Genomic DNA, 72,089 nt, shown 5'->3' on the forward strand with positions numbered 1-72,089 from the left:
CATGCATCAGCTTGATAAGGAGATGGCTTAGCAGGATGCTTTTGGAAGGTGAGCTCTGGTTTGGGCCGTTCCTCTGTTTTCACAACAGCCAAGATTTGTGGCTGCCTTAGAAGAACTACATTACAAGATTATTGCTATATGAGGGCAGCAACATAAGACCACAGGAGTCAATTCCATACATGAATACAACAAGCACCAGAAGCAACTTTGAGAGTAATTTAGGAGTAAAAGAGATCTGATGAGGATTGGTGAAGGGAGAAAGAGACCATGATGTGAGACACAGATGAGAAAGAAAAGGAGATGTATCTAAACAGACAGAAACGTATGATGTGTGAAAGGAATAAGAGTAAGATACTAGTGGATTTTTTGAGAATAAAAGACATGGATAAATTTGCAGAGAAGGAGACTTGAAACTGGTGAATGGAACGTGAGTGCTGGAGTGTCATGTGCTTTACCTCACCAATGGAGTATTGACTCTAAGGAATGCATTGACCACGGTTACTGTGTCCTATCCACCCCTGTGGATTTCAACCAATTCCTGAGTAATGTTAGGGAGTCACATATTTCAGCTGTAGCCAATACTTTCTGCTAAATCTGTCTCTCATAATGATGTCTCAGCAGGACTGGGCCTCATTCTTCTGTCAGTGATAGGAGCAAATCCAATCGAAGAAAATTGGAGCCAATTGGTGTTTCCATTATGCAGTGGCAGGAGAATTGAACTCATTGTCACTAAGGATATATCAGTACTTCCTATTAATGTCAGTTTTCAGTTTTATAACATTTTGTTAAAAGTTCCCTCGGGCTGTATTCACTACACAGATTTTCAGAGAAGGAAGACATTTTATATTGAGAGCTCATTTGGTTTATTGTTAGAGTATGCTTGTGTGCAGAACTTAAATGGATATTACTTTCAACAAGTGAAGACATTGCCTTCTTTATTGTAGCTACTGGTTTGCAAATGGAAAAAATTTTCATTGGGTTGCTTTATAGGTTTCTCGACCAATTAAGTAATTTTTTTTTTTTTGCTAAGCTCAATACTTGGCAACAGAGTTATACTTTACATTTTATAATGTATGACTTTTTAAATATTACGTTCTATATTAATTCACACTTCCATGTTTTCCTAGACAAGTACTACATTTTGCCATTGGGTATGAACATACAAATTTTGCAAATATAAGTAAAGGTTAAAAGGACAATTTCAAACATTATAATGGATTTTTGTTTGGTGTTTTTCCCTTTATTATTCTGAATGAATCTTAACTGTATTAGCTAGTTTTATTTGTATTAAGTTTTGAGACATTATTTTTGCCACTTTTTTTTTTAATATCTGTCTTGATTGCTGTCAATGTTACTATTTCTTACACTGTTTATTTATGATGTCATTTCAGCTTAGGGCTAACATGGTTTAATCATTCTGCCTTAAGCATCATTTTTCCCTGTGGCGTGAAGATGTACGTCGAGAACAGGGTGAATTACAGATTGGAACTGTTGCTGACATTCTGTTAGCAACAATAAAAATAAGCGTAAAAATTCTCTCATGGTGAATTCTTCCAGGTGTTATTCTCCTCTCAAAATTCCTGATGTAAATCAGTAGCATTACTTTTTTTTTCCAATTAAATAAGGTGATTTTCAGTGAGGAGAATCTGTTGTCAAGGACAGCAGTCTATCCAGAAATTCAAAGGAATTGTGCCATATTGTGAGTTGCACAGAAATAGAATTGCTGGAAATGCTCTTTGTTGTCTGTGATTTTTACCCATGTTTGAATGTAGTTGACATACTGAAGGGTCCTGTTCTAGGGAAACACAAGTCCAGCCAAGGACATAATCACAAGTGAAATAAAGCACTGTTGTTTGTCTTTGTCTGTCTTTAAATATTGAGATAATAGGCTATAATATCTGATAACACAATAGCAGTGGAATTTGATTGTTTCACGCATTTACATGTGAAAAACCATCAGTTCTGCTCTTTGTAGTTATATCCATGTATTCCCCTTGTTTCCTGCTTGTGGCAAAAGTCACTCAGTTTTCAGAAGCTGATTTTTTACTTTCTGTGACACATTTCACCGTGTTTTGATGGCATTCCTTGGAAATTGAGAGATTTGTTACAAAGAATACAGAATTCCACTACAGATTATGAAACTGGGAGGAGAATCTGGTAAATGAGGATGTTGCACTGTCATTCAGAGGGACTTTAATAGGCTGGAGAAATGAACCAACCTTGTGAAGTTCAACAGTGGTCAGTGCAAATCTTGCACATGGGAAGGAATTCCCACCTTTCAGGTTAAGTCTGAGCAGCTGGAAGCCTTTGTGTCAAAAAACTTGAAATGATTTCTAGTGGACACCAAGTTGTCCATCAGCCAGTGATGCACTCTTATGGCTAAGAAGGCTGATGGTCTCCTGTGTCATGTTCAGTTGAGCATTGTTGGCACATAGAAGGACATAATCCTTCCCTCCCTCTGTTAGACTTTTAGAGATGTATCTGGAGTTCTGAGTTCAGTTCTGGACTCTCCACTACAGAAATGAGTCCAGTAAAGAGCTGCAAAGATTACTGTGTCTAGAAAGTGTCATGTGAGAAGTTGGATGAGCTGGGATTGCTCAGCCTGGAAAAGAGAAGGCTCAAAAAGAGAAGCCTGAAAGAGAGAGAGGAGAGGCGGGTTTATCAATGTGTGTATACTTGATGGTGTTCATTGAAGATGATGGAGCTTCTCTTTTCAGTGGAATGCACTGAAACAAGAGACAGTGATTATAAACTGAAATACAGGAAAGCCCATAGCAAATATTTAAAAACAAACAAACAATGCTACTTTTTTTTAATGTGAAGTTGATTAAACATCAGAACAAGTTGCCTGGTGAGGTTGAGAAGTCTTCACTCTTTGAAATAATCAAAGTTTTAAAGTACATGACCCTGAGCAATCTGCTCTGATTGACCCCACTTTGAGCTGGAGGTATTGAACCAGATCATCACCAAAGGTTGCTGATGAATCAGTGATTATGTGAATCTTTCACCAGTTCCTGAGATCAATTTTGGATCTGGTTTTTACAAAATATCCCAGTGTAAGAATTGCCTACGTGCAGTGTAGATTTCAGCTCTCTGTCCTAGGCAGTCAGAGTTACCCATGTATGATAGACATAGTAAATAACAATAAAGGCATATTCATTTTAGTATGAAATTATATAATCTTTTCCCCTCATATTCTTGTTGAGAGCTTTGCAGATTTCTTGGATGTCAACCTTTCACAAAAATATTATCTTAAACTTACATATCCTATGAACATAGATGCTTTTACTTGGTGGTACCACTGCAAGATGACTCTATTTACTTATAAATCCCATTTGAAGAATGTGAGCCCTGTAACCTCTTCTGCTAGAATCTGTAGTCTCATTTACACCATTCTGTGATTATTTTTTTCCCTTGCCATAGTGCTAGAATAACTTCACACACCAGTCTTTGTTCTAGTTCTGCAGAGGTTTAAATTCCTCATTCTCACTTCCAACAGGTTTTGGTTGATCTGAAGCATTAAGTTATTAATGCATAACATATTTTTTTCTTCTTCTGTTTAACTCTGTTTACTTGTAAGTTGTTTTTTTGTTTTGTTTTGTTTTGTTTTTTGATGAGTGCTTATTGTAAATGTGCAGTTCTGCAGGTTTCTTTAATACTTTATTTGTGAACTTCTGATGTACAAAATGAAGCTGTTTATTTAGTTTTGACCAAGCAGAGTCCAAATACAACATATTTTAATGCATTTCATTGAATATGCAGAACCTTGAGAAGTAGATTTTTTATTTTTTTCTTCAGTGCAAATACTTGTCTTCATAAACTCAGGATCTGTTTTCCATGAACATTTTCTGATACATCTTTTAAGTTCACAAACATTCTTCTTCCTAGATTTGTTTGTTAAAATATTAAAGTGGTAAACAAAAAAGTTTAAGCATAATAATTTTAAAATGTGAAATCATTTTTTGTAGGCACATTTGTTCATTGTTTGCTCAGTTCTAATTTGGACTCTCTATCGCTAAGAAGTGAGCTGGACCCCTAACTCATTTTAAACAAATTACTGAACAAATGCTAATGACTTTTGGTCATTATCAGCATGGGCTAAATTCATGCTGGTTTTCATCAGATGAAAGACTGTGTCACACTATGATTCCCTTGAGCCATGCAGTCCCTCAGCTATCAGCAGCACTTTAATTTTCTCTTAGAGACAGTATAATGTGAGCACTCAGCCTGGTTCACTCAGAAAATGTGGTAATTTTTCATACTTTCAAACACAGATGTTCTACCAAGTTTCGTCCAGAGAGGCTAAATCTACATTTTAAAGCAAGGACACCCTAGATGTTACTTTTGAAATAACATACAATGTAGCACAAAGAAATGAATGAATATAATTGTGTAACAAAAGTTATAAATCAGACCCAAGAGACAAGAATAACAAAACGAAAGTGAAAAATCACCTTTTAATTACAGTGGTGAAGCCTCTGAGATTGTGAAAATATTCATTTGTATAATTCTGGTTTATACAGTCATTACAGGGGAACCTGCTTACCACGTTTCTTGAATATAATCTTGCAGATGTCAGAAAGATTTGTTATTTTTAATCTCAAAGAGTAGACAATATAATTCTAGTAATTGTCACAAATGCATTTTACCAGCAGAAATAATGATTCAACATCTTTAAAGAAAAAAATACTAAGAAATATTTTCTTTTAAAGGTCATTCTTAAATATACTTCCCCATTTTTTCATTATCAGAGCATCTTTCTTTATTTGTTTATTATCAGTTTATTATCAGTACACCAGATCTTAAAAGTGCACGTTCCTGGTCTCACAATAAAATTTGAAAATTTCCTGAAGAGTTGTGTTACTATTTTTGTTTATCTCAAGCTAAGCAGATGTATGCTAAGAATTGCCAGGCTGTTTGTATGACAGTTGTCAATGAAACAAAGCAGAGGTACATTGCCATTGGTCATTTCTCCATTGCCTTATCACCTGTAGGATAAGCAGTGGGCACAGTGGTTGCAGAAAGCAAGCTGCAGGTTTTTTTTTTCTTGAATAAATGGAGACATTAAGTAAAACCATAGGGAACAAAACTGAAATAAGAATGTTTTGGGTCTTGAATAGGCCTGCAGATAACGAATATGCCTACCAGCTTAGGGAGTTGTGTTTAAATATTATGAATTTTACTGATTGATGTAGACAGGCTTAATAGGGAAACTTGGCTCTTTAAGTTCATGTTTGGTCTCTTCCCTATCCTACATAAAGTCACTGCTAAGCTTGTCATAATTCTTTGTAGATTCAGCTCTGAAATGTACTTGCACTTAGAAAAAGATTATTCTCTTCTTCCTCATGTGCGACTTTCCTTGAGAAAAACATTTAATGTATTTGCTCTTCTTTCAAGTAGATTTTATCTTGCCCTATATAGAAATACCTTGAGACATCAGCAAAGAATATCAATGCACTATATAACAAGAAAATATCAGTTTAATATTGTGTTTGTGAATATATGACTTGAGAACTAATAGATCTGATTCAGTTTCTCAAAAGAAAATGATTCAAGGTAGTGGGCCATGATACATTCTCTGCAGAAATAGCAGGAGGTGAAGGGAGTGTATGGATTCCCATTTAACTCCTGAGATCCTTAGCTCAGTGAGTTTAGTCTGCATGCTCTCCATAAAGGCTGGGGAATGCAGTGGAAGCTGATGTTTCATGCAACCTGGAGAACCCGGTGGGCTTCACTTTACGATCTTTCATTTCCTCTACTTGTCCCTCGTGGCACTGCAGATGCCTTCTTCAGAAACATCGTGCCTTTCTCTGGCTAACATGGTCATCACAGCATCCCTGAGCATCTAATCCAAGCCAGAGACCCTTTAACAGCAGAGGGACAATATATGAAGATTTACCAGCTTCATTCTATTCTCTATAAGTACAAAAAACCTAATTAACGTCTGATGGATATGTAGAGAAGCATGTAATAGAATAAGATGTTTAGCAGTGTCTTAAGGCTAGGATCATGTACAAGTTATAGTGGCACTAATGAAACAGATAGAAGCTGTGGTTTTGGGGTAAGACTGGATTGGTTTTAAAGAAAAACCTAAAGATTAAGGGAAAGCTGTAGAGTGAAATTAATCTTGATGGATGCCATGTTGGGTGAATATATGTGACATATCTACTTATTCTCCTCTTTTACTCCTTGTACTGAACTTTAATGAAGTGTGCAGGTAAAGATGAAATTACATCTAATTTTTTGAAAAACAAAGATGATAGAATGTAAAGATCTCTATTGCTTATGTGATTCTTTTGTGATTGATTTTTCAAAATTGTTTTAGAATAATTTTTGGCTGCAGGTACATGTAATAACTGAGGAAAAATATCAATATCAGAGCATTTGGTTAGACAATAAATAGATACATTTTCACTGAGTGTAAATGGTGAAGTAAGAAGGATCAAACATCTCTGGTAAGACTCCACCAAAGTCATTCCTGTAACTTCGTTGGCTTCACCAAGACAGTACACTGCATCTGCTGTATTTGCTATTCAATTATGCAAGGTCCATCAGACATAAAAGTCTGCTAATTAAAAATATTAAAACATTAATGGGTTTTAGATCTCCTTTAAGAAAAATAAAATTGGAATATGTTATGGATTAGTCTTGCTTTGTGAAAGTATTGTCCTTTTCAGTTTTAATATTAGATTTTTCAGTTTGCTTCCAAAAACATTAAAAAAATAAATAAAAAAGAAACAAATAAAACTACTGAGCTATCTGACAATGTACTTTTTACAGTATGTAATTTTAAAAGTACAATTATATGTTCTTTAGTATCTGTTATGTTTTTTACTATTTGTATTCTTTTCTTGTCAGTAAATATGGAAAAATCTAGGTGTTTTTAATTATTTTTTTTTTAAGTGAACTACATTATTTAAATATATAAATTTGCTTAAGCCTCAATGGGTTACTCTGACTTTTAAGACTATTACTTTTCCAGGCAATAATGATACTGCAAAGATATTCCATTTGAGAAAATATTTAAATAAACTTTCTTCATCCAAAAATGAGATGCAGCATATTTACATTTTTATTTGATGAAGTCTGTTCCTGCTATCTTTGTTCTTAATTTGGTCTCAAAAGAATTAGTAGTAAGAGGAAAAATAGTCTGTAAATATGTATGAAATCAAATTTAGAGGGTAGGCTAAAAGGTATTGACTGCCAGCAGTGCTAAACGGCAGGAGGCAAAATTTCCTCCATAGTTTTCTTCTTGGCTGGAAACACATTGCCTTCCATCTAGATTATTTAATCCTCAAAATGCACATCAAAGCTTCCCATCAGGTGGTGTATGTCTTTATAGGCAGTTGAATGTCAAAGATCTAGCTTAAAGATTTTTGAAAAATGTAAAACATAATAGATACCAGATAATAACACAGCAGTAAAGTTTCTGTACTATTCCTTCCAGCAAAGTACCACTATCACATGTTGTGGCTAATCTCTGTGGCAAACGGAAGAGCAAATTTTCTACATGTGAATTTGTGACACCTGTCCAACAGATAGAAATAAAATGATTGAGGCATGTTACTAGATTAATATTAGTTTTCTAAATGTTCTTCTCTCTTTATATGTGTGGCTTACAAGACCATGGCTATGAGTTATCTTACTCTTCCAGCCTAGTTAGACAGTGGAAAAACATATGTAAAATATCTATGAGACACTTTCCTCCTATATATTCTTAACAGGATGCAGACTTCAGCACTGTCCTTCTTTCCAGAACTAATTTAATTCCATTTCTGGAGAGAGCTGATTACTTGTAATGATTGCACCAGATCTCATGAATGAGTATCTCATTCTTAGCAACAATCTTTAAAATCTTCTAATTTTTTTTTTTTTTTTAGTTCTAAATTAGAATTTTTCCCTGGCACAAATATGTAAAATAGCCAGTATAAGAAGATTGAAGAACTGTAGGAGCAGAGGGAAGTTTTTCTTGCCACAGGACTAGAACACTGCAGGATCCAAAACAGAAGCGGAAGAAATAAAAGCCAGTGACATTTTTAAAAAGAAAAATCTTCATTTCATTAAAAAGAAAAATCTACAATTTCTTTTTCTTTCTTTTTACATTAAAATCTTCATTCTGTTCATATTTGTTTAAATATGATATTTATGATACAGTATTTCCTATAGGTGGCTCAGCTGTGACACAGAAATAAGTTATCTGTCCTGAAATCTCAAGGAGTTCATTTCACATGTTAATTTTTTTAAACCCCGAGTCTTGTTCTCATCTCTATCCCCGATCTTCCCTTTCTTTTTTTCTCCTTATCCTCTTCTTGTAGCACCTTTTCCTTGCCAACAATTTTCTCTACTGGTCTAAAAAGGTCTTTCCCTTTCTACCGAGAATTTCTACTTTATCACCTGTCTGTCTTTCCAGATGTCAGCATCCTTTTCCATACCTTTCCATTTCAAGGATTGTTTTATGGCAGCAAGAATATTCTCCTCTGTGAAGATACTCGTTCATTTGCCATACCCTTAGCTTTTCTCCCCTTCTATCATGTTTTAATTAATACTCTCTTATTAACTATCTTACATCAAACACATTTTCTATTTCTATCTCAGTGAGATATTGCCTGCCTTTGTAGCTTATCAGAATTTGACTGGCCTTTCAGTGACTGTAGGGTTCTAGTGATAGTTCTAAGAGAAAGTTAAAATAATTCAGTGTAAGTGATTTAACACTCAAAGCCCTCTCCTTTATTTGCCCCAGTCTCAATTGCTTTCAGTTTGATTCAAAATTGGGGAGCAGCTGTGTACCCCCCCATTCATTAAATAGTTCTTCATGCCTTTTGTTACTGTGTCCTACTTCTACAAACAAGAAACAGTAATTTGGGAAATTAAGAGGACTTGAAAATATGTCTTCACTCTATTTCAGTTTTGCATTTCTCTTCCTCTTTGTTTTCACCTGTTCTTTGGCAACACCTATTAGCATGCCATGAACCATTTCAAGAACATAGTAATATTCTGATTGTTACATATTTTTGTTTCCTCTGTGTAGCTTATAAGTTTGGGGTTGAACAGCAGTTAGCTTTCCTTGTCTTTGTTCTCTCATTTATTTGGGTGCAGAGAATGATCCTGCTTCAGTTGGCAAGAGAGGTAAGACATCGATGACTAATACATACAAACAGAAGTGTGGGCAAGAGTGCAGAATAGTTGAACATCACCCTCTGTACACAGCCTTTGACTCGAATGTGAGAAATTCTCATTAAAATCAAAGAATGACTTAATGCAACATGTGGCCTTTCATTCTAATTGAAAACTGATCTTATGAGATGCAAAGAAGCTACAAATTCTGTTTAATTCACTGGTTGATTTAAGATCTCATTGCATCTTAAGATGCGCTCAGTACCACTGTGGGTTAGACTATAATAGGATATTACTTTATTATCAAGCTAGTGCAATAAGTGTATAAAATCAACATCAGTGCCCAGTGAATTCAATACTTATGAAATAGTAATTTATCCTGCATGTAATCCTGCCCCAGTTATTTGCAATATAAGGCAGGTATTATATCAAAGAAGTGCATCACAGAAGGCAATATCTAATTAATTATGTACTTTTACTCCATCGAAATAAAGAGGAATAAATGTCTGTCACCTTGAGGCATAAAGTTTCTTTCTTTTAGTGTTTTTTATTTTTAGTGGCTTCTCAGTTGACTTAAAAACACTTTTGTGCCATCGCTGTTTTATAATTTAAAATGTCTCAGCAAAGCTACAGGACAAGATATAATTGACAATAAATTTAATTGATAGATTTAGTTGCCTTATTTTGGTTTTGGATTTCTGCACCCTAAAAATAGAAAAAAGAACTTATGGTAAAAAAAAAAAAAAAAAAAAAAGGTAATTTTAAGATTATATTTCTATGAATAACATTTTTATTAAATAATGTTTTGACTCAGTTTCTTTTCTAAACACAATGTCTCAGTTTCATTTTAAGAATGAAAGACTTGTAAAAGGATGAATGTTTTTCATTCTTCAGTGATTTTAACATGTAAAAATCAATCCATTAGTTATAGTGGTAACACATATATGCTGAACCAAAAACATGGTAAACGAGCTGCATAAACAAGTTGATTATATTAAATACAGTAAGCATCCTTTTCCTGCACATCCTTAGACTTTGCTTCAGAGGTCATTTTAAGTATGTGTTTCTGGGTTCTGTAGCACTTGTATGGTGCTTGAAGTCCATTGTACATCTAATTTAGATTTTAGTGAGGTTTTTGGAAAAAAAAAAAGAAAATTATTTCTAATTTATTTCAATATGAATGTTAAAGCTGTTTCACTGTCCCATTGTCAAGACCAGTCTGGACACTTTTCTGTGGGATCCATTGTAGGGAACCTGATCTAGCAGGAGTTTAGACTTGATGATCTCCAGAGGTCCCTTCCAACACCTATGATTCTGTGATTCTCTGACTGTAAATTTTTTTGGTTGATATAGATTTTCATCTAAGGTATCACCATTTCTGCGTATGGTATGTAAAACATGTAAAACTCACTCTCCTGTGATAGAAATTCTTTAGTCTCAGGATTTCCCTTCACAGAGTTTTCTAAAGGCCTCTCCCAACACTCATAAATACCAACATATATGGGCCACAAACAAAAAAGAGGAAGGAGCACAATGCCATTGTGTCTATGTCAATAGTTAAAGTCACAGTTTCAAAGTCTGGAATAGTCTGTAAGATTCAGTTCCAGTACCAAATGCCTGAAAGAGGTCCAGACCACATATAATCCCGTGGGTTTTGGGCTTAATAGGACATGCCTCCATTGCCACCATGCAGCCTTCTCCTCCTTTTTTTCCATATTTCCTTTGATAGTCTAAGTTTCAGGTATGCCTGATGCATGTGAGTGTAAAGAGTGGAAGCAAGGAGATGAGATCACTGAATAGGTGAATCAGCCAAACAAACAAAAAACCACAAACCCTCCACAAACTTGCATTACACACTTCTTCCACGTGAGGCTGGTGGCTGTAGTGCTGTTGAATTTGAAGGGCAATTTTTGCTCAAGAGATTGCACAGGTTGCAATGAGCAAGGAAGCTTAATTACTTTCTAATTACAGGAATCCTCATAGAGAACAGCCTGGCAAGGTGCTACATTTTCAAATACTTAGGAAAAAAAAAATCATCTCTCTTAGGTCTAGTGTGTTATACTTTTCAGGAACAATAAACTCGTCAGGCTTCCCGTCACCACTTTATGAGGGAAGGGGAACAGAAAATGTGAGAATTATATGAGAGACCAGCTAGCAGTTACTTTGCTGAAATAAGTTGCTAGAGCAAATTCTGATATAAATCAATAGCTGCACCTACCAACAGTAAAACATTACATAATTAAATTTATTTTATTGTGCACTTGCAAATATCTGTCTACAAGTCAGAACAGAAATCTTGTTTCTTGTATTTATGTTCTCAGCTTTTTTGGAGGTATGTAATTGTTCAGTCATATAAGTCACTTGTTTAGAAAAAAACTCTTTTTATCCTACTACTAAGTTCTATATCACTAACAAGAATAAATTTAGAGATTAATCAGAATAAATTTAGAACTTATAGAATTTCATGATAGATTTTTTTTCTATGAAAAATAGTTATCAAGTTACGAGGTACAAAGCCTTGAAACAACGGAAAGGAAGAGAGTTTTCTACAAACTGATGTTGATTCCAGTGGGCCCCTGAATTTTATTATTTATTTATTTACTAGTTCCATTTTGTGTGAGCAGATTTTATAACAATTCCGTTTATTCTGGAGACAGAAACTTGATGTCAGGTCATCTCTGGTCAGCAGAGATTTGTCAGGAGACAAATCAGGTTAGCAAAGTTTGCCAGGAGAGGTTTCAACAATGAAAGCATCTGTAACTTATCGGAATATATGTTGTGCTTTTCTGATAAAAGAGGCAAGTGTCTATCAAGAAAAATCTGGAGTTTTCCTTGATTTCCCCTAGGAACAAGTAACCTAATTCCCCTAGGTTAGTTCCCAAAAATCTTCTGTGCATAGCAGAGAGAAGGCTTCTCTAGATTCTGGCTATCTGTAACACACAGCAACACGAGTTTGCCTATTTCTTCCCATGTGTGAAACAGATTGAGTGACATCCATTAATGAAGTTCATACTGAGACTTGAACAGACAGCTCACTGTGACAAAAGGAAATTTCTAAAATAAAAATTCACAAATGGTATAATTGATTGGGAATCTAGCTTTACAAGCAGTTTAATGCCAATAGTCTGTGAACCCATATGGGAAGGTGAAGAATAACACCTAGATACCTAGAAGATCATAACTATGCATATAAACAAACAATCCAGTTGCTTAAGGGTTATAGAAATTTAAATGCAAATAGTGCTTGGTAATGATACCCTGGAGACTGACATTGTAGTCATTTTCTGGAGGATGCAGCATTGTAAACTTAGTTTTTGCTGCTGGTTTCCTTAGAAACTGGAACAAGATATTGTTCAGGACACAAAATAATATCCTGTTTCAGTGACTGAGGATCTTGAACTAAAAAGTATTTGATTTTGCATGAGATGCTGGATTATCATGTACTCTTTCTAGGAAATACTATAGAACAAAACATATATAAGATTAAGTGGTTTAAAATCTGTTATTTTAATTGTAGTGATCTCCCTATATAAGTTCTAAAACTGTTGAAACATTAGTTTTTAGGCCACTAAAGGGGTCATTTCACTAGCAGTGCTTAAGAATTCTAAATGCTTTACTAATCACATCTAATCACTTTCTAAACACACCCAGTATTTTATTCTTTATCAAGTAATAAATTTTAATGTGTACCTTGGCCATGAAAGGATGCATTTAATGTATTTAAGAAGTGAATGTGTATGAAGCACATCACAGATTAATGAAAAATTTTGCTTGAAATATGTGATAAATACAGATTAAGAGCTACAGAGAAATGCAAAAATACCTACAGGGAGGACATTAAGGTCATTTCAAGATTTTGTTCATAAGAAGCTACCGCATTCCTGGATGAAACATGTCTTAAGAATATTTAGCAAAGTTGTATTACTGGTGGACACTTTTGCCTTTATTTAGGTGTGTATTTGAATACTTAAAAATTCAATATGGATTTGTAGAACATTTCCAAATTTGAATACCCAAATCAAATGGACATTGGGTTGTATTTACATGACCTTAATCTGGACAACTGAAAGACTACATTTTCTAGTAGAATTTTAAAGTGAAGCCTACTTTATACTCCTCCAGATGGCATATTGTAGCAACTAACTTTATTGACTACATGGAGGACCTTTGAGATTAGACTTGATTTTTGACTTTGTTACACAAATGTATTTCTTACTTTGTGATCCTTTGTCTTTAATACTTCAAACAATATTAGCTGGTGTTTCTTCATCATGGATAACAATATGTTTCAGGTTGTATGTCAACTAGTCACTAATATGTATTTAAAAGAGCTTTGAGCAAAGAATGTATCAGCTCAAATCTAGGTGAGTGAAAAACAGCCACTTCCACCCCCAGGAGCCAGTCAGGAACATAAGGTGCTCTAAAACTGTGTATGAGAGTAATACAAGTCACCTAAGTCAATTTTAACAACATAATATCTCACACTTTCCAGGGAGGAGCATGGGAATGTGGCTGTAACAGACCTGCTGCTTGCTGTGATATTATTACCACACTTGCTGTTATAAATTGCCCTATATTATGATGGTTTTGACAATAAACTCTGCTTTGGTGTAATGTAACTGGTGATTTCATTTGCTACATTAGAAGTTTCCTCATCACTGTTCAGTGTAGATGGGGAAGCCAATACATACAAAGAACTACAAAAACAAACAAACAAAAAAAAACAACAACAAAAAGAAAAAATGAAATAACATGAAATTATTTATTTTCTCTTTTAGTTTTCTTCTGTGGAAAGGTTAGTATGTTGAGCTGAGAGGCTCTAGCTTTTTATTTCTACATTAACTTATTTCTTTAAAAATATGAACACTCATTTTTTGAAAATTGTCACTGTTCCTGAGCTTGCATCCAGAAAACAAGTTGTTGTGTTGTTTTTGTTTTGTTTTGTTTTTTTACTACTATTTTTAATAATAAATACCTTGTGCATTCACTCTATCATTTTAGAAATCCTATCAGAGGTGTTACTAGTGAGCGTACATCCCTTCCTAGTTGACCTTAAGAGAAATTTGTTAAGAAGTTGCCTTTATATATATATATATATATATATATATATATATATACAAAATAATACATTTCTATTTTGTTCTTGATAAAACAGATAAAAGACAGTTATTATTGGCAAAGTGAACTTCCATTCTTAATATAAATCTGCTTATCTTTGTGCTTTTGTGGAAATCATTATTTTACGGATCTTAAATACAGAAGAAAGATTATTCACAATTCTTTCTGCAAAATATAATTTATAAAATGTACTTCCCTACATTTTCTTTTAATATATAAGAATTTATCTTTTCTATATGTAAACACGCTTTCATGTCAGATTGGAACAGTTTTTCTTTTCCCCTCTCTCCACCATACCATATGTCGCTTTCATTTTTTTTTTTTTCTGTTTAAATCTCAAGCGTTCTCTACACCTGAAATTTTTTTGTCCAGCAGTTTCTTACACAGATATCGCAGAAGAATCAATAAGCTAAAACCACACAATTTTAGATTTAGACATGTTTGGGTATTAATGTTGTGGCAAAGGAAAGTTAGAACATTCATTAATTCAAATATTTTTCACATCAATTGTTGATGTGAAATGATGAGCTACGCTCACTATTCAGGACATGTAGCATTTTCCTAATTACACTTACCAGCATGGGAAGATACAACTGCAGAGGAAGATTAAACTACTTGTATTTATGCAGTATTGCTTTATAGCATTAACCAGGAAACTCAGTTTTGCAATATTGAATGCAAGAATCTAGAATAACCTGAAGAATTTGTTTACAGCAGCAGCAGCCTGTGGTAGTCTTGCGTAGGAATGGCAAATTCAACTCATTCTGAATCAGCAGTCATTTTAACTGCCTCTCTCATCTGTAATTTCACTGTTGATTGGGTGATTTAAAACACAAGTAAAAAATGCTGCTTAATATTATGGCTTTATCTAAAACTCTGCAAGTAGACAAAAAAAGCCAGAAAACAACAACAACAAAAAACAAACCCAAACAACTACAAAAAACTAACTGGCAAGCAGGGTTTTGTTTTCAGTTATTCATGTTTTATTAAAATAAACAAGTAGTTTGCAAGAGGGGGAACTAATGAAACCTGGTGTGCTGTAGCTCTGCTTCTAGTGACAGGATTCTGTGAAGAATAATAAGGTGCAAGCTCACCTTGAAGATATCCCTGAAATTAGGATGTGCGTGCCCTGGAATCTCCAGTGCCTATAAGGAGATGAGCTCATATTGCAGTCTTTTCCAAAGCAGACACCCTAATTGTTGTGGATTTCATGTCCTTATTTATTTGTTTATTTAAGAGCAGCCTACTCACACTGCACTTAGAGGAGCTCAGTATCTATATTGGTACATCAGATTTTGTAGAAATAGGAAAACAAATTGAGAAGTTACTGGGGCGGAAAAACGGAGTGAACAGGGTAGAGCACTCCTTTGCATTTGCATGGTTGTGAAACGATGTGCCTATAGTGATGAAGTGAGATGGTGTTTCCTTGGGTCAATAGGTCTTTGTAGGATAACCATTCTAGAAATATCAGAGTTGGGATTGTCCCTCTTTGACTTTCTTTAAATGGTCACTGAATACTGGAGTTGAAGGGAAGGTTGATGGGACTGTAATTGCTGCCAGCCAGTTGGAGGATTGCTCCACTTTGTCATCCCCATTGCTCTTTACTAGCAAACACTGGCACTGTTTGTCTCCCATGCTATTTAGAATAAAGCTTTGAGAAATTTCTCATTAAGAAAGAAGGAGCCCTGCTATCCCCAGTGCCATTCATTTGTTGTGTGCTGGCTGTGCCAGGGAGTTGTGAGTGTGGAGAGATGGTTCCAGCAGAGCTTGGTGAGAATGCATGTTTGATTTGATAGTTAAGACTACTAAATATTAATCTTGTTGCTTATTCTAGATCCTGATATTTACTATACACAAAAGCAGTATTTTCTGTAAAAACCGAAACAGCTTGTACATGAGTTTTTATAGAAAGACAGTTAAACTCAATGTACTTTCCTACCTATTTTTTTTTTTTCTCAGCAAACTGATTCAGATGGGAGGAAAAACATCTAAGACAGCAGATGGATATAACGTAAAAATGTGATATGTATTTGGACCGAGCTATTTGCTGCAGTACTGCTTCAGTTGTTTAAGGGGGAGAGGTTCTTTGTTTCTATGTTTGTTTTGTATTGTTTTGTTTTAAAGCATTTTATTTCTATTTAGAAAGCTGCCAAAGCCGCATTCTGACTTTCTTATTTGTTTCAAGTTTGCCTTTATGCTAAAAGCAGCCTCAGTGTTTTTGGCACCACGAATTCACCAACTGAATATTCAGAGTAATTAGTGCAAAGACAAAGAAGAAAGGGAAGGAAAGCTAGAATAAGAACAATATTTTCAAATTATATAAAAAATAATATAACCAGACCATCAGAGTGCTTAAAAGCCTACAAAATGTAAAAAGCAAAGCATTAGGTTTGTATACTTTGGCATATACTTTAGGACAAGGGCTGAACTTGCAGTCATTGTACACTGAACAGATTTCCACATATTTTGTTCATATATTTCTTCATATATTTTTGCACATATATTGTTCGCAATCATTGTCTTCTTTTTTGTTGCTGTTGTTTTTTTTGTTGTTTTGTTTTGTTTTGTTTTGTTTTTCCTTGTATCTAGATGGCAAGTTGTTTGGTTGTTTGGATTTTGGACTTCCTGAGGTTAAAACATCAGGGCCCATGAAAAAAAAAAAAAAAAAAGTATGCTAAGATTTTCATTCAATTCTTGTATTTTAAATGGAGATGTTATTTAGCTGGTACAACCCTGTATTCTGCTTTTACAAGGAGCCCCATCAGAGGGTTACAATATCTGATAAAATGCTCCTGCATAACACCAGATCCTCTCCAGTGTTCATACATTTCTTCTGATGTGTGGCCGTGGACATTTTTTTTACTGTGTCTGCACCCTGTACTTTACTTATTGAGAAAATATTGTTTGAAATTTGCAAATGAGTGTACTGTTAATCCTAAAAAGTGCTCTGAAAACTTAATGGAATGACTAAATGGCTACAAAATTTATGATCTTCTATTGAAATTTTAACCATGTCAATACTTGCAAAGAATAATATGATCAAAGAAATAGGTGGTTTGTAACAACCTATCTTGTGTTTTCTCTGTTTCTCTATTCTCCACATAAGCAAGTCCTGTAAATCTCAGCAGATTTTAAATTGGAGATGCTTAATAGTATGAGTTGTTACTAGTCACGTTTTTTATATTGCTTGATAGTGTAGAATAGCTGCTGGAAGAAGAAACTTGATAGTAAGTAAGGTATTAAATTGTGAGAGTTGTATAGTATGATGTCATTCTCCTGAATGGCGGAAGGCACTGTGAATTGGAAGCTTCTATTCATGATAAAGGGGGTTGGCAAACCTTGTCTGTCTTTCCCAGAAAGATAGTTTTAGAAATGAATTACAGTTCATCAGCTGGTTTTGGTGAATAATGTAACAGTGTTTTTAAACTAGTTTCAATAGGGCCTACATTTTCAGAAAGCACTTTGTATAAAATGATATAATACGAGGTGAAAAGAATGTTCCTTTTTTCATGTTTTAACTATGGCATACGTACAGAACAGAGTTCAGGTTGCACTTAACCATTAACAGAAATTTGGTTTTGGTTGCATTTATTAAAAGCTTCTTGCAGGGCTCCCTCTTCTTGAAGGAGTTCATGTACACCCCAAAGCCTTAAACAGTACTTTAAAATCATTTTTGTCTGCTAATTTTGTTTAGTTAGAAGATTTCTTTCCAGAACAGAGCAATTCAGTAGTAGGCCTACATTGCTACTGGGAAACTGTGTTAAGCCTTCTGCATGAGTACGGAGAGTTTGATTCAGGTTGCAGAAAACTATCTGCTTTCTTTGTTATGTCCTGGAATGCTTTTCTAATTAAGCCTGCAGGGTTCTTTTCTTGTAGGAGGTAAGATAGAAGGTTCAGAGAATTTGTAAACATGCATCATCTTCAATTCCCTGTTTCCTATTGGCCTTAGATATTTTAACACCCCCTGTAATATTTTAATGTAAACTCTTTTCCCCTGAAGTTATATACTGTTTTCAATATGGCTTTTTATTAATTGCTTTCATAGATCTATTCTGCACAAATAAAAAAGAGAAGTAGCTTCAAATATATCTCCAAGTTACTAACTATATCTTCTGATGTAGTGCTAATATGATTATTTCTTTTTTGGCCCCAGGGCTATACTGCTTTCCTCAGCTCCCAGTTTTTCCCTATTGTTACTACATAATACTATGCAGTTCTGCTATCTACCAAACAGTTGCTATATAAGCTACATTTACCTCTACTGAAATTTTATGCTCAGTCTGAAAAACAACTTGTTTGTGCATTTGTCGTTGAGTATGTTAAATTTTCCCTAATCTTTCAGAGTCATTCACCTATATAACTGTTGAGCAGGCTGTGGAAATGCAAATACATCCTTGCTGCCCCTCAGGACTTCCTTAGCCTTCTGATAGACACTGCCTTTAACAGGCTATTCTTCCCAATTTCAGAACATTTTCTTGATTTCAATCCTTGCTTTTAGAGCTAGGCCTTCTCCCCTTCTTTTTCCATAGTATCTGCAGCTCTGCTGTCCTGCAAAAAGTATCTCTTATTGCCATTTCAGAAATGCTTCCTCTTACTCCTTTTAAAATACTGTAAAGTTTTACTGATTTTCCAGTCAGGTAAATTTTCCTTATTTATAACAGAGAGTCTCTCATCTCTTGTTTTCCTTTCCTCTGTATCTTCCTTTTTCAACAGCCTTGCTGGAACAAACCACTTACAGCAGATTATATTATCTTTCATTTCAACACAGTTTATCTGCTTCACTTGGGCTTTCTCAGTCTGCATGAGACTGTCATAACACAAAGTGAAATCCTCTACATACTCTGTAATAAATCAAGCTAATTTAACACCTCAAACTGACAAAACTTGAATTTCCTGCCTCAGTTCCAGAAGAAAAGCCAGATGAGATCAGGTTAAGTAGCCGCTTGCTAGCAGGAAGACTGCTGCAAATCCAAAACTAAAAAGGTGTGGTCTGCTCAACAGGGGACAAGTGATGTCCTCTGTCTCAGTCGTGACATACCATCTATCTTGTGGAAAACTAGTATTCCTTATTCTTAAGCTGCAAGTTCAGTATGATTTGACCATTTTGAATATTCTCTTCTTTTTTTCAAGACAATTTCCAATTTCCTAGATAGTTTTCAAAATGAGATTCTTATTTATTCATTTTTAATGACAAAATAGGGAAAAACATTTGATTTTGATGGCTGTGGTTGCTATGTATGTGTAGCCATCCATTCACTTGGTTGTAGTACCCAAGATTAAATTTCATGGGGGATTTTAAATTTTCAGTCATGTGCAACACTTTATATTTGGAATGTATAATATATATAATTATATAATATAGACATAATATTTCCATATATTATACATGAAGAAGACTTGCCATTTTCTTTGTGTCTTTTAATTCTGTTCAGCTAAAATTTGCAACCCTGTAAGATGGCTGACATAAAAGGGTGAAATCTCAATGAGGTGAACAGGGAATTATATGAATAACTCCTAATATTAATAATGGGAGTTGTGTTCATTTTTCCTGTGTACTCTTGAAAATTGTATCCCTGAAGAAGTTGACAACAAATATGCTTTTCCTGTTTAAGTTGCAAAGCACACTTACATCAAGGTCACTTGCTCCATTTGACGGAAATAAAAAAGCACCGTATAAAATATGGATAGAGTGTCAATCAAAACTGGTTTTTACAGTATATGCTATGGTAATATGAGTCATATTGCTTTTTTATTTTTAAACACAACTAGATATGGTAGTTTGGCAGCACTGTTTCTACAAAGGCAGTACCTTCAAACTCTTTCATAGCAAGACTGGAAATCCTGCCAGATAAAAATAAAAAAAATAAAATAAAAAAAAGAATGTTATGTTATTGAAAACCTTTCTTCCCTTATAGGCCCGTTTTGACAGGAAATCTTTGAGAGGCAGCAGCAATGAAGTGCCCAGAGATTTCATCTGTCTTCTTTTGCTTCAGGAAATGCTGAGCACAGGCTCTCCTATTAGGCAAAATACATGAAGTACCAAATCCCCTTAACAATCATCTACAGTCTACTCTTAGGTTGACAGCTTTCTGTGTCCTAGTCTGTCAGACAAGACCTGTTACTGGGACCCATGTTTCTGGGACCAATGTGCAGTTTTCAGCAGTACTTTGAGGGATAAAAGAATACATATTGTCAGTGTTTACAAGTTATTTAATCCAATCAGTTTTGTATGGACTTAATCAGAATAAAATTTATTGTATTTGATAGGTGCTAGTTCACAGTGGCTTTTCTTTTGCTCCATAGTCCTAACATAAAAATCCTTTTTGAAAGTATTGTCTCTCATTGGGTGAGTCAAATTCAGCAATTAATAGCTACTGTATTTTAACACTCAATAGTATTTTTGTTTGTTTTTGTTAGATGCCAAATCTAAAATTTAAATAGTATTTCAAGAATGAAAATGACAGCTTGCAGTAATTCTGCAGGTGTCCAAACAGATGTATCTCCAGAAATAATTAGACATAATATGTACAGATTGCAAGAAATATGAAAAAATTGTTATCAAATTTTCATGAAGAGATTCTCAATGTGTGTGTTTGGACACTTTTGCTACTGTAAAACTATTAGTTACAAAAAAAGACTTTTGTACACTTACAGAAAACGAACGTACTTAAATTGTAAACTGGATTTAAGCCCTCCTAAAATCTTGTCTTTGAACACAGAGTAGGAAAATTGAAAAGTAATAAGGATGAGTATGTGAGAAAGTTCAAAATACAGATTCTGCCCTATTATTTAGCACAGTGGATTCCCTGACTTTTCTTTTTATGATTTCTACTGAGATGAGTGAAAAGAGAATGGGAAACGGAGTATCTGTATTTATTTCCAATAAACTATAACTTTCAGTGATTATGGACATAAAGATGGGACAGAAAACAGGTTTTTGAAGTTTCTCTTGCTTGAAATGGGCATGATGTATATGCCTTTGCAGCTCCTAAAGAAAATGCCTTCTAGGAGTAAACTTAGATGTTAAACATCCTGCCCCTCTTTTCATTTTATAGTTCATTTCAGAAGTTTACTCAATGAAAGGTGAATGCCACGGATTGTGCAAAGCTGGCCAGTGAGTTAGTAAATGCTAGCAAACAACAATGCTAAAAATAGAACAAAATAAGGCAGGTATCTTCCTACATTTCCTAAATGGTTAAATTTCTGTTGTTTAAAGTAAACAAGCTACCCTGAATATAAGGATTGGAAATTAGGACTTCTACTTAACATTAAAATATAACCACTTTTCTTCACCTGTTCAAATTTAAAATCCTGTTCTTTCAGTAATCTTTACGGCCCAAGTTCTGTTTATGGGCCAAATAATCTCAATTTCTTTTCCCAGTACAGTGATGCAGCTTGCAGATGTCTCACCATCAAGAAGCCTATGGTGTAATGCGAGTCTTTGGCGAAATAGATGTGATTCTAAGTATAGTAAGCAGAAGGAATTTAATCTGGATTTCCAGTTAGCTGGGCAAGATCTCTAAACAACAGGAATCACATCAAATAGGTTGTGCACCCTCTTCCTGCAGTATTTATCTAGCAAGAAAATTGTGCTTCCATCCCTACTCTACTTATGGAGCGTATCAATACATACAGAGCAAATCAAGGACCACAGTTAACAAAAGTTTGTGAAAAGCAACCTACACCATAGATCATCCCCTCTTCTTTTCCTCCCACTCCATCAGTTTTTTAAAAGAAAAATCATTCTTGAGAGAGTTCTATACATTTGAAGTGTTCACAGACATGATCTTGCTGTAAAGTATGTGGAATAAGATTTGTTCTTAAAATCTTCATTAGGACTGAATCCCACTCAGCTGAATTAAATGAGAAGTTTGCTACTGTCCATGGAAGTCACTGAAGCCATGCATATAGTACAGGAATTCCCTCAGTGGAGTAGCAAAAGAGGTGACATGGCATGATTTGAGAAGTTTTGGAAGAACTGATGGCCATTCAAGTGAGGGCCTTCCCTCACTAGGGAGGGAAGGGAGAACTCTATTTTTTTCTCTTTTCTCTTTCTTTTCTTTCCTCACTTGGATTATAGGTAGTACAGATTTGTTAGTCATTTGGTTTTCCTCCAGCCCATTTCCTACAGCATATCTCTTGGATTATTATTATTTTTTTAAGTCCCTGTTATCTTAAACTATGGGACATTTGACATAGTGCTTGGCAGATGACTCCACAATTTAATCAGTGCCAGCTTCAATCCTTTTTTTTTTTTTTTTTTTTTTTTTTGGTGCTGTGAGGTGTTTTTGTTTTGTTTTGTTGGAATTTCACTTATTTAAGACTCAAAATCAGAAACAATCCCTCTTCCTACTTTTGTTACTATTAGTTTGTGAATATATTAATCTTTCAGGCATCTTTTTAGTAAGTTCTTTCACAAATAAACCTCTTATCTGTTTGACTTCACGCTGGTAACAAAACCACAGTGTGTTAATCTTTCAGTATGGCAGTATTGATAGCCTTAGTTCTGTCAATGGAGTAAGCTGCTATCCAGATTGTTCTGTGCAGGAAGTTTCCCATTTCCTCATTGTTTAAATATGCAAAATTAAGTACTATAAAGAACATTAAATGCGAAGTTTCATATTCTCTTCCATCACAGTATGTTTGTTTGTCCAAGAGTCTTGGCTTGAGTAGTTTAGCTTTTACTTTCTTTTCTTTTTATCTCTTTTCATATGTATTGTAGTTCCTTTTTCTCCAGTTGATTCATTTTTAAGGAAACCCTTTAATGAGATGTGTTTATAAGTTTCCATTGTATCTTCTATTTTATTTAAACATTTTAAATCAGATGTTTGAAATAACTGAAAAACAATAATAATGTAAATTTACTGTTCAGATTGCACATTGCCAAAAACGACATTTGTACTTCTTTTTTGTTTGTGTCCTGTGATGGGATGCATCATTTTTGTGCCATCATAAAAACTGTGGGAAAGGTTTCAAGTGATTTTCAACAGTGGAAAATCTAAACAAAGGGGTATTTGGCATTTCCCTCTCCCATCCTCTAGTTCTTGGAGATATGTCTGCAATGCTGTTGAAATTGTAGAGATGTGAAACAAATCTTATGTCAGATGCTATCATTCATAGCTGAGCTGAGTCATTTTCAGCCTACTAACTTAAATGGTTTTTGGATTAGACCCTAAATATAAGGATGTCATCTCTGAGATGTGAAATGTTTCTTCACAACATCCAAGGACAAGTATTGCAAACAGAATAGATTTCATACAGAATCTTTCTTTTCTCATTACAATGGATTTAGCTAAACTGTCAGAAAATGTGAGGTCTGGTTTTTCACCATTATTACTTTTTTTTACCATCTCTCCTTTCTGCAACACCTAGCGTGTTGCTAAAATTTTATGTACTTTCACTAATATTTTGACCTCAGCAAACATCAGCTGTCATCTCATTATTTCCAGATAATACACTACTTATAGAAAACTCTTGTACTCTGAAATAGACTTGCAAATGCATGTTATAGGGAGAGTTTTGCTGTAGTCCTCAACAATTCTAGCAGATGAAATATTCTATCGAGTTGGCGTCCATGTAAACAAAGTTTACAGATACCTACTGTTCCTGACTGATGTTAAAATGAATGTGTTGCCATAAGAGTATTGATGTTATTCACTCAGCCGCAGATTTCTTTGCAAAAGTGGAAACCTTTGTCACAGTGCTCTCTACACTAGTCAGCTATTTAGTCTTCCTTCAGTCCGACATCTCTCTTGCCACACTATGCAGGATTTCCGTGTGGCAGAAGCCTAACTAGTGAAATGCTTTCTGATGAAACATTGTAGTAACACAATGCTTATGGCACAATATCAGCTTTGAGGTAGGTGAGCATGGCTTGAAAACGCACAAGACTTCACTCAGTGCTGTGCATATATAATAACACATTTTCTGTGCAAAAGCAGCTGACAGATGGATAATCCAGGAGGATAATGCAGATGTAGAAATAGGAGACAAAATATTTCTCTATTTCTTAGTCTTATGAAAAATGATTTATGTTCTCTGAGATTATGAAGAATAAAATATTTCTTGTTTGCAATAGAGAGATGAGATTTTACTGCTGCTCATTAAAAGCTGGAGGAAAAAGAATGAAATGAATCAATACATGCAGAATGAATGAATGAATTTTTAGTTGTCTCGTCAGTGACTGAGAAAGGAGTGAAACTGTTGTGAAACAAAACTGCTTTAATTCAAAGAATAAATAGTGTTCTCAAAACAACAAATTCTGACAGGAAATTATGAAATTTTATTTTTGGATTCACATCAGTTGGGTTAAATGAGTGGGTTATTTATAAAGCACCGCATCCACTGACTTTTGATGTTTTTATTTTCTGTAACAAGCTGGCATACAAAAATAGTATGACATAATGAAATACTGGCAATTCTGTCTCCTGTTGTGTTCTGCTATCCTGATGCAAATTTTATTCTTTTACATTTTCTACTTTTTTTCCATGGTACAGGCCTCTTTTAATTCATTTCACGTGAGATCTGATTAGCCACCCCCAAGAGTTTTGTCACTGATTTCAGTGAGATGGGATTTAACCCTTGTTTCTGTTACTCAGGTCACGGATTTTTGTCTTCTGCCTAATTCCCCTTCTTGGAGAGCAGGCCTACTGTGGTTTAGAATCATTAGGCCTTTTTCCTTCCTGCTTCATTCTGTAGATTCTTGCCTGTATCTTGTTGGTGTGACAGCTGAGGATTTACTGACTTTGTCATTTCTACACTTCCATTGGTCCTGTTCAGTATTTCATCCGTGGAAAACTTGAATAAAAATGTTCTTTGTTTGCTGCTGCCTAATTGAGTTAGGTGTTGGAATCCATCATTAACATAAAATATTAGGTAAAGATATTTTAGTATTTTGATGTATTAAGATTGTTAGTTCAGCATAGAAAGAAAGAATGACAAGATTTCTCATCCTTACAGGACAACTTCCAGATGGAATATATCATGTGCAAGAAAAAAAAAAAAGTGTCTGTACTAAAGAAATACTCATTAGTTCCCTATCAGTCTGGCACTTAAGTAGCTTGGGGGACCATTGTATGTGATGTAGAAAAGCTATCTTCTCAGTGCTGTGTTTAGTACCATTCTTGAATTTTTATAACTGTTAAACTTGTATTTTATGACAGTTGAAACTTGTAATCTGTAGAGAAACAAGCTCTGAGCCTGGTTTTTGAGTAGAAGTTCTTAGGATGAGACGTTGTTTCACAAGGAATTTACACCCAGCATTTCTTTTTCTGTCTTTTTTTCTACCAAAAAAAATTAAAATAGAATTTGTTTCTGAAGCACAACTGAGTGAATATTTGAGACTCTTAAGACATAAGCACTATACCAAGGTACAGGAGAGAAGAATTGGGGTGTACATGTAATGTCAATCTGAATGACAGAAACCACTTAGATATGTCTTATTCTGTCCTCTTTGTGAGAGAATTAACAGGATCTCTTTAAAATTTTCCAGCTTCCTAAAGGAGTTCAATGTAGCCTGTTTTTCTCTTACTACATAGATCTGGCCTCCCTCAGAGCTGTATGCTGTATTTTAAAAGCTGCATTATATTGACGTTCAAACACTTAGATCTCAAAAGGTATTTTGATTCCTTTCATTTCTATATATTGATTTCTAGAAATTGAAGTCGTTTTAAATAGAAGGGTGTTTCTGTCTCTCAGTTGAAGGTCTTTACATGCAGTCTTTGAATCTTAAAAATACCAATACTCTTATTATTTTGGAGGCTAAATCCAAAGAGGTTTGCACATTTCACTTTTGTTTAAATTCATTGTGTTAATGCCACTTCCATCCTAAAGCTGTGGCTCACTGTGGTGCGTTAGTTTCTGCTAGTGAACACTGGAGTTCTGATGGCGTTAGGCTGCTTATCCCTTTCTCCCATGATGAATGGAGAGCGGATACAATATCTTTCCTACTCTACAGCTAGAAATGGGTTCATTACAAGTTCATAGAACACAAAATTCCCTGAGGATTGGTTTCCTCCCTTCCTCTCCTGTATCCTTTGAAAGATGTAGTAGCCTCATCTGAGATATGCAGGACACCAGTGTTCAAAACCCTTCTTTGCTCTAACTGGACAAGGACTACTATTAATAACTTAACTGATTACTTTATATTCAGCTGTTGAAGATGCCCACTGTGAAACTACAGTCCTGAATTCAATTACCTCCTTCACGTGTGGTGTGAAATATATTTTAATCAAGATCTTTCAGGAAATGTTCTACTCATTACATTTCAGAGCATAAAAAGAGAGGTGGTGGGCTTTTTTTTCATTTATTTTTTCTTTTTTTCTTTGTCAACCTTTTCCTCCTTCTCCCATCTCTAACTGTGAGGGGAAAAAAAGAAAAAAATGCATCCTAGCTGCAACCCATACGTCTCACAAGCATTCATTACTGCAAACTCTGTATTAAATCATGAATTTCTAATCTGAAGTTAATGATATAATTTGTGGAGATCATACTCAGTTTTCCACATTTGCCATCATTTGGTTAAAGTGCCATCTTTGCAAGGTATGTCATGCTCATTTTAGGTTTTCTTTTATGTTTTGTGTATACTGGGTCAATTCTTAATGCTTAACTGCTCACATACCACCAGTACTTAAGTGTTGTGAGCAGTTAAGCGTTATTATACCTAGATCATTTTTTGGATTAAATCATTCCTGCATGCTTTTTAAGAAAAATACTGTACAAACATTAGCTAGAATGAAAGAATAATCACATAGAAACTCATCAGTCAGGTGCTTAGTATGGAATGATTAAATCCCAAATCTATTTTTCTAGCTAAATGCTTTGAATGCAAATAGAAAATTCTTTGTTGTCTAACTCAGAATATAACAGAAAATAAAAACTGCAAATGCAAGTACTTACGCATTTTCAAATACAGTTGAAAAGACAAAGACATCATTTCAGATGATGTCTATTAAGTTTCTTAAGTTTATGTGTATGGTGCATACTAGAGTATAAGGTACAATGATATTAATTTTTATTGTCCATGAGAGTAGATGAAAGATGGAGAACATCTCAGAGAGCTTATTTTCAGGGTCATCTTACAGTACACCAATGTGCTGTCATTTTATAATTAGGCTTGCTTTAACTCCACTCTTAAAAATTACCACCACGTATCAAACCCCCCTGCTGTTTTGAGTCACTGCTGCCATGGCACAAAATGGAAATTGAATAAGGATCCTTCCATTAATACTCAAGGGCATAAATTACAACACAAGAAGTTCCATATGAACACAAGAAAAAAAGTCTTTATTTTGAGGTTGACAGAACTGGAATAGGATGGCCAGAGAAATTGTAGAATCTCCTCTGGAGATATTCAAAACCTGCCTAGATGCTTTCTACTGCAACCTACTGAAGGGAATCTGTTTTAGCAGGGGGTTGACTTGATCTCCAGTGGTCCCTTCTGGCCCGTACAATTCTGTGATTCTGTAAATCTCATATACAAAGAGTGAAAGGGAAAAGCAAATATAAACCGACCTTGAAAAAATATGTGATATAAATAAGCAGTTTCCTTATTGGGCTTTGTTGGTCTTGCTAAGAGTAAGAAACCAAAATATTCAACCACATAGCTTGTGGTTTTTTGATCATGCTGAAATCTGATAAATGCCATACGACTTTTTTTTTTTTTTTTTTTTTTTTTTTTTTTTTTTTTTTTTCCATTACCAAAAGGAAGATATCTGCCAATAAAATTAGGGTGGGTTTTTTTGTTTGTTTGTTTTTTGTCTTTCTTAAATATATGCATACTTTACGCCTAATTTGCAAAGGAAATGACAGAATTAGCTTCTCAAAGACTTTTCCATGCACTGAAATATTAGAAATGGTAAAAATTAGAAAGCTCAGCTTCTGTGCCTAAGTCACCTAGAACCACAAGTTATGTATCACCACAAGTCTGCAATTTTGAAGTGAAGAAAGAGGTGTTGGGATTTTTTTTTTTTTTTTTTTTTTTTTTTTGGTGAAGAAACACAACAGCTATGAATCTATTTTACCTGACTGTTTCTTTGATAGCTTTCCTGTAAAGAGATAGTCATTGTTCCTGCTGGTATTATAAATAACATCTGTCTAGTACACAGATAATGGTATAGCATATTAAAGACTAAAGATTAAGCATTCATTAAAAAATGAATCATATTCATTGTAGTTTCTTTCAGTAGAACAGCTCTGTTCTCTACAAACCCAAATAATCTCTTTGATGAATAGGACAGAAAGTGTCTTAATGAAGTAACTCCCTTCTTGGTTATTTCACTAGGAGTTCATCTGCTGTATTATTCTATGTTCACTTCCCAGTCAGATCTTGCTTTACAATTTGCCTGTTCCTGCAGCATCATCTCTTTGAGTGATGCTACTACAGTCAAGACTTCCCTCACTCTCTTTTTTCTCAAAAGCATTGTATAATCCTTTTCCATAATATGACGTCTATACCTGTGCTATCACCTACCTGTCTAGTTTCACTTTTCTTGATATACAAAATGTCACAATTCATTAGAAATACCAGTGTGAAAATATTCAAGTATAATATCTCTGTCTTCGTTCCTGCTTTTACTTTCTAAAACTTTTATTAGATAAAATTTTACATTATGACAGCAGAGAAACATTTACTGATAATATGCTGTTAGGAACCCTAGAAATCTTGTAACAGTCCACTTTGCAGAGGACTCATCAAAGTGGAACATTTTGGGACTACAGTGCTTGGAAACATACTAGGAAGCATAAAAAAAAGTTTGTGTTTGGCTAATTTTTTTTCTCACAGCGTCAGAACTTTGGTACTAGATGAAAGATCAGGTAGAAATATTTAAATACAGTTCCTGAACGGTACTTTCTCCCCCTTTTCTGTTGTTTGTTTAAAAACAAAAGGAAGAATTTTTTATTTATTAATCCGATTGATTGAGGTTTTTACATATTTGAAATGTTTGATCATAAATTCTTGTTTCCAAATAATAAATTCAATAATCTAGAGTTTCTAATAGGAACTCTAGCAAATACATACAGATACATATAGTTTGAAGGACTGCCTATAATTGCAAATGTTGCCCTGTAAGTAAATACAATCATTTATTTCTTACCACAGAAGGTGACACTGTAGACATTGTAATTGTCAAAGACTTGAAGTTCCATAATAAACATTGAATAGAAAGTGCATAAATCCTCAGCTAGTCTCTTTCCTTAATAGATCAGCAAACACTGTACGTAAAACAGATGCCCTATATTGCAGCTAGGGCAATATATGCTGTTATTTAGAATAAGTCTCCTCTATTACTGATAAAATATTTGAAAGGGAGAGGTCACGCAACTGGTGGTGCATGGGAGTTGGGCTTGATGATCCTTGTGGTCCCTTCCAACTTGGGATATTCTATGATTCCATAAGATATCACCTATTGCCCTTTCAAAAGTATTGTTTGCATCTAAGAATTCTATCAAATCCTTTAGATTTCTTCTAGAAGAGCAGAAAACACACAGAGTTGTAAGTATGGTGCTTGGAAGCAAAAGTATTCCAAAGGAAAATCTTGCTTGTTTAAGATTATTAAGAGACCATGGCAGAAGAAAACTTCAGGTTTTAATGTATTCCGAGTATGAAATGGTTATGATTGCTTAAATTATCTGTGAGGAAAAAAAAGAAATGGAGTGGGATGCTTAAAAGTGAGAAAAAATCCTATTTAGCTGTTTGGTTGTAGAGTGACTAAAGAAATATAAATTGACGGTAGTTTTATGGGAAAAAAATCCCATGGGTGTTCTAGGGCAGTGTCTCGCTCCAATCTATAGGAGCGAGATGAGGTTCTTTTAATATCTATATACCCGGTGTGAGATTAAGAAACAACGGAGGTTTTCGATTCCTCTTTTATCCTACTTCTCCTGCCTACGTGACATCGCTGGGCGCTTGAGCAGGAGTCATGCGAGTACCTCCTGAGATGGCCATCTTCCTCGAGATAAGCCCACACAAAAGACCACAGCTATTAAGCTGCAGTTTATCTCTCTCTCGTTGCCCCGGCCTTGTCCATCTGTGACCCTCGGACAAAAGATTTCACAATCCTTGCTCAGGACTTGTCCATCAAACTTCTCCAGACAAAAGATCTCTCAACCCCTGACCAGGACTTGCCTGAACTTGTTCGTCTGTGTCCTTCAGACAAAGGATTTCACAACCCTTGCCCAGGACTTGCCTGAACTTGTTTGTCTGTGTCCTCAGCAAGCTTGGAGACAATGATGATGCAAAATAATAATCTCTTACAGGCAGGAGAGACAAGGTAGGAAGTACCAAAAATTTGGGGTTTGACACTTCAAAAGGTAGTGAAACTTTAGACTGTGGACAATTTGAAATAATTCAGAAATTCCAGTCATCTCTCAGCCATATTTTATTTGAGCACCATTTTGTTCTTGCTCTAGTACTATTGGACACATGAATAAATGAGAAAGGACTATAATGTATTAGCTTATTTTCTACTAGATGTGTACCATGAACATGAGATTCCCCTTGAATGTGTAAACTGCAGAGACATATTGATGACAGCAATGACTGTGGGAATGAGAACTGTCAAGATTAGAGACAGTTAGAGATAAGTTCAGAGGTACATCTTTGTTTTTCACAAATTCAGCAGTGTTGAGGTCTAGGATTCTGCTTTGTGAACAACTCTAAACTAAAAGGGGTGTCAGGAACTGTAACAGAAGACAAAACAAACAAAAAAACCAAACCCAAGAATCTGCTACTTCATTAGTATTTAAAATATTTAGTTTTGCAAGCTTCCTGTCTCCCCTCCCTTCCAATCTCCTGTGTTTTGGAGCCTTGACTAAACTAAATGCATTCTTTCACACCACCATCACAACAGCATCTGATTGCCTTGATGTCTTTCCTTCAGCTGAGAAAGAGAACAAGTGTTTTCTTCAGTTCACTGCTGTGGTGCTTGGCAGGAGATGCTGTATTTACAAGGCCTGCAGTTTGTGATAGGAATGAATGGGGAGATGAAATCTGTTGAGCAGTTATCTGTCACACACCTGGCAGACTATTAAGTGCTTTTTTTTTTTTTCTTTTTTTTTTTTTTCTGTCTGTGAAAATTATAGGAAACTATATTTCACTGTACTAATATGGCTAATTGTTTTAAGTACAGGGTACATAGGATGAGAGAGAAACACCATACTGTGGCAGCGCTAAAACTAGGAGCTGCCAGCAGCCCTTGTTGTTGCTGTAAGATTTGCAATTCTGCTCTGGAGGGGACAAATTTTCTCTCTCCTCCCATTTAGGTGAATACTGTAGCAATTACATAGGTTTTACTGTGTGCCAATGCACAGTTAGTGTTTCCATATGCTTTTCTCTTCATTCTCTTCATACTAATATTTTTCTGTTTTCTCTTATTTCATTTCTGTTATAAGTAGATCTAGTATCTTTGTCAGTAGTTAAGATCACCTAAGAGTTTTCTTTATGAGAACTTGTTTGAATTACGTGTATATGTGCTAACACATAAGAGTTCAGTTTGAAATGTTTTATAAAGGCTTCTCTCTCAGAGTACTAGTGACCAAAAGCTGCTTCTAACACAATGTTAGGAGAAGAGATTTTTAGGTGCTCCTGAGACTCACATAGGAAGATAAGTTTCAGCATAGTTTGGACGAAATATACAAAATAGTGCTAACTTTGCATCAAGGAACACTTTCTTCAACCAAAAAGTTAGTATTCACTGAGACTTAGCTCTGAAAAAAAAAAAAAAAACCCAAGTTCATAAATGTCTTCTAGAGAATCTTGAGGAGTCTAGCTGTTAGTTCACTGAAGTTTTCCTCTACATAGTGGGTGTTTGTCTTATTAAATGTCAGTACTAACTGTACCTTGAATGTGCCAGTTGCTCTGTTGAGAATAGACACAACCCAAAAATGAGAAAAAAAATCATACAAGTACCTTTGATAGTGGTTTCCTCCAATTTTATGGAAATGTTCTAATTTTTAAGGTTTTATCACCTTTTCAGATGTTTTTGCATTTTGATATATACAAGGAATAAGCTAAGTCAAGGTCTGAATGTGAATACTGAGCTTGCAATTACTGTTTTCCATTACAAAGTGACTACTGAAAATCTAATTTTCAAGAATAAGTGCCCACTTCACTGGAAAGCAAAGTATGTATTCAGATTTTGTTCACTGAGCTTTCCAAACTGGGCCAGGTGGCCAATTTACATGGGTGCTGTAGGTTCTAGCCCAGATGTTGGGATAGGGCAGTTTGTGTGTACAGGAGCACAGATGCCAATTGAGAAAAAGGACTCTGGAGACTCTGTAAATGTGCCAGAAGAGATCAAAATATTTGCTTAAGTTGCCCTTTATAGGAATAATTTTTGGAGAATTGTATTTTGCTCCCAGTCATTGAAACCTGCTTTCTTCACAGGAAGATATGTGCACTCAAAAATACACAATTTTGTTTTCCTTGGATTTTTTCCTATTTCTTTTTTTTGAGTACTTTCACACAGGGATAAGCTGCTTCCTCAGTATTGGAGGATCTTGGTTTACCTATTTATTTTGCATCTTGGAAATAACAGAGACCACACTTACTTTCCTGTATTCTCTGGGAATTACAAGTAATTTATTTTTTATATAAAAGACCTTACCTTTCTGCCTGTACTGCTGAAGCAGACCGAAGAGGCCTCATATCCTTTATCTCATTCTAAGGCAAAAATCCAATGACTTAAATAGAGAATGTATGCAGCACACATTTACTTTTACATGATATAGAACTCTAATGACTTTACTGAAGCTTTGCATCACATCCTTGCTCTGTACTGCGATTTGTATTACAGTACTGTAAAATATTTAGCTTTGTATTTAGTTCTAATCGAAAACTACTCATGTCAGTGCAAAGACTCCCATTGACTTGAGTGAACTTGGGAATCAAGCCATGAAGAATAGGTAGCATTTTTATGTTGCAGTGGTGTGCCACATACTAAACACATCTTTCACATTTGTGAGCCTGGAGAAAAATATTAAAAAGGAGTTGTGCTCTGGGAGGGACTGTATTTGGATCTCTAATAGGGTAGCTATTAACTACCTTGTTCGTTTAAAAGATAATCACTGTACATTGTCTACCTTTCTGCTAAGTCTGATTATAGCTAAAATAATGTACTGTTTGAAGTCTAGTACAAAGTATGTCTTTGAAACATGTTCTCTGAATACTTAGAAGTATTTTGTCTGCTAGAGCTGCCATATAGGTTCCCTCTTTCGTGGTTTTATTCCATATATCATAAAAGATCTACTGTTGCTCATGTTTATGTTCAAGTGTGGCCACTAACCTTGCTTCACTTTCACAGATTTGCTCATCTCGTGAGACACTTTACATGGTGTAAACTAGAAAAAAAGATACACAATTAAAACTTGTTAAAGATAATTAAACTGAAGGGAAGGGAAAAAACCTGCCTCACTGCTTTGTTCGTAATAATAGTCTCTGAACTATAATTAAATTCTTCCTTCCAATAATTGTATACATACAAAGGAGTTTTCCAGATAGCAAAACAATACAATGATTAAAAATGATTAAGAAGCTGATTCCAAAAGCGAAGACGAGCCAAGAAGGTTGGAAGCATTTTAGGTGCCTCTAAATATACTGTGCCAGCTGGGTACCAGATGGTGTTTGGCTACTTGCACCCACTAACTGAAAATATCAGAGGAGCAACTACACTGTTGCCAGAATCAGTTCCCCTCTCTTAAATAAAAGTGGCACTCTCGGGAATGACTTGGCGATGCAGAAAAATGTCCTGACAGTGAGTTCTATTATATAGTGGAATAGTCTCCCAAAGGCAGAAGTAGAAGCCAAATTGCTTGGCATCTTAGAGGGACTGGAAATGGTAGAAAACTAGCCATAGAGACATGCTGCTCCATTGGGATGATGGTCTATTCTGTTAAATAAAATCTTTAAGATAAGATTCTTAAATTCTGTAAAAAGCTTGGAATTAAGGGAATTAGATGAGAATATCACTGTTTTCATGAAAGTAATATTATAATATGAAGCTGTAGCATTCATATTATGCTAACTGGTATGGGGCATCAAGGAAAGCCTGGAGAATCAGTGTTGGCTGAAGATAATTTTTGTCTGACTTGTCTCTAATAAAAAAATCAATCAGTCATTTCATGATCTTGGTAGCTGTGTGCTGTTTTAAAAGAAATTTTGCACTAGGGTAATTCATATTCTTTCCTTCCAAAATGTTGTCAGTGCATCTTGCAGAAACAGTAAGCATCACCAATATGTTATACTAGACATGCAGACATCATCAGGTTTTGTGGATAATGAAAAAACTCTTGTAATTTGTTCCTCTTATCTGTGATCAAAAGATAATTAGAAAGAAAGGAAAGATAATTAAAAAGAAATTAACTTAACTTCAAACTCCCATTTCTGTTGACTGTTTGAGAGTTAAGCCAGAAATAGGAAGCACATTGCTGCATGTAGCAGTTTGCTAGCAAGAAATCATCTCCAAATTGTTAGAAGTGTGATTACATTAATTGTGTCCAAACTGAAAGGTTAAAGAAATCAGTAGAAGTACTGTGTTACAGAATACAAAAAAGGGAATAATCAAATTAACTAATGAAGGTTCAAGCCTGTATGGATGTTGTTGGAACTTGTTATTTCAGACTCCCTGAATCATTCTGTCCAAGGAAAGTGTAGCAGGAACAAAAGGAAAATATTTCTGTTTTCTGTTTTGTCATTATTTATTTATTCATTTAAATGAATGAAAAACCTTGGGGACCTAAAGCCTCCAATGTCATTTGAAAATAGCATTTTCAGTTTAAGCCCCAGCTGCAGACTCTTTTGTCTTTGAACTAAATGCAGCTGGGGCTGAAGGCACCCTTGGCAGAGCGAAAAAACAGTTGTTTTCAGTTATTTGATTCTGCTTATTTCCTCACTGCCATTTTTTTTTTTTTTTTTTTTTTTTTTCCTGTAAGTAGAATTTAAGTCTAGTGTTTAAAACCATACATCTGCATGTTTTGAGTGGCATCCTGGTAAGCTGCATGGAGAGGGTATAGCCTTCTCTACCTTTCAAAATCTTTGTCGTATTCCCACAGGAGCTCTTCTCGGTACCAGAAAATCTGGAGTTTTGAAAATTCAGTCAGTCAGCTAATAGGCCAGTGTTTGTTTCTAATGATAGGCAGAAGGAAGAAGTTTGGTAGTCATTTTCAATCATGTTACTACTCCTTACTCAGAGAATGATCCTCAGTCTCATTAGTTCAAAGACAGCAGGACAACATCACAAGATGGCTGAAGTCCATGTCTTGATATTCAGATGTTTAGTCTATTTTTTTTTTTTTAATAGATTATTTAAATTCCAGTAACACCCTTCTTCTTTGTTGTTGTATATTTGCCAACCTGCACTTACTAGAAAAGCTCTGCTCAGGACAGTTTGCACATTTTGTAAGGGTCTGCAGTGCTTCAGATGTTGCCACACTTCGATTTAAACTCTGTGACCATGAGGAAGTGAAAGGTGATGATAAAAAAAATTGTTCATCCAAGATCCAAGTTTCATCAGCTTTTCCCAAAGCCAGATAGCCAGGGGTATGATAAACTAGTAACACATAAATGAGTTTATTATTTTATTATTTTATTATTTATTATTTTAACTAGCAATTTCAAAATACACTTTTTTTATTTATATTATTATTTTTTTTAAATAATATTTCCTGTTCACAGTAGCAGAAAATGTTAACTGTGTCCTGCTACTAACATCCCACTGTTGTTACCTCGTTGAAAATGTTAGATGGAGTTTTGGTAGGAGACTGTTGAAGCCATAGCAATATGAAGAATAAACATTCAGTCAAAATATTCAAGTTCTAGTTCCTATTCAGGGACAGGGTGATGTAGAGAACACAAGCCAAATGAAAATCCTGGCCAACTGAGATTATTCTTTTCTGAGGAGGGTGCCAGTGTAATAAGGAGCTGACAGAGGTGGCTTCCTATAAAATCTCTCTTCAGTCTCTGCAGGATCAGGTGGGTGAAAGATAAAAATATTGCTCTTGTTCCAAAGGAGCTTTGGAAAGTCTCTGAGAATCCACAAAAATTAAGCAACAAAATTTAGGGCTTCCTTGAACATATTGTGAATACGTACCAGCAAAAAAAAAAGTTGTTTCTTTCATTCCCTTGCTTATTAAGTTGAGAAAATGCACACTAAATAATTTTTTTATTTAACTCGCCACTTATCCAATCTACTATGTGTTTACTATAAAATGTACACAAACACCAGTGTACAAACAAGCTGCACAGTGTGAAGCCAGAGATGGACACCTCTAAATCACTTCTATGCAAGCAAATATGTGCAATTGCACACACTTTTTTGGAAATATACATGCCTTTGTTTACTTGTTCTTCAAAGTGAGACTGTCCTCTCACACAGGTCAGAAGGGGAAAAGCTGCTTTGCAGTAACTCTGCTGACTTCTGTAAAGACTGAGCTTGGCATTCAGCTTTTGTGAAGTTACATCAGGGCAGAACACATCCTTTGCTGTTCCACTTTGCAGACATCTGAGAAATTTGTTATTTTAGAGGAGTGTATTGACTCTATGTGTCCCAATTTTCTTCCTGAAGAACTACTTTTCTCAGAAACAGAAATTTTCTGAGTTTCTTTTCTATTTGTGCATAGAAAGATAAAAAGAAGATAATCATCCTTACCCTTTTTTACATGTGATCACAATAGTGATCAGTCTCTTAGAAATCAAATGTCAGTGGAACATCTGTTGTATATTCATGACTGAAATAATATCATTTTATATTTCTACAAAATGAAGTTCACTTCCTCTGTAGCTTAAACTATTTGTAAGGTAGTGATCTGTAAATGTCCAATAATTGAAATTTAGCAGTGGTATTTTTCATTAAACTTTTTTTTTTTTTTTTTTTTTTTTTTTCTGACAGCATGCACATGCAACGTGCATGAAATAGTACTGTAAACTTTGGGAGTTCATGAATCAGAGTTGACCATCTCAATGAACAGCTTTTCTCGTTTGAGCTTGTGTGTACTGCACATCCTTTCAGAACACAGTCCCAAATCGTAATGATGTCCCAAATCACAGGATTAATGTGTCTATGAACAGACCTCTTATGCCTCCAGAATGAAATACTCCTTGCTAATTTCTCTTCAAGACACCAGCTTAATTGCATTTTAAACAAATGGGCTGCTTTGCTGGCCAACTTTTAAATGAGATAACAGCAATGTTCACTCTCCAGCAGTGATGAGTGCTTTGCAGTAGATTCAAAACTCTGTTCAATAACAGGTTTAATCTCACACCAGCAGATTTACTGCAGAATAAACTGCCACTGAGCTCATAATTAGTAAAACAAAAAACCCAACCTACTAAATATTATTTTCCAAAGCAGCAGGCTATGTTTTAGTGGAAATTTTTAGTCCTATTCTTTGTGTGTTTTATTGATTTTATGTATGATATTGGGAATTCATGCTATGATTTAAGATAATAGTCTTTATTGATCACTTAAGCAGTTGTTTAGCTACATAGTAACAAAATGATGCTCCCATTCACGGAAATGTGATGCTGACAGCGGGGAGACCACAGTGCTTCCCTTCTTAATGTTTATTTCTTTTATCCAAAAGCATATTCACTGCTGGAAAACAGCAACTGCAAACATTTGTGCTTTAGAAACAATCTTCCCATAATTTTCTTTGTTGCAGCTATTAGTGGCCAATTGTGATTCAGTGATACCCAGTTCAACAAACAGATGTTCCAAAGTATATTCTCTGTAGCATGAAAACAAATATTAATGAGGTAATTTGAACTATTGAAGAAAAGAAAATAGTGAGTACAGAGTTTCTAATGTTTGAAGTCATGCCCTTCAGTGTTTTCTTCTCTTTAGTGGCTGTTAATTTTCAGAATCTGTGTTTAAACACCAGAGGGCAAGTTGTCAAAAGAGCTTCATCCCAGGTTCAGGTTTGTGTATGCATGCTAAATTTATACTCAGGAAGCAGAAAGTTGGAGAATGTAATTGAAAAATTTGGTCTCATGATTTTAAATCAAAGTACAGCAGAACAAAACAAAAAACTCCCAAGTGATGTAAAGTAGTTGGAAGGATATATTTTTTTTTAATTAAAAAGTAGGATGTTTTAGTCCAACATCTGAATTATAGGGTAATGATTACTATTGCATTTTTGTATTGCATGTGTGCTATTGTGTTAGATAGAAGTAATTATTAGTTTAAGTAATTTTAAAAGTTCTTAAAATGTTATAAAAGGAAGAGCATTTAGAATCATAGAATCATAATGGCTTGGGTTGGTGGGGAGCTCAAAGATACCAAGTTCCAACCCCTGTTGTGGACAGGGTTGTCACCCACCGGACCAGGGCTCAGAGACCCATTCAATCTGGCCTTGAACAGCTCCAGGGATGGGGCATCCACAATTTCTCTGGGCAGCCTGTGCCAGTGCCTCACCACTGCTGAGTAAAAAGTTTCCCCATAGTGACTCCCCTCTCTTAATTTAAAGTGATTCCCCTGTATCCTATCAATATCAGACCTTGTAAAGTCATCTACCCTTCTGCTTGTAAGTTCTTGTCAAGTATTGGCCTCAATCAGATCTCCCAGGAGCCTTCTCTTTTCCAAGCAGAAAAAGCCCAACTACCTCAACCTTTTTCATAAGAGAGATGCTCCAGCTCTCTGATCATCTTGGTGGCCTCTTCTGGACCCACTCCAGCAGCTCCATGTCTTTCTCATATTGGTTGCCCCAGGCCTTACTCCAAATGGAGCCTCAAAAAGACAGAGTAGAGGGGGACAATCACTTCCCACACACAACTTGCATCTTTTCATACAGCCCGAGATACAGTCAGCCTTCAGGTTTGCAAGTGCACGCTTTTGGTACACATCCACATTTTTTCCATCAGGACACCCAAGTCTTTCTCAGCAGGGCTATTCTCAATCAGTTGTTTTCCCAGTCTGTAAACATATCTGGGATTGCCCTGACCCAAGTGCAACACCTTGCACTTTGCCTTGTTGAACCTCATTATGTTCATGTGGGCCCACTTCTCAAACCTGTCCAGATCCCTCTGGTTGACATTCCTTCCTTCTGTTATATCAGCTGCATCACACAGCTTGGTATCATTCACAAACTTGCTGAAGGTACACTCAATCCCACTATGTCATTGCTGAAGATGTTATAGAGCACCAGTCCCAACACGGATCACTGAGGGACACCACTCAGTACTGTCCTGTGGCTGAGACCATTTAGCCCATTCCTTATCCATCAAATAGTCCAGCCTTCAAATCCATATTTCTTCAATTTAGAGACAAGGGTCTGGTGCAAAACCATGTCAAAGGCCTTGCACAAATCCAAGTTTATGACATCAGTTGCCCGTCCTTGTCCACTGATGCTGTCACTCGACTATAGAGAGACACCAGATTGGTCAGACATGGTATGCCCTTGTAGAAGCTATACTGTCTGTCATGGATCACCTCCTCATCTAACATGTGCCTTAAAATGGCTTTTGGGAGGATGTGCTTGCTCCATGATCTTCCAAGGCACAGAGGCGAAGCTTACAGGCCTATAGTTCCCTGGGTCTTTCTTTCTCCATTTCTTAAAAATGTGAGTGGTTTTTCCATTTCTCCGATCACCAGGGACCTTGCGTGACAGCCACGACTTTTCAGATATGGTGGAGAATGGCAACCACAGCAGGCAGTTCCTTCAGGACTCTGGGATGCATGTCATTCAGACCCATAGAGTTGTACACATTCAGCCTCACAAATGATCTCTGACGTGCCCTGTTCTTAAGTGGGAAGGATTTTGTTCCCCTGACACCCACCTTGTGGTTCAGGGACTTGAGAGGTGTGGGAAGCCTGAGCAACAGTGAAAACAAGGCAAAGAATTAATTCTTCATGTCTATTGTTGACATTTCTGTCTTTTCATTTTTCAGAGAGAGTACACTCTCCTTTGCTTGTCTCTTCTAATCAGTGTACCTATAGAATCCATTTTTGTTATTTTTCACATCCCTAATCAAGTTTAGTTGCATGTGATCCTTGGCTTTCCTAATCTCATCTATGCACGTCCAGATGACATCCTTATATTCTTCCTGGCCATGTATTCCTGCTTCCACTGCCTGTATATTTCCTTCAGCAGGTCCTTGCTCAGGCTCCTCCTCTGCTTGATTTCTTATCTAGGGGGATGGAGAGATCCAGTGCTTCAGAAAAGCATCCGAAAGTGCTGCCAGCTTTGTTCTGTTACTATGAACCTAAGGACAGTTTCCCAGGGTTTTTAATTCAATAATTCCTCAAAAGCCTGAAGTTTAGGGTCCTGACTCTGCTTTTTGCCAGGCCCATATTCATTGACATCATGAACTCCACCAGGGCTTAGCCACTGCAGTCCAGACTGCCTCAAATCTTAAATGAGCTTTAATGAGCTCCTCTGCATTGGTGAGCACCAGGTCAAGTAACACTTCATCTCTGGTTGGTAATCAAATAAAGCATCCTATTCAATGGGTCATTTTTTCCAGATGAAGATATACACAAGAGTATCAAAAGGCTAACTTTCATACATTGCTTTTCTGTAGAAATACTTTATTTCAATAGAATTGTGATATTACAAGCATTGTGATAGTGTGAATTATACACAGATCTGTGTTACCAAATAGAACCTGTGTGGCTGTGCTTAAATAAGTATATAACAATTGCTTTGGTTTTTATTTCAAATTTCGAAGAAGGTGTACACCTGAAGAATCAGTGTTCTCCCTTGGATCTTATTACCTATTCTGGGGGAGCCCATGTTTCCTTTTGAAGGAAATGAGTGCATGAAAATGTGGTGCAAAATTATGCCTAATTTGACATCCAGCTCACAGCTCCTTGAGCTCTCACCAGCCTTCAGTTTTGGTAGGCACTCAAGGAACTTCACAGAATGGGTTTGTTCCACAGTTTAGACGTATTGAGATTCAACTTATGCCATATACAATGTATCATCTCTTTGTTTGCCTTTCAGATTTCATAAAATTCTATTCCTTACTAAGTTAAAGTAGGTATTGTTCAAGGGTACAAAAAATCCTGACATCTTACTCTATCTGAAATTCCTTTTCTGTTTCTATATGAGCAAGTTTTTGTAATCAAATAAGAGAGTATTAAAGGTACCATGAAGAAATATGAAGGATTCTAGCAAAGTTCTCAAGGATCCGATTTGTCTCCTTGTTTGTCAAATCACATAGAAACAATGATCAGTGGCTGCAGAAGGTTGTCACGCTTTCAGTATTTCTTCATAGGATTTTTTTTCCTAAAAGGATTTCCACTTAGGTATATGAGAGAGTGCGGATACCCCTCCTTGTCTGAACAGCCTCTCTTGCAGCTGTACATCTACTAATGGACTGTAAGCGCATTCATTAATTCTTATGCTTCTAGGTTCCAAATGGAATGGTGGCATTGACTTACCTAGCCTGATGAAATGGAAACATTTTTTGTGTCATTTTCTGTTTCCCTCTTCTCTGATAACTTTTGTCTGAAAAAATCCTGAAACCAAAAGGTAGAGATAAAGTGAATTTCAGGAAGGGGGATTATTAAGAGTGGAGAGAGTACGGTGTCTTTTTCCACTCAGAATAGCACTTCCAATTCTCATACTGAATCAATTAGTATCAATAAGGCCTTTTTTTTTCATGTAAAAATGAAAATGTATCCAACAGATTATCATCTCAGAGAATACTGAGTAGAATAGATGTGTAGAATACAACAGCTCAGTAGTTCATCAAAATATTAAAGGATTATTAAAAAAAAAAAAAAAAAAAAATTTAAACATAATGAACAGTCGGTACTTCAGCTTTTTATATTTCTCCCTCACGAAAGACATTGAAAATTTTATGTCTTCACACTGCACTGAAGTTTTATCTATACTGTTCCTGATTTGATTGTAGGCCTTCTGTGCTTGTCTGGTGATTGCTGCTACAGTAGAATACTGATTTATAACAATTTTTTGTATATTTTGAACAAGAGGCAAGGAATCCAAAATTCTGGTTTTATTTCTTCCTCAATGCCTATAATAATTTTAAATGTTTGTAAAATAGAAGTAAGAATATGTTTCCCTACTTAAGGGTTATGATGATAGACTTCTTATTGATGGAGAGTAAAAAAAAATAATGACCATATTATATAGATAGCTTTACTGATAATATACACTGCTTTTTATACAAAGATGTTCTTGTATAATATTGCTAAGAACTAATCTTTTATATCAGATCTAGCACGTTGTACCTGAATGATATTCAGATTCCTCCATTCTCCATCTAGGAAAATTTATGTTTTGGAATTATTTGTTCATTGCTCTTGTATTTTTCTGGCTACAGTCCCAAAAATAAAAAATGCATTTTAATGCCCTATTTTTTTTTGTCAGCAGTATTGCCACGTCTGTGTTCTAGGCCTGCTCCAAATTGCTCCTCACTCTGAGGAAAAATACATTCAAGTTCAAGAGAAAATGAGTTATAGTGACTAGTGCTATTTAGTATATTTATAGAATATTCCACATTTTTTGATATTAAAACATCAAGACTCTTGATGCTTTTAGAAAGGCCTCTAAAAGGTGTAATGTGTAAGAAAAGAACAGTGGAAGAGTGGTGAAAAGAAATTTTGAGAAAGGTATGGAGAGTTTCCCAAGAAACAAGATAGACGTTTAATGGAGGTATGGGAAATAAGAATAGGAATGGTAGGGAAGGTGAATGCCAGTGTTTTAAATGTTTTAAATAGAATGCCAGTGTTTAAATTTTAACTGAATCTAGAGAAATGGAAAGTGCTGACAAAAGCTGAAGTGAATATTTTTATATAGAATATTCTCTAATAATATTTCTAATAATAAAAATATGAGGAAGGCAAATATGAATGATCCAAAATTTGAACCGAAATGTTGTGTACGTAATATGATAGTGCTACGGTCTTTTGTAAGAGACTGCTGCTTTTAAATCATTTTAAGGACTACGTATGGTAACATCATCTACTCAGTCTTTTCTTCCTGTAGTAGGGCTCTAAATCTAATGTGTTTGCAATTCTGAAAAAGAAAATTAAGTTAGTCCTATTTTTCTCTGAACTCTGACTTTGTCACCCTGATAGTTCCATTTTGGGCTTGCCTTGTCTCTATACCTTGGAATTGAGGTACGACAAATATTTGTTCCATTTTCTCAAAGAACGCCTGAGAAGTCACATGTTTTCTGTGTGCATGTTACTGAGGGTATCATCAGACATGATGCAAACCTATACAAAAGCCCATTTAGTAGTTGCAAATTGTTGAACAAATTAATCAGTGGAAGAGATTAATATTTATACCGTTTTCACAGCACAGCAAAAAATGTTAAATATATTATGCAAAGTCCATTAAGTATCAACAAATACTTAAAGCTACAACTTTAACTTACCTATTGTTAATAGTGTGTTTTATATGTTATAAATAAATTCCTTTTGAGTATTCAAAAAAGTGAGTATTTTTAATTCATTCTTAGAGAAAAAATATCAAACATAATAGTTTTGAAATAAATCTATGATGGAAAAAGTGGTTTTGCAAAGGAAAACTTCATTTTGTTGCTAAATTTACCAAGACCTTTTCACTCTAGTTAGGTCATGTACACATACGCTCAAAATCAGAAAAAGCAACTGCAAAGCTTCATGCTGAAATCTTTTGATAGTTCGTTGATGAAGACATTTGCTAAGGATTTACACTGAATATTCTTCCTATTGTGTTACGCGATTCTGTGGATTGAAGCCTCCTCAGAGCTGCATTTTGCTTTGACCAAGAAATATATCTTACTTATGAAATTTTCAGTAGCTGAATTGGAAATAAGGTAAAAAAGCATCACAGATGAAATGTTAGGAGACAGGACTCAGCAGCAGGAAATATATTAATGGCTGGTGGATAATTAGGAACCACTTCATGTCTCAGTGTCACTTTTGTCATGGGATTCATGCAATGAGCCTGGTAATACTTGCTCACAGTTGGATTTTAGTAGGTATTTTGCTACAGCTGCAGCTGCAACTGCTACAGAGTGCGTGCATATGTGGTACCACTTATGCAGTGTGTATTTAGATTTGGCTGAAATGTTTTGCCTTTGTGTGAGTTTGGTGTTTCTCTTACTGTTTGCTATTTGCCATTGTGTAGTAGGTATGATTCTACCTTTCCTGCTCATTCTCAGATTTACTCAGAACAGCCCTGGCTGATGGTATGAGAGGTTTCTAAATGTAGGGGGAAATAGCCAGTTTTCCTGTACAGAAAGCAGCAATTGGAATATCAGCGTATGTGAATAAGGCTATTGATTCTTTGCTATTATATTCCTTTTTCTCCAGCATTTCTTCTATTAGAAAAATATTCAGAACACAAAGTGGACTGATGAGGCAAAGGTTATGATAAATGTAGGGGAAAACATTTCTAGATCCACTTGGAATACTAAAATACTCCTGCTGTTTTAAGAGGAATACTGAAACAGGGATGGGTAAATTACTTAAACCATATGTAATATACCGAATTTTCAAACGTTAAGATAGTATTTGCCTGTCCCATTTATGTCATTGAGCTTAACCGTGGGGTACATTAAAGAAACTTATACTTCAGTTTCTGAATAAATCTAGTGTATTTTGACATTCAGGCACATACACTTTTTTGTAAGAAAGAGTAGGTTAAAAATAAGAACCAGGATACTCGTATAGAGAACCTGAACTATCCCCAAAATAAAGCAGAAATGAACAGCAAAACTCCATAAAACTAAGTATATGTATATATCCTACCAAATGATGTAATAAATATGATACTTAGGATATTTAGGAAAGATATAGCAATAGAAATAACTTTGAATGGAATGTGAAGAGTACAAAGAGTCTGTGAGGTACTGAACACCTTCAATTTCTCCATTCTGAATTCTTTCTGTAAATTTAAAGCTAACAATATACCAATACATCTTTGTTTGTTTGTTTGTTTGTTTTTTACTGTTATGTAAACTAAAGAAGCAGACAATTAAAAATTCAATTCAAAGTGATGTTATAAAGGCAAGAAAATGCAGTACACTGCTCATCCAGTAGTCTGGCTGCTGATGGTCTTGAATATCAGATACTTCTGGCAAATGTTGATTGTCATCAATTAATCAAATTAAACAAAATCTGTTCTTGAAAACTGTGTTTTTAGCTTTTTTTTAAGTTGTACAGAAGATTAGTATAAATGAAGGACAATCATATAGCAGATTCTATTGTACAACAATATAAATGTTCCAGTGTATACGTGCAAATCACTTTACTCAAGGATTTCTAGCTTAACTTAAAAACATCCTGTGGCATGAAATTTTCAGGGAATGTCAAAATTCTAGATTAATTAGTCCTCCTTAATTCTAACCATTTAAACAGTACGTTATTTAAAGCTGCCTAGAACTATAAGATTTCTTACATTTATTAGATGCTAAACTTGTTTTCTATAATAAAAATTTCCTACATTAAGGTAGATTGAATATACATTTTAATATATTAGTGATCTTTTTAGATAATAGGGAAGAAAAAAAAACAATTTTCACATATGTAAGAATGCCTCTTTAGCCAAAAATTCATAAAGACTTCTGGTATGTAAAGTTATTGAGCATGCAAGGCTCTGTGGATGAAGAGCTCCCCAGGTATACATTGATGAGAGGACTGGAGCTGTTTGTGTCAATGGTTTGCAAATAATGGGTCTCTAGGAGAATTTTAAAATTGCAGTTTTCACTTCAGACTGTGGTGCTTTTTAGGATGAGCTGAGTTGCTATGAGGCTTGGCACTCTTCAGTGCACCTTAGGCAGCAGTTCTTATACTTCCATTGAGATTGTAACAGCTGGCCATTACAATCAATCAAGTGATATTTCAGGGATATTTTTTCTTCAATATTAAGAAAAAAAGAAAAAAAGAAAAAACAAAAGATATAACAATTGTAACTTGTTCCAAAAAGAAGACAGAATTTAAAGATTTATCTTTGACTCTAAAAACAGGTACTTATCAGTAAATCACAAACTAATCGTGTTTCTATTTGTAACGCTGCAGGTTTTTTTATTAATATATAAACACGCTCTCTCAACATCTTAGTACTAATTCTGTGTGGGTGTTAGTTGTGTTTTTCAACAGCCTTCTGCACATCTGAGTGCACTCAAGTGTAAAATGTATGTAAACTTCTGATCAGAACTTCATTTGCCAAATCACTAAATATAATTTGGATTTTCCTTACTTTAAAACATACCTCCAAAGCAAAGAAAGGTACTGGAAAAGTATGTGAAGAAAGCAGGATTCTGAAGGCTAGACAGGACAGGCATAGGCTTTCAGTTTTGGCCAAAAAATAAAGTCTAGGAAAGCAATACTATCTAACATAAATTTTCTAAATTCCTAAACTGGACTAGGAAGCAAGAGAGATATGATTTGCTCCCATGAAAAATTCATCTAGAGACACAGCTTATGAATAAATCTTTCCACTCTTCACAGAGTAGAGTTTAAATAAGATAAATTTTTATTTTTGCATAGCACCTGTACTTAATGCTTTAATGCTCTACATTTTCTGGAGTAGCTAATCTAATCCTATATGAACATAACCAGATACTCATTGAATAAATCCGTGATTATTCTATGTGTAATAAAAAAAGTTATTAATGAAACATTTTACTGAGTATTGGCAATTTGCTTATCAGCAACAAAGAAACAAATCATGAATGCAGTAGTTATAATCACATTTCTTAATGCAAAGCACATCCTACCTGGGGAGTACCTAGGTAACTACGTATTTAGCTATTTTGTTGCTTAATGTCTTCAGGGACATTTAACAACCAAAGCATCTGTACGTAAAAGATCAGAACAGGGAAAATTACAGAGGAGCTATAGTATGATGTAAAAACAGTGGTAGCAGCATGTTTATACAGATAGATGGCAATTTTAGTCAGCTGGGTGTGTATTGTACATGATGCCAAATTTCATCTTTCCATTTGTTCATGAAGTAATGCAATTGACACTAATTTACATGGAAGATAAGGAACAGTAGGTTCAGAAAGAAAAGCTAATCACTTAAACATCCCAGCGTTAGCAACTGATGCTCTTCAGCGTTAATTCTTTCAGTGTATAAGCATGTTGTTTTTCCCAAAAATATAAACCAAGGGAACAAGAAAGTCTCTTTTTAGTTAAAAGGTCAGTGAAAATGGCCTGTTGAAGCAGGGAGGATCTGAGCACTCTAAAAGGGTTACGTGAAGAGATTTGTTTCCTCTATCAGACAGTAGTGGTCAGACTTTTGGTAAAACTGTACGTTTTTCCTCCACCATTAATTAAATGAATTTCTTTGCAGGACATCGTGTATGTCCTCCAGGGGGACCAATCTACCAATCTCATCAGAAATCAGGTTGTTGTTCTGACTTTTATTGAAAGCACTGAGAAAAGTTTAAGATCTTTTATTATTTGTGTGATTGAGGGAAAGAAACGTGAAGAGAGGGGGACTGTGTCTTGGACCAAATGAAGTCTGGGACTTCATTTTTTGGAGGTTTAAAATTGATCAAAGCTCAGAAAGCTTTCAGGTGTACTTTTAGTATCAGTTATCTCCTCTGAAGTTTCATACAGAGCTCTACATCTCTATTTCTCACAAGAAACATTCCAAGTGATGAAGATGGTCTTACAAATACCATGATATCTCATTATCGTAAATAATTAAGTAGGACACAAAATAATTTTTTGGCATATACTATATTGAAATATTTTACAATGACTTTAAATGAAAATTGCTTCAGGGTGAGGACTTATAGACTACCAATTTGTGTAAAAAAAGATAAAGTTATTACATATTGACAGTTTCTAAAATGTGCACTGTGTTGTAATAATTAACGCATATCTTCCACAGCATTATCTTTTGCTTAGCTGATTTCAGGAATGCTACTAAGTTACGTGGAAAGGAGGAAAAAATGTTCTCCACTCTCCATCTCAGTAAAAAAAAAAAAAAAAAAAAAAAGTATTTATCTATCTATATGTAAATACATATATATTAATAATTAATTCAAACAGCTCAGTTATCTCATATACAAACTCTGATTCAGATACTATCTCAAAGTACTGAACTGAAACTCTAAAGGATGACACCTCTCGGCCTTTTTCTACCATTTAATAATGAAACATTTGGTCATGATAACAATCTCCTCTAAATTAATGGAGTTGACTGATAGAGCTGTATGACTAAAATAAAATGCATTATCAGATATTTTTCCTGGCCCAGAGGTCTTCCTCTTAGATTCCATTTTCTGCCACCTTGTATTTCATGTAAGACCAGATTCACCATCATCATTGCAGACCTCCTAGTTAAGTTTCATCTTAGTCTTGTACTTTGTTCTCAAGTAGCACCTCTCAGATGACTATTTGGATGGATAGGAAAACATTAAAAGCTCTTGTCAGAGCTCTTAACATCTCATATTTCTATTGCCATAATAGTCTTTTTTCTGGCCTTGACAAGTATATCATGTCCAAGCGAATGCTGCAACGAAGCCTGTATCTCTTTTTTATCATGAGTATATTATAGTTTGTCCTCCCCTTCTGTTGAATTGTCAGCTGCTGCGTTCCATTATACTCTCATTGCCCACTTGTTAGATTTTCAATTAAAGCACTTTTGTGCTTTCTTCTGTGTTGACCCAATACTTGAAACTTGCCACAAGCATTTAAAAGATGACCTCATTAAATTCTAGTCCTTAAAACTCTCCCTTGTTATAATGTCTATAAAAGAAATAAGAAGAAATGTCAGGCTGAGGTTATTTTTGAATGTTGCCTTTCTTACTTTCATGCTTTCCTTGTACACCTGTCACTGCTTACATCTCCCTGCTCTCTCCAGCCTGATGGCTTGTTTTACACTCTCTAGGAAATAAGTGCTTTTGTCCTCTTGCGTGACATATACTCACTCTATAATTTGGGGTCTCACATTGTGGCAAAATAAAGATCCGTTTTGATAAGTAATTACAGTTAGGAATGTAGTTGTGAACATACATACGGCTAGACTGGTTGAAGTTTTTACTTGCTTAAGCTTATCCATCTTGCACAAAATTGGCATATGTGAGAGTATCTTAGTTTTTAACTGATCTTCCTTAGCTTTTAAACCTGTTCTATCTGTTTTGGACATTTAAAGCTAGACTTAAGATTGAAACATGGAATAACAACAAGATATTAGAGTTTTTGGAGATGTTCCCTTTAGGTCTCTCTTTTCAGCCAAAGTAGATTCCTCCCTGAGGAACCTTGCCATTACTACATCTTGCACTAGTTCCCTTTGCATATGGATTCTGTTCTGCAAGCCAGAGATATAGCAAATGAATGCTGTAACAGTTCTGTGCTGCTGCAATGACTAGATTTTGGGTCTAGCATTAAAATCCTCAACACTCCTCCTCCAGTTGATTCTTCAGGAATTGCTTATTTGTTTTATTCGCTTTTTATATTTTTTCCCTAATGCGGGGAAAACAATCTTCAGGAACGTAGACATTTCCAGGCAATAAAGTTGCTACTGTATGAGACAGAGGAGAGTCTTAAACATAAGTCCACACTATTATAGCATATTCACTCTACAGGAAAATATATTGTTTTTGGCTGTGTGAAGGGTGGGTGCTGGGGTAACACAGAACACATAAAAAATGAGTTGAATAGTATTCTGTCAAACCTATGGATGTCCAATGCAATGTACATCCTCAAAGTTTTTGCTAGCAAAAAGTTTATTGTACTTAGGCATTAAGCCTCTGACTCTCTGTCCTGATCCACTGATTGCTATCTTTTCATTTTGCCAGTAATATCTGAGCTTACTTTAAACTCTGCTGTAATTTGTGGGGACTCAAAGCATGCTTGAAATTACTTACCTGACTGCACTTTGTGTGAAGAACTCCATTCTCTCAGCTGTTTTAGATTAACAGTGAATTACAGTTCACTTCAATGCAATTAGACCTAATGAGGTGCACATGGAGACTACTGGGCCACTGTGTAACCACATTATATGGGCTTGCTAGTTGCTGTTTTAATCAATTGCTTTGACCTTTGATTGCACATAGCACAAAGAAGTTCATTGCCCAGATACCTATTTACCTGAATACAGTGAGAGATGATACAAATTAGCCTCTGATCAGGAAAATCAGTTTTTCTGGAAAAACTTTACAAAAGAAATCCCACTTGCAAAATATTGATTAAAATGATTGGTCATATCATAGGAACAGTTAATTATTGACATTAATGTTTTACTTTCACTTCTGTTATGACTTGATCTTGAACTTATGCTTTCTCTCATTGGCTGCTTAGGAACCAAAAGTTATATTTCATAAGAAACAATTTCATTATATCAGATTACATTGTGGTAATGAAAATCAAGCATGACCTCATGTAAGACTGTTGAAAATAGGCAGGCTTCCTATAAGTTAGCTTTTTTTAACTGTATGTATTCCTGATTCTAATTTACAGAATTGAACTTTTACATCAAGTTGGTGTTACTGAAGGGAGAGAGTTAAATATGGTGTTAAAGCTATGAGAGATGAGTGGTTTGTTTCCAAGGGAAACGTTCCAAACATAGCAAAATGAAAAGTAATAGGACTATTTCTACAGGTTTTACACAGATATATGTATATTGCTTTCTACATAATCACTGCTCTTTGTTCAGTTTCTTGAACTTTGCTTTGCTTCTTATCGTAAACTCTTGTTTTAAGATAACCCCACCAGGCAGCTAAGCATCACACAGCCTGTTACTGAGTTTTATGTTTTGTCTTAATGGAGGAAAAAGAAACAATAAAAAATGTAGTTTGGTACTTCTTAGAAATTGCAGGTGGTTTTTAAGTTAATTAGAAATAAATACATAGCTTTCAGTGGGCTTTGTCTTGTCTTTGTACCACAAAATGTGGATCTCCCCAAAACACTTGGTAGGTTTACCTAACCAATATTTCTGCTTAAAATTAAAACCTTTGTAGTCTTGTCTTTCAGTCTTTAAGAGCAAATATTTGAAAGTAATGTCTGAAAGAATTTTCATTAGTCATTTCAAGGAATCTGAAATGGCTCCTTTTTATAAGTCTCTATGGTATGTTTGAAAATTATTGTCTTACGTCTTTCAGAGCAGCTTCTGCACCACACGTGAAAGGACATGAGTAAGATGTGTTACCTAACAGAAACCTTAGCATGAATTCCTGGTTATGAGTCACACTAAGAAACAATGCCATGATCTTCCCTTGAAACTGCAAGCATGTAAACTTCCTTCTTCTGATTGTGCTTAGCTTCTAAATGAAAAAAGTCTTTTTGTATTTTAATTAAATAATATCATAGTAAATCACAGTATATTATAACTGTGTGAAAGATGGCAAGGAAGCAGATAAGACTTCTGGTGATTAAATGAAATAAGAAACATTTTATAGAAGGTACCAGATTAGACAAAAGTCTATTTATCTCTCTATGTGTGTGTGTATGTGTGTATATATATACATACATACGTATAAACTGTTATAAACCTATTTTATACTAACATAAAGTATTTAAACCCCTTGTATGTCTCTGACACAGTAATGGTTTTTTATATTCAAAACAAGTACTTAAGTACATGGAAAAGATATAGAAATCCTATTAGTTAATAACAGATTTAAATATCAATGGATTGTATGGCCTTCTGGTAATTGCTTAATGTATGAAGCACATTGACATGCTTGCAGATGTTTTATACAGGTATCTTCCTGTCATACAGTCTTCCCTCTATTGTATATGGCTACTATATGAACAAATGTTACAGTTCAAAGAATTGTCCGCATCTAATGAAGTCTGTTTGATATTAAAATGAAAATGAAAAAATCCTGAATTATATGGGAGAAAAATGCTTGTGGCCCAAGAAATAAGTATCCTCAGATTGATGTAAGCTGTTTTGGAAAGAGTTGAAAAGCTTTTCCCTTAAGACATAATTTTGATTACAAATGTCTTTAATTATCTGTTCCTTGGATTTTTCACCTGTACTGTACAGTAACTGATATAGGTGACAGCACCAGAACTAGTCGTATCTAAACTAGCCCTTCCAATGCAGTTGAAGCATATTTTTATTTTGTATATCTGGTAATAAGGTTCTTCCATTGTTTCATACCAAGATTTAAATAGTGTGGAAAAGTAGAATAGATATTCCTTCTTTATGGCCTAGGTTGAGATGTAATCTTGTAAAGGACTTACATGTAAATACATGATGTGAAATGGACTTGACTTGTATTTGAAATCCCTTCCTACTTTATTGCAGAGTTTGGTTGATGTCAAAGACCATCTGTTTCTTGTAATGCAGAAACATGCAGACACTGAGAGAACAGAATTTTAATCTGTTCAGTAAACTACAATTTAAATGTTTGTTTCACGAATCTCAATAGTTTCAACACTGAAATTTTGAGTACAGTGATTTTCTGCTTGTTTGTATAGTTATGGTCTGAGTGTTATGATATATATCAAAGAAATGAAGCATGGCACAGTCTCATTCTGCAGTGGCATCATTTCAGACTTGTTGAGGATACCCAAATCTCTAATATCATTTGAGGGAATGAGCTGACTCTGATGTGAACCACATTTTTCTCAGTAGGAGCATGTTCTTAATAGGTGAGTAGCATTCAAATGAAGTCCTTTATACAGGGTATATACAGCCTTGGTGCCATAGCTAGTTGTCTCGGCCTAGAAGATGTGTAAAATGTAGATCTTCTTGAGAATCCAGATCATTAACTCTCAATTTCTCACTTAACAGAGTGACTGTTGCCTTAGTCCTTCTATTTGAAAGGAGCTGCTCCTGTATTCAAGCATGCTTTGTTAAAGTTTGAATTTTCAAGGACAAAGTTTAGAGGAACTATTTAATAATTTGAGTATAATGTTTGTACACATAAACAGTAGATTCCTGTTGTTTGATTTAGCTGTGTAGAGTGGTCTGGGGCACTAGAAATTAACAAAATGTTTATTTGAAATTAAATCAGTGGAAGAGAAATCTCATCATGAAAGTGATTACATCAGTTTTCATTGGTTGTATTAAAACAAACCTAAGGGCCAAACCTGGCTTATGGAAGCTATGAAGGAAGCTTGTCAGATGTAACTTTTGAAGTTTTTAAAATTCAGAAGACCAAAGACACTTAACTATTGATGGTGTAACTTGAAAAATTGAGGGTTTTTTTTTTGTGGGTTTTTTTTTTTTTTTGGTAAATGTTTCCATTACCTCCTTTCCATGTATAGAGTATGTGGTGAATGGTAACCAGTAATCATTTCTAAAGGGAAAAGTTTTAACAAAGTTATAAAATAATTGCCAGGTCAACATTCTGTCTCAAAAGATTAAGTCTTAAAGATGAAAGAATTCCTATTATTACAAAAAGCTGTGGCACAATATTTTGATTCCTTGAGTCTATGAGCCTCATACTCTGTTACATCAAGAATTCTAATCCTGAATGAATAACTCTACATTTATATTTGAATCTAATATAATTTAGATGCCATACAGAAGAAAAAAGTATTCAGCTGTAGTCCATATCAAAGGTGATTTAAATGTCCACAAAGGAAGTATCAATTCTTAGGACATTTTTGTCATTATAAAAATAGTGCATTTAGGCTTCTCATACCTTTTCAGCTTTTAGCATGCTGATTAGCCTTAAATAATAGCATTCTAGCAATGCTGAACTGAAAGGTAGTGGTACAAATTTGCTAATGATTATATGTACTTTATTGACAGATAGTTTTCTTAATTGTATTCCTTATCTAGTTCTTGAAGCTAAACTAAAATTTTTAAAATAAAATACTGTTCTCTCAGACACTCAGTTAAAGTAATTTTACTTCATTTATAAAAAATGTTGCCTGTCAGTGTGCTTCAGCACAAATATTAAAACTTCTTACTTGTATGTAACATAAAATATCTAATTAAATATTTTGGATAATGGATGGAAAATTTGCCTGAATCATTATTGTTCTGGTTCTGTTATGTGCTGTGCTGTTTGTTTGGGTTTTTTTTGGTTTTTTTTTTTGTTTTTTTTTTTTTTTTTTTTTTTTTTTTTTGCATGTGAAAATAATAATAAAGAATAATGCTTCAGGAACATTTGCAAAACAGCATTTTTGCTTTAAGCCCAATTAGAACAAAAAGCACAATAACACATTATAATATAAATCTGACATGTAGTTTTCCTTCAGGAGACATTCAGTTTTTAGTTTTGAACAAGTCCCTTAGAAGCTTTAGGGTTCTTAGGATGCCTAGAGTCAATTTTGAACAGTTTTGCAACTTACTACAGGGAATCTTAGTTCAAATTCAACAAAACACTGAAAGAGGTAGTGCTTTGTAGAACTTAATTTCATCAAAAGACCATTGGTGTGAAACCTCAGATGGTGAGAAGCATGAAATATGAAAGTAAAATATATTAATCTGAGTACAGTAAATACGAAGAATAGGTCTCTTATTTTCGATTGCAAGAAAAAGTTGTACCTTTCCACATTATCAATAAATGTAACAATATGGACTGTGATAGAAAGCGAAGTTACTAAAATACATTGTTTGACTATGAGAGTATAAGATAAAAATTATTCTCTGTCAGACATTGCTAGTTGCAAATAAAGGTTCTAATTATGTGATTCTCAGTTGAGAGAAATTATGATAAACTTGGCTTTCATGGCTTCCTTCTCCAGAGATGTAGTTCCTTTAGTATTTCCAAACAAATTGCTAACTATAATAGGGGCAAAAAAATTTTGTTTTGTGGGTTTTTAGCATTGGATGCTGATGGTGACTTGTTTACATTTCAATTTGATGCTTCTGATCCGTGACAAACAGTATGACAGCTTTTAGGCTAGAAAACCACAAATGATGTTACTGAGTGCTCTCATGATGATTTAAGATAGGGGAAAAAAAAGAAGAAAATAAACTCCTGTCACATGCAGAGTCTGTTAGTAGTATTGAGTTAGGCTGAATGTTCATGGTTAACAAATTACTTCACACTAAAATTAAAAGTAGAACCACCTCAATACATGATTCTAGATAGCCAGAGAGCATATTTTTATTAATATTAAACAGTCCTACTGTTCTGTGAATGATGTTCCTTCAATATCATTCTCCAAATTATATGAAAATATCACTCTTCTTCCATTTGAAGATTAAAGTTTTGGAGCTTATCCCATAATGGTGATATAGTTGTACAACAGAAAAAATGTTAGACGTAGGAAGAGTTCTGAAAATAACTTATTTCATCAGGAGCTCCAAAAAAATGAACCAAAATTCTTAAAATACTATTTTTTTTTTTTTTTAAAGACTGTCAATGACTAGGTTACTATTGTCACACTAAGACACATCATTACTATTATGCTTATTATAGTATCTTTGTATTACTCATAATTAAAAAGCTTTCAGACACTATTACTATTTGTAAAAGCACTTTTCTTCTTGTTCACTGTATTGGTCAGTTTAGAAGTTAAAAAAGGCATTATGATATAACTTAAAACTGTGATTTTAATTCTGTTCAGAATCTTTTAACTTCAAGAGTTTAAGGGAGCCTGTAGTCACATAAATTCTGCCTTTAATTAACTCATTATAAATCTAATATTACTGAATCACAGAATTTCAGGGGTTGGAAAAGAACTCTAGAGATCATTGCATCCAACCCCCCCTCACGTACTTTTTGTTCCACTTTATTTAATCTGGTGAAGTGGGATTAACAATGAAATAAGTAGGTTTTTTATTTCCTATGCTTTGGGAGAATAGGAATAAAAATGGACTTTTTTTTTTTTTTTTTTTAAATAAATAAAATCCATACCTTTGTATTACTTGTACACTGTATTCCATTAACTTTGTATTCACTGTACTGCAAGCTTGTATCATTACTAAGAATACAAGAACAATGAGAATCACTTAACAATATGAACCTATTATCTTGGATTTGAAGATATTTGTGTTGCATACTGCTAAGGAATCAGTATTGCAGTTTTGTCTTGAAAATGGTGCACTGGATTTGATTTTTTTCTTTTGCATATTATATCCAAAGGTTCTTACCAAATGATTTTGAGTATTTATAAAGTTAAATAAATCTTTAGGTTTACACACACTTTATCTGAAAAGATATTTCTAATAAATAATTTTTACATTTCTGAAAGGAGTAGACTGAAATTTTAGAATCAAATTGTTAATACTAATGACTTTCTCTGCCAGTGTACAGAACATGTACATAAGCAAGGCCACTCATATGTACAGCAGAAGGTATTGCTCTTGGCAAGCCTTAGCTGGAAAAATGATAACACTTATATCTCATCACCACAGCACAGCACTGTAAGGTCAAAACATTTGTTCCATGTTACTTTCCCTATCTTCTTCAGTTTGACACAGTGCACTAAAAAGATACAGACTTGCTGTCACAATCCCAGTAGATCAAGTTGTTGAAGTCAGATTTTTTCAACCCCTTCAGGGCAGAAGCACTGTTCTGGCAGCCTTGCCAGAGAGCCAGATGAGCCCTCAGTACATCATATAGTCACTTTATTACTCTGTCTACTGCTGATTGAATACATCAGGAGTAGAAAAGATTATTGTGCATAGTTACTTCACCATTTTTTCCTTCCCTAAGGAGATTTGGCAGAGTCGGTAGGGTTGTGTACTGACAGTATTCACCATGCTGATTTGACAGTTCCTTTCTATATTGTGTTTTATCCTTTGCCTTTCTACAAGCGCTTAGTAAAATGCCTCTCTCTTTCACCCATTTCAAAATTTGTTGATAAAGTATACCACATGCTAAATAATGTGAATGAAAATAATAAGTTTTCATGAGCGTTTTCTTACAGCTGTGGTTTAAGGCTAACCTTTCTTATAGTGCTAATTGATGCCAAGTAGTTTGAATTTTTTGATCTTCATTTCTTGCCAGCTCTCCTGGGAACAATCTTGTGTCTTTCTTTCAGTTGGGGTTGGTAAGGCTATCTCTGTTACTTTCTTTCTAGTGGGCTGGAGGCCAGCATTTGGGAAGGTTTTGTGTCCCTCTGTCCTTTGATGGTGTACAATAATTTTAGAGATCAAATTGCCCCTCATTCCAAATTATAATCTGGCTTTAATTTACCGGAAAATATACTGGTATTTCCTTATCTTGAATATCAGTATGCTGCAGCATCTCTTGGAGTGAGAAAAATATTTTGCTAACATAAAATTTGGACAGCGCAACATTCAACAATAGAATGCTTTCAGCTGGAGGGAACCATTAAAGCTCATCTAGTCCAGCACCCTTGCCATTGTGAAATAGGTTTTGTTAGATCCAGTTATTCAAAGCTTTGTCCAGTACAACTAATATAAAAAGAATTAGACACAGCTTCACTATCTCACAAAATTAAAAGAAATTAAAAAAAGAAAAAGTAGGATTAACTTAAAGTAAATACACAAATCTGTCCCACACACACCAGTGCACTGAATTTCCATTTGCAGTTTGAACTATTTTTTACATCAAGGATAACATGGATATCCAGAGCAATATAATCTTTTGAAAAATAATTTAATAGTAGAAATCTTAAAACAAGGGGCAGTACTGGAATAAATCTTGGAATCTCTTTAGTCACTTGCTGGGTAACGCATGTCATTTGTAGAAGATTACATCATAGTGAGAAGTTTATGGTGACCACACACTCTTGCTAAAGTACTCTTAACTTTCATTAAATGAAAAAGCTTATGATCATTTGGTTTTGGTAACTTGCTTGTGTTTGAAGAAAGTACATGCTTATGATTTAACACGCTGTGATTCCTTGAGAGTGTTGAAGATGGGTTTATTGCATACATTTTTCCTATTTAAAAATAAAACCAAGCTGAAAAAACAATGTCCTTTTGCTCCTTTTGCTCTTTAATAATGGTGTAAATTACTATTTTACCAGAATTGCTACTGCTAGGAATAATAGTGTAGAGATAATAAAGTTGATTATAAGGTATCTAATCCAGTCCAGAAGGTGTTAATTAGGTACTTCTTTTTCCCTCATTTCTTCCTTCAATCTTATGTATCCCAACCATTCATTCTTCTAGATGATAGAGCTGATGGGATTCACATTAGAGATAGAGTTTTATAAAAACACAAAAAAATACAGCTTTTCAAGCCAAGAAGAAAATGACTTTTCTGAAACAAATCAACTCCTTACCTCTTATCACAACTGAGAGGGAGCTGATAGGGGATGGCAGGAGGTCTCTGTTTTTTGTTTCAAAGAGAAGTAATGAGATTTTTAATTTTAAAAACAACAGTAACAACAAATTAAAACAATTATATTTTTTAACTGCTGTCCTAATAAGTTCTTATGATCTGTCATAAGAGAAAGACATCAAGTTCTGTTGATGCATGTTTTCATTTTATGATTGTTTTTAATGCCATGAAATGCTTTACATGAAAGTTTGGTATCCAAGAAGATCTCTAACTGATTTATGAGGCAAGGGTGCAGAAATCTGAGTAATCCTAAGGACATATGACTCCACTAAAGATGACTGTATATTATTTTGAGTTTACTAAGATAAGAGTTTTTGCTGAGGTAATCCAAAATCAAGTCAGGCTTATATTTAACATGTATAAGAATTTTTTGGTAGTTTTCGTGTATTTGTTACTTGCAAATTTTTCTTTCTATGATTGGTGACCAGTGAAAGCTGGTCAAGATTTACACTGAATTGATAGTAACCTATTGTTGTGTAGGTAATGTTTGCAAGAAGATTCCTCATTAAATCCAGTGTATTAACAAAAAATATTAACACACAATGTTAGCAGGACTTAGAAATAATTGACCACTTCTAACTGTGCTCTCACTGGAATTATTTTTTAATCAGTAACCAAGTCAACACATATAAAACCTTACTATTCAGGCTTTAGGTTTTTGTAAAGCCATTATAAAGAACCAGCTAAATGCACTAGGCCTGGGTTAAAGGCACTAGACTGCAGAATCAGATGTGCTGCCTTTCTTTCTGGACATGCTTGTAGAAATGTAGAATGCTGATCTCTGGAGTAGCTCATAATCCTACAGCATTTGAAGGATTTGTAAATTCTACTGGGGAATAGTACCGATTTGTTTTTGATCGTAGAATTGTGTCTGTTTGGTGGGGTGAGACAACTAACTGCTTCAGTAGTAAGGTTATCGTATAAAAGATGATCACCACACTAAAATAATTAATGAATGTATATAAAAAAATAAATAGATGGTGTTTTCTGAAGGGCAGATGTGTAACCAAAGTAGACAGAGAAACCTTTCTGGATTCCATGGTGCAGAAAAGGATGAAATTTGAGATGGTGTGATCTGTACTCTATTTTAGGGATCAGGAGTACATTATCCATCAATTTCCCATCATGTTCAACCTTCAAGAAAGCTTAAAAGCTGCAGTGGAGTAATGAATAGCGTAGTAATAATAGTAATTATGAAAACATAATTACACTAGTATGAAGTATTAGCTAAAAATATATATATATATATTTTTTAAGATAATAGCCTGCTTTTTGTTGCAAGTGGCCACAGAAAGCTTGCTGATGTTCTCTATGTTTCTGTCTTTGTTACAGCCTTTGGGGCTGTAACCCACCTTTGGGGAGTGGTTGAATAAATCAATGTGCCTTCTTAATCATGTACAGAATTGGGTGAGGAAACAATGAGAGTTACATTGTAAGATTCATAGCAATATGCATTCCTTTTTAATTTTTGAGGAACCAGCCTATACAGAATTAGCATGCTCAAATTAAAGTTACAGAAAGTAGTATAGAATATTTTTTTTCTGTTAAAATAAAAAGATTCTATACAGCCACATAACTTAAAAGACAAATAACAACATTACCTCTCTGTTTCATTTTGTAAGAAAGCAACATATTATGTGGAACACTTAATTTGTCAAAACATTCTGGCAGCTCTCATCAAAAGACCAATATAAACTTTGCTAGTTTGGCTCATTAAATTGAAAATTGGCTCAGAAAAGGTCATGGGGAATTAAAGGTTACAGAACCAATAATCAAAGCAATTAGCTATAACTTGAGTCTTCTGAGCTGCCTAAAAGAGAAAGCAGACCTGACCTTGTCAAAGAGAAGAAGGATATTAAAATTGCATACCAAGAAGAAACACAGGCTAATAAAACTGTGTAAAGCACTACTGATTTTTTTTTTTTTTTTCCCCCATTTCCAAAGATGATGTTATTTCTGGACTAAGCTCCCTATATGTTTTAAAAATTTCTTATTCACTGTGATGACTCATATGCTTTTTAGATTGTGATAGTAGAGGCATTAAAATCTCAGGGTCTGAAGCTTCTCAGGAGCTCTATTGTAAACCAAAAATAACTTCACTGAACTTACTTGAGTTACATCAGTTTAAAAGTGGTATGAGAGTAGAAACAGGCCGTTAATGTCCAGATAGATTGATTAAAACAATCTATACTATGCAATTGAAAATGTATACTAAGTATACCACATTGTCAAATGCTTCTTAGTGCATGTGCACATAAAATTCTTCATTCCTGCAGCAGTTAGCCATTTTTCTGGCTTTCGTAGACTATCCAAAGTTGGAAGGGACCCACAAGGATCATCAAGAACAACTCCTGGATCCACACAGGACCACCCAAAATTCAAACTATATTTCTGAGAGTATTATCCAGTATCTGGCAGGCTTGGTGCCACTGTTCCAGTGCCCCACCTCCCTCCCACTGAAGAACTGTTTCCTAATACCCAACCTGACCCTCCCTTGATGCAGCTCCATGCCATTCCTTTGGGTTCTGTCACTGTTATGGGAGAGAAAAGATCAGATCCTGTAGCTCTCTTCCTCTTGTGAGGAAGCTATAGGTGGCTATGAGTCCTCCCTTCAGCATCCTCTGCTCTGGACTGAAAAAACCAAGCGAGCATAGCTGTTTCTTATACTCTATGCCATCTTTCCACCCCTCCTTGAGATGCTTGCTAATAGCTTCATGTCCTTCTTCTGGCACCTCAGCCTGTACCCAGAACTCAAGGTAAGGCTCAAACTTCCTGAGTCAGACCAGAGAAGAACACAACTCTTCTCCTGCAACATGATAATGCCATGTTCCTACCAGTTTGAAGACCAGACCATATTGCTGGTTTTGGGTAGACTGTCCACCACACCTGTTTGTGGCAAAGGACCACGTTTGTGGCCCAGGACTACCTGGGCTACATTTTGTGTGCAACAATGCCATCATAGCAGCTGTAAAACTAGTGGATCACTTCCACTGGTGCAGATGTTTACAAAAGCTGCATGCAGTCCCTTTCTCATTGCTGACAAAAAGTCATAGCTAGTGGTTATGACTGTGTTGAAAAATAGCATTTCATAGCTGAGAATTTGTTTTATCGAATAGTATTATTGTGCTTTTTATATCCGTTACAATTTTCAAGGAAATAAATAGAAGGCATTACTCTTGGAGCAAACTTTTAAATTATTGTTCTTAACTGGGAAAATACTAGGTGGACTACAATGTCCATTAGGTTCAGCTGTCTGACAACTAAAGGCAATGGACAAATTAAAGCTAACTATCTTGCGCTGAGCCACTGGCAGTTCATCAACTGAATTCAAGTGAAACTGAAATTCTCTCCTTAATTCTCGTTAAATAATACAGGATTTTAATAATAATAATAATAATAATAATAATAATAATAATAATAATAATAATAATAATAATAATAATATATATTTAATATGACCCTGCTGCTCAAGTGATACTTTTGATGAAAAAGCATAGGCTGGTTTTGCTATATTTGCTGTATGAGTAATAGAAATTTCATCTCCCAAGTTAAGAGAAATGGTGAAATTTGATAAGAAATGTGGAAATAGGGTTGGCATTCTTTAGATGTTCTGCAAATGTCCTTTTTATCAGCTGCAAAGAAAACAAGGTTTCTGGATATCCTCCAATTTTTTTATGCAGGAGTCATTTTTCCTATTTCCTCATATTGGTCTTGGGGTGATGCAATAGACATCCTGGGCTGCATTAAAAAAGGAGTGGCCAGTAGGAAGAGGGAGGTGATTGTCCCCCTCTACTCAGCTCTTGTGAGGTCCCATCTGGAGTGCTGCATCCAGGTCAGGAACAAGAAAGTAGAACTCTACTTTGGGTCCAAAAGAGGGCCACTAAGATGATCAGAGGACTGGAGCACCTCTCCTATGAAGAAAGGTTGAGAGAACTGGGCTTGTTTAGCTTGGAGAGGACTTTGGGGAGCCGTCATTGTGGCCTTCCAATACTTACAGGGAACATATAAGAAGGACAGGGAATTACTGTTTACATGGGTTGATAGTGATAGGACAAGGAGGAATGATTTTAAACTGAGACGGGAGATTTGGGTTAGGTATTAGGAGAAAGATTTTCACTCAAAGGGTGGTGACGCACTAAAACAGGTTGCCCAAGGAGACTGTGGATGCCCCGTCCCTGGAGGGGTTCAAGGACAGGCTGTATGTGACTTTGGGCAGCCTGGTCTGATGGTTGGTGACCCTTCCCGTGGCAGGGGCGTTGAAACTAGGTGATCTTTGAGGTCCTTTCCAACCCAGGCTGTTCTATGAGTCTATGATGATTCTATGAAGAGGTCTTTAAGTTCTATTTGGAAAGCTGGTAAAACACACTTCAAAGATGGAGATGGCTTTCTATTCCCACCTCCCCTCACCCCAAATGAGAAGAGAAAAAAAAAAGCACAGTAGAGAGGAATTCTTCACTTAGTATGGTATACTGCCCAGTACTGTTGCTTACAGTAATATAAGGAAATAAAACTTGAAAGTAAAAGACATCAGGCTTTTTTAGAAGATCAACTTTATTATATATTTACTTGAAGAGTAATGAAATTTCAAGTTTTAAAATAATATACATGAATCTTTTCATTTTCAAAGATTAAATTCTATCCAGCATATTAAAATTCAAGTTTGGGAGGAGGAGTTATAAGCAGGGCATCCAGCAATTGCTGTACTCTTGGACTGTATGAAATTCATAAATATATGTTGTTTATAGTATTTTAATACTTCTTACCAGTCCACTAACTTTGATATTTTAATCACCTTCATGTTGTGGATATGTAGAACATCCAGATGTGTAGAACGTTGTTATGCCAATAATCTTAATATTCCCCAAGAATTTTATGAATGAGATGTGTCTGAGTTTTACTTTTGTTTGTTTGCTTGCTTTTGTTTATTTTTTTGCATATATTTTCAGGAGGCTACTGAAGATAATAAATTATGATGTAAACATTCTTTTTATTATTTTTATACTATATTGTCTAATAGCACACATTATTCTAACAGAAATTTATCTAAAATTAATTAATATTTAAAAGCAGCATGTTATTTTATCACCAATTCAAGCCATAATATCTTATTCTCAGTTGGAATGTAGTCAGTGTTGTTGATGAGCATTACATCTTACTCTACAGGCTGAAAACAGAACCAAATTATGTGACAGTTGCATTATCTGCCCAGCCTTCAGTTAGTGAATATTGGCACATTTAACTAAACAAAGGTAATATAGATTTATGCACTTCTGTCACTTGAAAAATATCACTAGGGATCAGCTTCTGTCATGGAATGTATAAGGATAGGTACCAGGAATTGGAGCATTAACACGTTAATTCCAGTACACTACATGATGTTTTGATGCGGAATACTGAAAACCAAAAAACATAAAACCATGGCAGCTTCATTCCAAAAAATCCATAGGAGAGGAAGAAGTGTTAAACTCATTCAGTGAAGTATGAGTTATACTGTTGGGTTTTTTTACTGTCAAAAATATATATAGCTGCAAAAAATATTCATCTGAGAACTAGTTATTTTTAAGGAAGTGGTATATACAACCTGAGAGATAGAGAACAGATTTCAGTAATGACAAAATAATGTGAAAAGTATAAGCGGTATACAATGTAGTAAATTTGGATTTTATTAGCTCCAAATATTGATTAAAGACAGATAATAAACATAATCTGCAGATCTGATAAAACACAAGCATTTATTTGGAGTAGAATGGTCTTGTTACAGCTAGTATAATATCTGACATGTTCAGCTTCATAGAAATCATTAATGTAGGAAGGGATTTGATGAGAAATGCTGGTCAAGTTACAAAAACATGCACCAGAATAGAACCTAAGTGTTAAGATCCCTTGTGAATAATACTGTACTATGATTATTTATCTTTAGCCTGCGAGTAACTTTATTAATAAAAAATAATTATTTAGTACCTGTATTCAGTTCTAAGGTTCAAATAAGGATATCAAAATTTGAGAGAGGGAGGAGATATCTTGCAAAAATTAAATCTTCCTTAAGTTGAAAGCTACTGAGCATTAGTTCTCTTTGGTTTTCTATGGTGCGATTTTTTAAAATTAGAAAGGCAAATACATTTTAAGATTGCGTTAACTCATTGGTAAATTAAACACACTCTAAAACTGCATCATTATAATTTGTTATATATGAAATACTGCACTGTAATCAATCTAGCAAGAGGTCAAGACAAATTTAAAAGGAAAATTTCAAGCCACTTCCTGAATTAGCCTGGTTACTTCATATTTAACTGATTCCAGAAGAGGGGGTGGAGAATTTAAAAAAAAAAAAAAAAAAAAAAAAAAAAAAAAGGAAGAGGAGGAAATATTATATAACTGTACAATAATGGAATGTGCCAGAATTTATAAATCTCCTGTCTTGGTCTTTATTGACTAGAAGCTGATCATAGCAACTGAATTAATAGAAGTATAGTTAAAGCCATTCACAAATCATGCTTGGATATAAGTGAGAGTAGATTTTATTGATTTGTTGTGTCAGCTCTGAGAAAAATACACCATATGTTCAACATATGAAAATAGCAGAAACAAAAGTAAGTTCCTCTCAAAAGAAATTCCTCTACCCTATCAGCCAATAAAGTTTTAAGTTTATTAGTAAAGAATTGAGTGGATTAATGCAGCATATCCATAATATCCCATTGTCTAAATGAACAACACAAATAATGTTAAAATCTGTTAAGTGTTTTTTTTTTTTCTTCTGGTAAACAACTTGTTTAAAACATAAAGTCTGTTTGCCAATATTCTAATTTTTGAATTATTTTAAGTATATTTTCAATAGGAAAAGGCAGTGAGAATTGTTTTCCTGCAAATGTCTCTTTTATGCATCGTACCTGTCATGAAAGCATAACATTCCAGTGGGAAAATAATCGTAACCAGATTTGGTAGGCCTTCGTCTTTGAAGAAAGGGTTCTCCAAACATGTTTTTAAGGCTCTTAGGAGTCTTCTGCATCATATCATGTCAACTTTTAGTCATAGGCTAAAGAACCTTTTGTTTCTTACATTAAGATACCACCCCAAAAAAAGCGTATTTGAGAAATCAAAGAAGTCATGCAGTGTAGATATATGGTATGAAAAGTAAGACTTGATGCTGTTACATAGAATTTTAATGTGAGACCTGCGGTCATTAGGAATGTATTACATTAAAAATATGTTTATGTTTATTTAATACCTAATCCTTAAGAATGGAGAGAATATGGACTTTATTTATTTGATTTCTGGATTAGGAGTAATTGCCTTCTATGTTTATGTTAAACTCACACCCCAATACCATTAGGTGAAATTGATTTTCTCATCTTGCTCTTGTCAAATTGGTTTTTGGAGAGATGTAGAACCTCACAGTTGTCATATTTAGACCTTTTCCCTGGTATTGTATGTATGTTGACAATAATTATCCTACTGGTCAGTTCAATACAAGGTTTGAGAGTTTGTAAATGGTTTTTAAAACTGTTTGAGAGTTTTCTGAATTGCAAAACTGTTTAATCATAATAGGAGTGGTACAAAATAATGTAAGGAAAAGAATAAACTAGAAAATATATTCCCTAAAACTTACCACTTCCTTTAAGAATTTTTCCAATGTAACTTATATTTGTTTCAGTCTATACTCAATCTGCCTCTTTTCTTTTAGAGAATGGCTTTTAAATGTTTAAGATGGTCTGTATCCATTTGTTCATATCAGTTCTATTTCTTTGGAAGAGAGCAAAAGAATGGGACTTCTCAGCATGAAGATTGTTTACTCTTTTCCTAAGTGAAAATTTGTTTTAGAACATTTCCCATTTGAGACCATTATATATTGATCTTCATTCTGTAACTGCCTTGCATCATTTGACCACTAACATAGCTTAATACAGATCAGCATTCTTGAACTTCTTAATGTGGTGGGTTAGCATTGGCTAGCAGCCAAATACCCACCCAGTTGCTCATTCCTCTCTCCCATGGGAAGATGAGAAAATATAAGGAAGATGTGAACACTCATGGATCAAGATAATGGCAGTTTAACTGGGTAAACAAAAGCTATGTGTACAAGCAAAGCCAAAAAAGAGCATTGTATTTGCAACTCTCCATTGCCTTGTCACGTTTAGACACTTCCTGGAAAGCAGGGACTCAGCATATCTAATAGTCACTTGAGCGACAATCACAAACTTCCCTTTCACCTCTTTTTCTTGAGCTTCTATTGCAGAGCACGACATCATATGGTATGATGACTCTCTTGGGTCAATTTTTTGTCAGCAATCCAGGCCAACCTTTTGCCTGTCCATTGCCTGCTTACTAGTGGTAGAGAGAGAGAGCACTGATGCTGTACAAGCATTCTTAAACAGTATTTGAAAAACAGTGCATTCTCACCACTTTTTTAGCCGGAAATTCAAACCACTGTATCATAGCACAGCTATGAAGAAAGTTAATGAAGTCACAACCACTACTATTACTGACCAATATTCTTCACAAAGATAAACAAAACTGTGCACTGTATAGTATTTCATGTGATGAACTCTTTTCTGACAACAACTACTAGACTAGGCTTCTTGCATCAGAGAAAAAGCATGCCACGCCAGAGCAAGAGGAAAGTAAGTAGTGTGTCTATCAATAGATTTTGTACATTTTCTTTTCCTTCATTGTTAATGTGTCACATGGCTATTCGAAAAGAAGTCTTTGTTTGAGAATACTTATTGTTCAAGAAACAATATATTTAATTGTTAACAAATATGACAGCATAAAAAGCAAGAAGAAATGAGATAAGACAGGTTTTATACATTGGCTTTTAGTAACTACTAAAAAAGTAACTACTAAAAGGTTAAGTGTTTTTTAGTGAAATGCGCAATTATTGTGAAATTCATATTCTGTGTGAAATGGGTTAGATTTGAAGGGTGCCAGTTGCATTTGTAATTAATTTGTATTTACTTTTTTACAACACAACTAAAATATACTACTTAAGAGTTTGGAAAGCCAACTATGTCGCTACATAATACGAGAGAAGCAATGAAGAGCCTCTCAAAAGATGTATGCTCAGATTGTTCAGTCTGGAGAAGAGGAGGCTCAGGGGAGACCTTATTGCTCTCTATAACTACCTGAAGGGAGGTTGTAGCGAGCTGGGGGTCGGCCTCTTCTCTCGTGTAACTGGTGATAGGACTAGAGGGAATGGTTTCAAGCTTCGCCAGGGAAGATTCAGGCTGGATATTAGGAAATACTACTTCTCTGAAAGGGTGGTCAGGCACTGGAATGGGCTGCCCAGGGAGGTGGTGGAGTCACCGACCCTGGAGGTGTTCAAAGAACGTTTGGATGTTGTGTTGAGGGATATGGTTTAATGAGAACCATTGGTGACAGGTGGATGGTTGGACTGGATGATCTTATAGGTCTTTTCCAACCTTAGTGATTCTGTGATTCTGTGATTCTGTAATACTCTTAATTTACAAATACAGAATTTTCAATAGTCATACTAATCTGAAACAGTGTATATAAATGTGTTGTTCTAAGGTCTACGTCTGATAAATTTTTCAGTAGTATACACCATAAAAAACAGCCTATTCATCTAATACATTTGTAGAGTTGCAACAACACAATCAAGATTTGAAAGTGCAATCTTATGGAATGTGGATGTTCCTCTCGTAGTGGGTTACTGGTTCATACCACTAATCCAAGGACTTCAGCAAATATCACTATAACTTAGAAGTTGGTCTACCCTAACCAGCTGAATAGTCTTTCTCATTCAGTTCTTCAGGAACTGCTGTGTTAGTCTAGTTAAGGCATTATTCTCTGAAATACTGATGAGACATGTATCCTAATTTGAAAATATTCAGAAGAAAAAAAAAAGGTGCTCATTAAGCACTTTTAAATTGGACCCAGTGTGTGTCTTTGCTATTAATGTAACAAAGTTCTTTAGAGATAGAGGTCTTGATTTCTAGATCCTAAGCAGAATAATGATTTTTTTTTCTCCCAAGGGAATAATAAATCCTTTCATTTCTTAAAATCTTTGTTCATTAGAAGCTATAATTCTGAGTGGAAATCAGCTTACTTGAAACATACTGCAGTTGTCAACTTAAACTAAAACAATGTCATTGTAAATTCCAAGCAGACTGTAGAAAAGCATATGGTTCTGCAAATATAACAAACCTCTGCAGAAATCATACACATTAAACAGATCTCCATCTCAATAGTAACAAGGATTATAAAGGTAGCCTGTGAATAGACATCCCTCAATTTAATGAAAGTTTCATTTAAAAACTGAAAGATTAAGGAAACACAACAAAAAAAGTTTCCCAAAGTCATAGCATTTATGATTACAACCAGTTTACAAAAGCAAAAATGGTCGTCTCTTCCTACTGTGAGCTCACAATTCAAGCTATACCTTTTACTGATCTACAGACTCCCTCTAGAATGACTTTTGTGTACAGTTCTGCTAATATTAAAGGTCTAGTAATCTTCATAGGGGCTGCTCAGATGTAGAAGTCAGTATACAGAAGTTTACATCATCAAGAACTTACCTTTCTTCTCAAATTTTTCTCTTTCAAGTCTGTTTCCATCTTTTATAATTTTATAATAAAATATAATTTATAATTTATACATGAGGAATGTGAATACATGAGGATTATTAAAATATAGAAAACAATGTACTATAAGCCTCTTAGTTTTATGATAGCAAAATAAAACATTTGACATACATTCTTATAAATTTCTATACCTATGTCAGTATTTCATTAGTCTCTCTTTACTTCAAGAATTTTATTATCTTGTTTTTTACCAACCTCCCAAAACATAGAATTCACACAGTAATTTATTTTATTTTATTTTTATTTTTAATATCAAGCAGATATTTTTCACTATTTTTCTGACACAGATTTTAACTACTACCTGGCATTTTGTAGGACTGCAAAATTTCATGACAAAAATGTTTCCTTAAAATCTTTTTAGCAACCATAAAAAAGTAGAAGTCTGAATTGAAAATATGTGATTGAGTTTAATTCTTAGTTTCTATTTTTCAGACTGTTGTCATGTTAGTAAGTGATCATTTTATATTCGGATTTTATGCACTTGTAAATGGTGATGCAGGTATATAAAAGATTTGTTTATTTGATTAGTTTCTATTTTTGGGGGGATTAAAATAGAGGAAAACACTTGTATCCTTTTCAGGATACTTATTCCTACTTTGATGTGAACTCCCAGATAATTCAAAGAGGGAATGTGCTGCCCTCCAGTCAGAGGATATTGTCATTTTCTGCATCAATAGTGTGTATGAGATGATAGAGGAAATGTTTTATAAAGTTTCACAAATACATAATTTTACTACTTGACAACAGGGAATGAAAAGGAATTTGATTGTCAGGAATGTTATCTGCTGTAGAGAAAATAGCCAACTGATAACTGCCTAAAAATTGCTCAATTAAAGTTGAATGGCCGATGAACAGTTACACTGGAATATATCTCATTTTTGGACAAAGCATAAACATACGTGAATACTGTCAGTTCAGAGATTTACTCTCTATTGTAGCCGAGAGAAGTGGAAATTAAATCTGTCACTGAAGTTGCTAAGCTATACAACAGAAAAGCTGTCCTCACCTAATAAATTGTATAAAGTGGAAGTGGAATGAAGTTTGAATCTTAAAATGGTCATTTCCTTTAGCAATATGATCTGACACTTTTACAGTAGTTAGTTGGCCAATATCCATGTGAAGTGGAAAGGCCAAGAGCTACCAGTATTAAAAATTGTCCTTACTTCCAATAGTATCTATTCCTGTCCAAATTCAGTATATGACTTAGGCTGGATACTTATACTGTCACTGACTCAAGTGCTATGAACACAAAAATAGACATAATTATATTTTTGTAAAATCAGGGAAAATATAAAAGAAAAGCTTATTTGAGAGGGTAATATGATTTATTTTTAAAAAGTAATAATTGCTTTCTTATTATTGCATGATTTCAATTACTTAAGGAAATTATTAATGCTAGTGATAAAATAGAAATGCATTCCTGTAGCAAATGTTAAGAATTATGAAAAGCCGTTTGTTTTATGTTTTTTGTAGTTTCTTCTGAAAGTTTTGTAAATTCTATTCCCCCAAGTTGTTTTGATTATAAAATAATATTGTCTTCCAATAGAGAGATGTTTAATTGCATATTTTCTTTACAGGTCTCTCTTTTTTTTTTTTGGTTTTTTTTGATCATGCAAAATGATCAATTCAGTAGTAGAAAAAAAAGAACTGCACTTACCATTTTTGCTCATTTTTAAGTTTTGATATTTTTCCTTTATTTGCTCAAAGTTTCATTGGGGTCAGCTGGCAATCTCTCACATTACATTCTGAAACTGATTCCTAATTTTTCCCCACTGGGGAAATTCTTTCTGTGTGGTAATTTAAAGATCCTTGAAGGGGATGAAGACATACTAGAAAATTAATGAGATAATTCTTTTTATCATACAATTTACAGATGCTTTATTTTAAATTCCTAATATGTAGATAATCATGTGGGTTGCCAGGATAGGTATCAGTATAACACTTTGGATACAACAGTATATCTGGAAAAATACGAAAGTAAAAAATAAATTGTGTTACTTAAGGCATGTGAAGTAAGTGGTACATTACCTTTTTAATAAAAATTTAAAGTATTAATATAGTAGCTTGAATTTGTGTTTGTCTTTTGTTAAATGATATCTGCAACCTGAATACTCATATTAAAGCTGGCTAATTAGAACTGCTTACTCTTGATTTTTACTTTTGCTGTGGAAGGAGTTCACTGAAGGAATCTAGATGAGAAAGCCCCTTTCCACTAAGTTCAATCTTAAAAATATGAACATTTAAATTAGAGCACTGAAATTCCTTAGGCCTTTTAAAAATACTCTTATTTCTTCATTGTTTCTCGTTAGTTCTGGAGGGGGAGTCTCTTGGAGAAACATCAAAATGCAAACAACCAAGCAAACAAATTTTGAAATGACAAGTCTGTCCAGAATATCTGTGGTCTAAATAAAATATGTTTTTTGAGATATTCTACTTCATTCAATGTTCTTCAATAGCATTTCCATAAATCAGCTTTCAATTAATGTATGTGCCTCTTCAGGGAGCTTATTAATGGAAACATCAGCTGGATTCACAAGTACAAACAGGCATTTTTAAGCAAACTCTAATATTGAATGGTACCTTTAACTAATTTGGTTTTAGGTTGGAATTTTCAGATTATTTTTTTTCTTGATTTAATTTCAATTAAAAAGACAGTGATAGAGCTAGCTTGTCAACTGGGATTTTACTATCAGCTCTAACCATGACCATACTGCAAATAATTCTTAACATGCTGAAAGTACATCATTGTGCCCAGTGGATATTTGTTCACATCACACACCATTGAATGCTCATGGCAATCTCTAGTTAAGAAAGACCAAGAACTGGAATAGCAGGAGTGTTATAGGTCTAGACTGTTGCTCACTGGCCAAGTGTTATGGGGAAGTTTGCACAGTGCCTGTCTATGTTATGCTTGGCTCTATACAGTGTTGTCAGTCCTTCATTTTCATGAGCATGAAACTCATCCCAAATGTAAAATAGATATTACGTGTGAATGTCTATATTATATTTGATGGACACTTCCTAGTAGAGTGCCAGATACTGAAATACTTATATAGCCCCAGAGAGGGGATTGCTTATGATGCAAGGTGCCTGTTATTACAGCTGATTTTCATGGCATTTCATAGGATTTTTTGTTATCAGTGTAGCTTAAGTAGCAGATGTAGTCTATATATGTAGCTGTAGCT

The sequence above is a fragment of the Phasianus colchicus genome, chromosome 9 (assembly GCF_987193195.1).
Source record: "Phasianus colchicus chromosome 9, bPhaCol1.hap1.1, whole genome shotgun sequence".
Taxonomy (NCBI): domain Eukaryota; kingdom Metazoa; phylum Chordata; class Aves; order Galliformes; family Phasianidae; genus Phasianus; species Phasianus colchicus.